Source organism: Neoarius graeffei, chromosome 1, assembly GCF_027579695.1.
Source record: "Neoarius graeffei isolate fNeoGra1 chromosome 1, fNeoGra1.pri, whole genome shotgun sequence".
NCBI lineage: Eukaryota > Metazoa > Chordata > Actinopteri > Siluriformes > Ariidae > Neoarius > Neoarius graeffei.
The window spans coordinates 127042049-127101829 of NC_083569.1; the positions used below are offsets into that span (position 1 = coordinate 127042049).

At 42.0% G+C, this 59781-nt stretch overlaps 1 protein-coding gene across 1 annotated transcript; it reads right to left on the reverse strand.

Moving 5' to 3' along the window:
• Positions 1–11960: 11960 nt before the first annotated feature.
• On the reverse strand, positions 11961–13287 carry LOC132889802 (atypical chemokine receptor 2). Its single transcript, XM_060926652.1, has one exon. It carries the CDS (start codon positions 13283–13285, stop codon positions 12173–12175), a length of 1113 nt encoding a protein of 370 aa, XP_060782635.1. The 5' UTR covers positions 13286–13287; the 3' UTR covers positions 11961–12172.
• Positions 13288–59781: the final 46494 nt, after the last annotated feature.

Genomic DNA, 59781 nt, shown 5'->3' on the forward strand with positions numbered 1-59781 from the left:
CCACTAAAGTTAGAAACTTGTGGAAAAATGAACTTACTCAGTGTGTCAGAGATCAAAGCACTGAAGGAAAAGACCAGAAAATTAGTAGTAGTACTTTAAATCTACAACGAGAGGACAGTTGACTCTCTTGGAACATGGCAACTGAAAGTGACTATGAAAAACATCACCTGTTCTTCTCTGTTGATGCTGAAGGACTGGATTCACTGCTAGGTGATAAAGCATGTAAGGAGTTAAACCTGCTACAACTCTATGGACTCCATAGCCTAAAGCTTTGCAGATGTCTTCAAAGGCTTTGGTATAAAATTCAGCTGAAAGAAAAAATCACAACCAGTGGTGTAGTGTGCAAGAAGAGTTTCTGCACCACTTGGATCACATTTAAAAAAGGAACTGGACGGAATGAAAAAAAAACCTTGGAGTTATTAGGAAAACTGAAGAGTCTACAGACTGGCTCAACACCATGGTATGTGTTAAATAACACAATGGAATGTGTTAAATAGATAAGCACAGAGCTCTGAAAGTATGCCTGGATAAATACCAGAACTATCAGAACCCAAAGTATGAAGTCATCAACAGTGAAATGTGAGGTGAGAAAACATGGATGTTCCTCAGGGATTTGGGCAACAGAGGCAGGATGAGGCAGGACAGTTCCAAATTTCGTGTCTTCGGCTGTCCATTTGGCATTTTCTCAGCCTGCTATTTGGAATTGTGTCAGCATCAGATATTTTCCGTAAAGCAACAGAGCATGTGACTGAAACATTGGAAAGAATTACAGTTTGTGCTGAGGATATTGTTCAGGGCTCAACTCTTCCAGAACATAATCAGAGGTGGACTAAAGTTCTGCAAAGCATCAGAAAGAGTTGACTGTAACTCAACAAAAGGCAAATGTCATTTTGGTGTTCAGGAGATCATATTCCTCTTATACTGATTCTCTGTTCAAGGGATTCAACTAGATGAAAAGAAAATCTAACTTACAAGAAAGAAGTAATGCACGTCATAGAGATGATCAACTTCATTGTAAATTTGATCCCCAGTCTCTCAGCTAAAACATCCTCCATGTGTGAATTATTGCTCAAGACAGATTCGTTTGCATTGACAGCCAAATATGAGCCTGAGCAGCGAGGCCGGCTCTACGCAGGGGCAAGAGGGGGCATTGCCCCCTCAAATAAATGTCTCATACTTGCCAACCCTCCTGATTTCGGTGGGAGGCTCCTGATTTTAGCCTCCGTCTTCCGCCTCCCGATCATATTGGTTAAAAACTGGATAATCTCCTGGTTTGGGGAAATCCCTACCGCCAAGTTAAAAATACTCCTGATTAGGTCCAATCAGAATCATATGAGAAACACTGCTGACATCAACTTCTAAAGTGTTTAGTGAAATTTTGCATGACAGAGAATTTGTTTGGTGAGTGTATTTGAACAGTGTGGTAGTGCCTTAGTGCTCTTTTGAATTTATGTTTGAAAGTTTTAAGTGAAAGTTTACAAGCAGCACTTGATCGAGACAAGGGGCTACAGAGGCATATGTCCAGCCATAACCATGTGCATGCTTTGTCTGGACTCAGCACAAAAGCAGAGAGGCTACAGGGGGACTCCGCATTGGTTGGTAAAACACAACTTGAAAAAAAAAAAACATTACTATGTCAAGAGTGCGGGCAGTGCTGTTAAGTTTCTCTGTGTGAATGAGTTGGGGCTCCGTGGGACTGCAGAAACTTTGAGGCATGATGCAGCTGGTAATGATGACGTTGCTTCAGGTCTCTTTCTAAAACTGATGGAGTATACCTTAGAGAAGGATGAGAAGCTAGCAAGCATTGCTAAGGGTATCCCAAAGAATGCAAAATACACATCTAAGGATATCCAAAATGAAATTATTGAAACACTGGCAGACATGGTGCTTGGAGAGGTCAGGAAAAAAAATATGAAAATGCCGATTCTGCGGGGGTCTCCCCTCAAAAGTGATGGGACCAGGGACTGGTGCAATGTGGAAAATTTGTCTGTGATGATTTGCTTTGTCAGCAATTCCATACCAGAGGAGCATCTTATTGGGCTGCTTGACTTGCATCAACCTGATGCAGAGTACATCACCTCTGAGATATTGACACACCTTTCTGATGCTGGCTACAGTGCTGACAACATACTTAGCCAGTGTTATGATGGGGCTTCTGTGATGAGTGGGGTAAGAGGTGGTGTACAAGCTCTGCTCCAAAAGAAGCTTGCTAGATATGTCCCATATATCCACTGCTACAACCACCAACTGCACCTAGTAGTTGTGCATGCCATGCAGAGTGAACCATGTGCAAAAAGATTTTTTGACCTCTCTAGTTCACTCTACAAGTTTTTTCAGCACCACCATGTGTCTGAGAAATATGATGCACCTAATCTTAAAAGGCTGCTTGAAATCCGATGGACAAGCCACTATGAGGTAACAAGGTGCATTGTTGAAAATCAAGACCATATTCTCAGTATCCTATCTGAGATGACAGAGGATGATGATGCTGCAGTTGACCTGTGCACCGAGGCATCAGGCCTGCTATGTCAAATTAAGAGGCATCACTTCTTTGAGACTGGAAAGTTTCTAGTGCAGGTGCTTGGTGTCTTGAAACCAGCAAATGCAATTCTACAGTCTCAGTCTGTGGATATGTGCAGTGCTTCTGAGGTTGTTGATGCATCACTGGAGTCCCTAAAAAACATCCGTGAAGATGAGTATTGGGCAGAGTTATCTCAGGCGGCTGCTGGAGATGATTCACATCCTCCAAAGAGAAGGAGAACAATGAGCAAACACCTTGGTCAAAGTGTTAAACTCTCAAGTGTGGGCCATACAGATTCTGATGATCTTACCCTTAATTCCCATCAGTCTCTGAAAAGATCTCTGCTCAACATCCTTGACAGGGCCATTTCAGAAATGGAAACTAGATTTTCACAGAGGAATGTTGACCTGATGAAAGCCATATTTAGTCTTGCACCCAAATCTCGTGCATTTCTAGATTCAACCCAGTTGCACCCTCTGTCTGTGCTGGCTGGCATGGTGGCAGACAATGTCATCTCATCTCATTATCTCTAGCCACTTTATCCTGTTCTACAGGGTTGCAGGCAAGCTGGAGCCTATCCCACCTGACTACAGGCGAAAGGCAGGGTACACCCTGGACAAGTTGCCAGGTCATCACAGGGCTGACACATAGACACAGACAACCATTCACACTCACATTCACACCTACGGTCAATTTAGAGTCACCAGTTAACCTAACCTGCATGTCTTTGGACTGTGGGGGAAATCGGAGCACCCAGAGGAAGCCCATGCGGACATGGGGAGAACATGCAAACTCCACACAGAAAGGCCCTCGCCAGCCGCTGGGCTCGAACCCGGACCTTCTTGCTGTGAGGTGACAGCGCTAACCACTACACCACCGTGCCACCCCTAGTTTGAGAAGTGATTTTTTTTTTAAATTATTTATAAGACTACCTTTCAGTTTTGTAAACACTGACTATACTGTGTGAAGTCTTATTCTAGATTCAAATTTATTTGAGAATTAGACCATCTAGTTAAGATAAATGTTATGTTGTTGGTTGTTAAAATCTGGATGAAGGATATTTTATTTTATATTTTGATTTTTCAGTTTTCCCCCTGGGCGGCATGGTGGTGTAGTGGTTAGCGCTGTCGCCTCACAGCAAGAAGGTCCGGGTTCGAGCCCCGTGGCCGGCGAGGGCCTTTCTGTGTGGAGTTTGCATGTTCTCCCCGTGTCTGCGTGGGTTTCCTCCGGGTGCTCCGGTTTCCCCTACAGTCCAAAGACATGCAGGTTAGGTTAACTGGTGACTCTAAATTGACTGTAAATGTGAGTGTGAATGGGTGTCTATGTGTCAGCCCTGTGATGACCTGGTGACTTGTCCAGGGTGTACCCCGCCTTTCACCCGTAGTCAGCTGGGATAGGCTCCAGCTTGCCTGCGACCCTGTACAACAGGATAAAGCCGCAGACAATGTAAGTCTGAAAAATGAAATCCTTGTGGCAAAACAGATGTTGCTCAAGAAGTGTCCAAATGAAACAGACCTGTCCACTGTGTGTAAACACCTGCAGGAGTACAAGGAAGCCTTTCCTGAGTTGCAGAAATCGTATGTAACAGCCCTGGTAATTGGTGTGTCTTCAGCAGCATGTAAGAGTTCCTTCTCCACATTGTCACGGGTCCTAACCCCCTATCATCGCACCACGTTACACAAGAGAAAGAGGAATTTGATGATCTTGGCCCATGAGAAGTCCATAACAAATAACTTGGACATGGATGAATTTGTGAGAGTTTTTGCAAAGGGAAACAGGAGACTGTTGTTGTTGAGTGGAGTGGAGAGAAAAGAGAGTGGAGTGGAGAGGAGTGAAAGAAATGAAAGAAATGAGAGAGGAGTGGAGAGAAAGGAGATTTTTGAGCTGTTAAGTTGCTAACAAAAAAAACAAGCGGAAAAAAAGAAAGAAAACAGTTATTTAATGTCCTGCTCTATGTCTGTTGTGTTTTTTATAAATTAGTTTGAGAAGTATCATCTCATCTCATTATCTCTAGCCCCTTTATCCTGTTCTACAGGGTCACAGGCAAGCTGGATCCTATCCCAGCTGACTACGGGCGAAAGGCGGGGTACACCCTGGACAAGTCGCCAGGTCATCACAGGGCTGACACATAGACACAGACAACCATTCACACTCACATTCACACCTACGGTCAATTTAGAGTCACTAGTTAACCTAACCTGCATGTCTTTGGACTGTGGGGGAAACCGGAGCACCCGGAGGAAACCCACGCGGACACAGGGAGACCATGCAAACTCCGCACAGAAAGGCCCTCGCCGGCCACTGGGCTCGAACCCGGACCTTCTTGCTGTGAGGCGACAGCGCTAACCACTACACCACTGTGCCACCCCTAGTTTGAGAAGTGATTTTTTTTTTATTATTTATAAGACTACCTTTCAGTTTTGTAAACACTGACTATAGTGTGTGTAGGTACATTTGGGTAATTGAGTGATCAATCTCATTAAATCTGAAGGTTAATAATTAAAATTGAATCAGTCTCATTTGAATCGTTTTCAGTGAATCATTTTCATTGAATCAGTCTCATATCATTAAATCACTCATGGAATCAGTCTCATTAATCAGTCTCATTAATTAATACCATTAATTTTGGTGCTTAATAATAAATTACCAAACAGCTAAATTATGGTATATTCCAAATTATTATGATCACTTACCATATTACATAAATCATATGCACCTTTTAGAATTCTTTGGAGATTGGGGACTTCAGAGATATTGGAACACAAATAAACAGTTTCAATAATAAATGAATTTATTATATCAAAGATAAAAATGAATAATGGCAGTTGAAATATATACACAAACAGTGAGATATACTTGATGAGTGTGTGTGTGTGTGTGTGTGTGTGTGTGTGAGAGAGAGAGAGAGTGTGGGTGTGTTGTGGTGAAAACAAAAGATTAGCTTTGTGTGCTAATTAAGATGCGTTTGTGTGTGTCAGGCCTGGTGAGGCCTAGCTTGGTTGTTAGCTAAGACAAAGGAATGTTATCTAAGTAGAACAAAAGGATTAGCTCTGGTAGCTAACTCCACGTGTGTTTGTGGGGGAGGAGTTGACCACGTGACTAGGCCTATGGCCTAGCAAAAGAAAGAAGCTAGCGTGGGATGCTAACTGAGGTGTTTAAGCACGTGGTGAGGCCTAGATTAGCTTTGTGTTGCTAAGTGGACAAAAGAATTAGCTGTGTGGCTAGCTAAGGCCCAAGGACCCTACCTCATGGAGTTAAAACAAAAGGTGTGTATGTGAGTGGGGGGGGGAGGACCGCCACGTGTTGGAGACAAAAGATTAGCTCTGTGTAGCTAACTCCACATGGTGGAGGCCTTGTGATCCCTTGAGACAATACAATTAGCCCTGGAGGCTAATGGAACAAAAGAATTAGCCGTGTGTTTAGCTAAGGTGTTTGTGAGGCCTGTTGAGGCCTGTGACCACATGTTTCTAAGTAACAAAGGACTAGCCGGTAGTTAACCCACTAGCTCATAACAATACTGAATCCACTGAAATCTTGATGCGGTCAAGATGTATAAGGAAATTAAGTATGTTAGTATGGAATAAAGAGAAGCATGCACAGCCTATCTATTAAACAATTGAGAGATTAAAACAAAACAGAGCAATCAACAATTCAACACGCTGCGTGTCGAACAGTGTAAACAATTAAACCGTTCGAGTTTAAATTCACACTACTTCAATAAAAGCTAATTCCTAAGACTAGTCTTTATGCCCAAAATTTGCCAGTCTTACTTAGTATCTTGCCTCTAGCAAGATTATGAAGAGATGTTCCGAGACTTTGGAGTTTCACCGTTGTGGAGGTCTCCGTGAATTGATTCCGTGGAGCAGAGAACTTCTTGATCCGACGTGTGGTCGCTCGTGATGAAAAGAAAGTCTCTGATTAAACAACGTGCACTACTTTTGAGTTAAAAAGGATCCAGTCGCTTCTTAACTTTAAAATAACTGCCTGGTTGCAGTGTTGTACGTACTTATAAGAAACAAATGAAAAAACGGTTGTAAACTCAAGCTGAGTTTGAAATTGCGCGATCTTAGAGTCTACCGTGGCCAAAGGTAAACAAAGAAAAGCGCGAAACTCTGATTCTTGCAAGAAAGAAAAGACGTCTTTTTGGGTTTGCTCGTGGAGCGAGCGATTCCTCCCTGTGTCCGTGTTGAAATCACGGCGCCAAAAGAGGAGGAGCTAGGAGTTTTCAGGTGGTTTATGCCTTCCTGGAGGATGTGACATAGATGATCCCACCCACGCGTGACGTAGGTCAACGCGGAAGTTGGCTGATGGGAAATGTAGTTTCTTAAAGAGACGGACTGAATGTACCTACATGTGTGAAGTCTTATTCTAGATTCAAATTTATTTGAGAATTAGACCATCCAGTTAAGATAAATGTTATGTTGTTGGTTGTTAAAATCTGGATGAAGGATATTTTATTTTATATTTTTATTTTTCAGTTTTCCCCCCGGGCAGCACGGTGGTGTAGTGCTTAGCGCTGTTGCCTCACAGCAAGAAGGTCCGGGTTCGAGCCCCGGGGCCGGCGAGGGCCTTTCTGTGTGGAGTTTTCATGTTCTCCCCGTGTCCGCGTGGGTTTCCTCTGGGTGCTCTGGTTTCCCCCACAGTCCAAAGACATGCAGGTTAGGTTAACTGGTGACTCTAAATTGACCGTAGGTGTGAATGTGAGTGTGAATGGTTGTCTGTGTCTATGTGTCAGCCCTGTGATGACCTGGCGACTTGTCCAGGGTGTACCCCGCCTTTCACCCGTAGTCAGCTGGGATAGGCTCCAGCTTGCCTGCAACTCTGTAGAACAGGATAAAGCGGCTACAGATAATGAGATGAGATGAGATGAGTCCCCCCCGAGGGATTGCCACTTTATTGTGGTCAGGGGGTTTGCATGCCTCAGTGACCTTAAGAGCTATACCAGCAGGAGCTCAGTCTTCAGGTGGGACACCCAAGTTGGACAGGTCTGAAGGTAGACGCCTGACAAAGTGCAATCCACTTCTCCAGGTTGGGGTTGGACACATAGCTAACAAACTCATTCCATGAAGAAAACACTGTTACTATAAGCACAGAAAAAAAAGTGCTGGATCCTGATGTGTACGCATGATGCCCCCTTCATATTTCTGACTGCCCCCTCATATATGCCTGCCTAGAACCAGCCCTGCTGAACAGCAAAGACTTAAAACAACACTTACTACAGCATCCATGCTTACCTTCTTTGATGCAGTCAAGCAAATCAGATTATCACCAGATGCCTCCAAAGATGGGTTAGATGCAGTTTTCCTCCAACTAGTAGAAGACCATTGGAAACCATTCGTTTATACATCCAGAACCATGACCAAGATAGAATGTAGATTTGCTCAAATACTAGAAAAAGCCTTGGCTTGGTGTTTGGGCTTGAGGAATTTCAAGACTATATTTATGGTGTGCACATGTCCACTGCAGAAACAGACCTCTGACCACTAATCGCAACCATCATAAAAATTCTGAATGAAATGTCAGAAAGTATTCTGCACACCCTTAGGAGTGATCATAATTCTCCTGCTTGATCTGAAAAGGGTGCACCGAATTTTCTAAATGCTCAAGCAACTACTAGTGAAATTTACTGACCATTACCATGCATTACTCATCTACAGAGCTTCACTCCTGGAATCAGATCTTTCCTGTGCAGAGCTGCTCATGAATCACGATTTGTTGAACACTTCCCTTTCCTCTCAAAGCAAGAACAATACATACCAAGCAACCAAAAAAATCTTGAGCAGCAAAAACGTAAAACAGAAATCACTCTCAAACAGATCAAGCTCCAGGCTTAGCAAGGAAGGATGTGACCAAAGGTCCAAAGGTGTGGGATGGGAAAGCAGGATGTGGGCTATATATTGTGACAACTGATGGGGTAAAAACAAAACCAACGCAGTCATCAAAAAATAAGTGACAGTGTATCAGAGCAGCATAATGTTGAGTTTTGAAATCTGAAACACTAACGCACATGTAACAACCCAGACCCATCTGTGCTATGATCCTGAAAAGAGATGGAAAAAACTGATAGATTTAATCTGTGAATTTAAAAAAAGAACTATAATTCATGTTTATAGTAAGAGTAGGAGTCATTCAGGGAACTAATAGCGTGCTCATCATTTCTGCCCAGCATTAAAGCAGCTCATGTCAAAGGCCCTGATGATCTCCTTCTGTCTCATATCTCCTCCTGTGGAATTTCTGGCACATGGTTTACATCCATTTTATCTGTATAGATAAACATAAACCTAAATCCTCCACCCAAGAGCTGCCCTGTGAGACAGCACTAATTTCACTTGGAGAAATATGCCCAAAAAACAGATCCACTCAACTCAAGTCAACTCAGTTTATTTGTTCAGTGCTTTGAACAACAAACACTGTCGCAAAGCAGCTCTACAGAAAAATCTCATCTCATCTCATTATCTGTAGCCGCTTTATCCTGTTCTACAGGGTTGCAGGCAAGCTGGAGCCTATTCCAGCTGACTACGGGCGAAAGGCGGGGTACACCCTGGACAAGTCGCCAGGTCATCACAGGGCTGACACATAGACACAGACAACCATTCACACTCACATTCACACCTACGCTCAATTTAGAGTCACCAGTTAACCTAACCTGCATGTCTTTGGACTGTGGGGGAAACTGGAGCACCCGGAGGAAACCCACGCGGACACGGGGAGAACATGCAAACTCCACACAGAAAGGCCCTCGCCGGCCCCGGGGCTCGAACCCAGGACCTTCTTGCTGTGAGGCGACAGCGCTAACCACTACACCACCATGCCGCCCTCTACAGAAAAATAAAGAATTTAAATATATGAACGAATATTATTCCTAATAGATTCATCCTAATCAAAGAAATAAAAAAGTCATTTATTAGTCATTCTTTTACATTATTAACATTAGCGTTCAACATTTAGCAGTAAACCCACGACCCCACACAGAATAAGTGGTTATGGATAATGGATGGATGGATTTAGCAGTAAAGCCAAAAGAAAAATGTCCCCAATTCCTCCTGTAACACAAACACAGTCGTGTCTGAAAAGCCATGGTGATGATGATGATGATGATAAGAAATAATGTCTTCCAGTTTAGCATGGTGCAGAAAATGTCCTGGAATCATACACTTCCATGTAACTCCTCCTATTGTCATATTTCATTACGATCATAAATTACCGTATTTTCTGGACTATAAGCCGCTACTTTTTTCCTAGGTTTTGAACCATGCGGCTTATACAAAGGTGCGGCTATTCTGTGGATTTTTCTTCCACCGCTAGGGGCGGTCTAACCGGAAGTAGAATCAAAAATAAGATAGACGAAAAATCAATGCAAAGAAGAATTAGCAGATCTTTAGCAGATAGAACACGCACGACAAATTACTAACTGGTAATTATTTTCAAATCCAGCGAAGATGATTAAAGTGACTTGTGGTTTCAAACACAGGAGAAATGAAGGTAAATAAATACCGGTTATTTTCTCTTGGTTCTGTTCCGTTTTAATCAGCAAAGCTGCTGCCGTGTTAAAAGGCACTGTTCGGAAAGAATCTGTTCAGGTACATACATGTACATTTACAGTACAAAATCGTTCTGTACATGCAGTAAATATCTAATTTTTCAACATAGATATCTGCGGCTTATAGCCCGGTGCGGCTTGTATATCTTTTTTTTTTTTAAATAGAGCGGATGCGGCTTATATACAGGTGCGCTCTATAGTCCAGAAAATACGGTAACTGTTTTTTTGGGGGGGTTGTTTTATTTTAAAATAGACGATGTCTGTATTAAAAACTAGAACCTAAAATCAGAACATACAAGCTGTGCCTTCAGACTACAGTCCATGGGTGCAGGGACTGACTCTAAACTCTGTACTAGAGAAAAAAAAAAACAGTTGGTGATCAGTGATTTAGTCATTTAGAATAATGATCAGTGATTGGTCATCAGGAAGAGCAGTTATATCTCCACAGATAAGCACATATCGTTCTTATTGTTCATCTTGTCACATGTCTGAGTTCAGTTGAGTTGTGAGTAACATTAAAAAGCACATGATGAAATGTGTGATTGGTTTATTTAAGGAGAGCTTGTTAGTATAAAGCACAATAAAACACACCATGAAGTCGGTGGAATGCTGTGGTGGTGGTGGTGGTGGTGTGAGCTTTAAGCGGAATAAATGAAAAACTTGAGTAAGTGTTGTGCAGCCTGCATGTTTTTGTCCTGCTATGACTAAACATTGATGAATTTCTCAAAAAGGAAAAAGTGAGCTACAGGGTGGGAGATGTTTCTGCATTTGGAGGAAACATCACTTTTGCACAACACATAGGTGTGGATAGGATCTGAAAATACACTCTCACTGATCTAGAAACAGTTCAGTGACACCACATAGAGATGGGTGCGTTTATTTATTGACTGATTTCTTTAATTCCGCAACAGTGTCTTTTTTTGTACTATTGTCTGAATAAGAAAGATCCAGTAATACAGATATTTTAAGTTCGTTTCTTAGACAAGGATATTTTTTAAGCTTGTTACCTCGTTAACAGTTTCGGCGAGAATCTCCCGCCTTCTTCAGAAACAGTCACCAGATGTCGAGTGGTGACGTGCCTTATCAGCTGATGTTGCATTACGGAGGCGTGAACGTCCCACCCAATTTGACAGGTAGTTCACGCCTCCTGCTGTCAGGTCGATCCTCCAGGACGGCGCTCCAGGTGTGCGACAGCGCGTACGCGCCCTCGTCCCGGTTCATCGTCCTCTGCGCCCGCTTACGTATCTCCACTGCCTCTAAAATCCAACGCTGGAATCTATTTTCTTCAGCGCGAATGACTCTGGCCTCTTCCCAATTCATTATGTGATTTTGCCATTTGCAGTGGTCTGAAATGGCTGATTTTAGGTTTTCCTGGTTTGCTTTTTCTTTTTCGGATCTTGTGAGTCTTTTTGTAGTTTCTTTTTCACACTCTATTTGGTGTTCTTTCCTTCGAGTATGGAAGCATCTGCCCGTTTCACCAATATAGACTTTATTACATGAACGGCAAGGGATTTCATAGATGACGTTTCAGACCACTGCAAATGGCAAAATCACATAATGAATTGGGAAGAGGCCAGAGTCATTCGCGCTGAAGAAAATAGATTCCAGCGTTGGATTTTAGAGGCAGTGGAGATACGTAAGCGGGCGCAGAGGACGATGAACCGGGATGAGGGAGCGTATGCACTGTCGCACACCTGGAGCGCCGTCCTGGAGGATCGACCTGACAGCAGGAGGCGTGAACTACCTGTCAAATTGGGCGGGACGTTCACGCCTCCGTAACGCAACATCAGCTGATAAGGCACGTCACCACTCGACATCTGGTGACTGTTTCTGAAGAAGGCAGGAGATTCTCGCCGAAACTGTTAATGAGGTAACAAGCTTAAAAAATATCCTTGTCTAAGAAACGAACTTAAAATATCTGTAATAGTTAGACATAATGAACATCCACTACATATCCAGTAATACAGCTATATTCAGAAAACACTGACTCTTCATATAAGCAGCAGAACATTGTTTGCGGATGTGTAGACCTGTTAGCTAAACATCTGGCTAAGCATGATGTGTACTTCATGAATCTCCACTTGCTTAGTCCAACCTTGAGGCACTTGAGGTTATGAGACATGTGGTAGTAAGTGGCCTTGTTTCTCAGCGGTCCCTCGCTCATACTCAGGATTTGAGAAGCCCTGGACACTTTGGAGAGCCCTTAACTCCACACCGCTGTCCTGACTCGACGTGCTGTCCATGTTCTCTGACCCGTTGAGCAGGTATTCCCTCGGGCGCACGCACGCCCCTCTGAGCACCCTCCACGCTCGCTTATTGAGCAGCACGTATGCTGTGGGATTGATGAAGACACGAGCGAAGGCGATGCACTCTGTGCTCTGGATGGCGAAGTCCAGGTGCAGACTTGTGCCGCACTCCGAGCCCACATGCATCGCCAGAACGTGCAGCATTAGCACCACCGTGTATGGAAACCAGAGCACGAAGAACAGCCCGGTGGAGATGATGGCACGCCTGAGCATCCTGGAACGCCCTGTGGAATGCGTGCGCAGGAACAAGGTGACGGAGGAACTGAGCAAGAGCAGGAACGGAATCCAAAAGATGAGGACGGCCAGCTGGAGGCGCATGTAGATCTTCCAGCCGTGGGTGTACTGGTACGAGCAGTGGCTCTCGCCATCCACGTGGTGCTCCTCCACGAAGGTCAGGTGCGGAGCGGCGGCCAGACACGCCAGCATCCACACACACGCGCACCACACGACGTTCTTCTTGGTCTCTCTGACTCGTCCCAGGCACCGGAACGCGCACACGACGTCCACGCAGCTCCGCAGCACCGCGCACGCCACGAACAGATTGCCGCCGTACAAACCCACCGCGTACACCAGCGTGACGGCTTTGCACGCGCGCGCGCCGAACACCCAGTCGGTCGCCGCGTACACCGCCCAGAACGGGAACGTGCACGTGAAGAGCAGGTCGGCGCACAGCACGCACGCGGCATGCGCGCGCCTCGCCGGTTTGCTGCGCACGAGCACGAACAGCAGGGTGAAGTTCGCCAGCAGACCGAGCGCGCACGCGACCGAGTAGAACACGGGCAGGAAATAACGGCTGAACTTCTTCACCTGATCTTTCTCACACGGCCGGAAGTCCGCCAGCGCATCTAACGTGTAATAATCCGAGTAATCGTACTCGTACTCGGAGTCGTTACTGCGCGCGAGCTCAACCACATCCATGTTGTCCTGAAGCGCAACAAGAGGCGCGCGCGCGCACACAGGGAGGAAACAGAAAGTGGGGAAACTCTTTAACTCTTACAGCGCCTCACTTCCACAGGAGAACTGCACCTTTCATCATCCATCCATCCATCCATTACCTGTAGCCACTTATCCTGTTCTACAAGCTGGAGCCTATCCCAGCTGACTACAACCCCGATTCCAAAAAAGTTGGGACAAAGTACAAATTGTAAATAAAAACGGAATGCAATGATGTGGAAGTTTCAAAATTCCATATTTTATTCAGAATAGAACATAGATGACATATCAAATGTTTAAACTGAGAAAATGTATCATTTAAAGAGAAAAATTAGGTGATTTTAAATTTCATGACAACAACACATCTCAAAAAAGTTGGGACAAGGCCATGTTTCCCACTGTGAGACATCCCCTTTTCTCTTTACAACAGTCTGTAAACGTCTGGGGACTGAGGAGACAAGTTGCTCAAGTTTAGGGAGAGGAATGTTAACCCATTCTTGTCTAATGTAGGATTCTAGTTGCTCAACTGTCTTAGGTCTTTTTTGTCGTATCTTCCGTTTTATGATGCACCAAATGTTTTCTATGGGTGAAAGATCTGGACTGCAGGCTGGCCAATTCAGTACCCGGACCCTTCTTCTACGCAGCCATGATGCTGTAATTGATGCAGTATGTGGTTTGGCATTGTCATGTTGGAAAATGCAAGGTCTTCCCTGAAAGAGACGTCGTCTGGATGGGAGCATATGTTGCTCTAGAACCTGGATATACCTTTCAGCATTGATGGTGTCTTTCCAGATGTGTAAGCTGCCCATGCCACACGCACTAATGCAACCCCATACCATCAGAGATGCAGGCTTCTGAACTGAGCGCTGATAACAACTCGGGTCGTCCTTCTCCTCTTTAGTCCGAATGACACGGCGTCCCTGATTTCCATAAAGAACTTCAAATTTTGATTCGTCTGACCACAGAACAGTTTTCCACTTTGCCACAGTCCATTTTAAATGAGCCTTGGCCCAGAGAAGACGTCTGCGCTTCTGGATCGTGTTTAGATACGGCTTCTTCTTTGAACTATAGAGTTTTAGCTGGCAACGGCGGATGGCACGGTGAATTGTGTTCACAGATAATGTTCTCTGGAAATATTCCTGAGCCCATTTTGTGATTTCCAATACAGAAGCATGCCTGTATGTGATGCAGTGCCGTCTAAGGGCCCGAAGATCACGGGCACCCAGTATGGTTTTCCGGCCTTGACCCTTACGCACAGAGATTCTTCCAGATTCTCTGAATCTTTTGATGATATTATGCACTGTAGATGATGATATGTTCAAACTCTTTGCAATTTTACACTGTCGAACTCCTTTCTGATATTGCTCCACTATTTGTCGGCGCAGAATTAGGGGGATTGGTGATCCTCTTCCCATCTTTACTTCTGAGAGCCGCTGCCACTCCAAGATGCTTTTTTTATATCCAGTCATGTTAATGACCTATTGCCAATTGACCTAATGAGTTGCAATTTGGTCCTCCAGCTGTTCCTTTTTTGTACCTTTAACTTTTCCAGCCTCTTATTGCCCCTGTCCCAACTTTTTTGAGATGTGTTGCTGTCATGAAATTTCAAAATGTCTCACTTTCGACATTTGATATGTTGTCTATGTTCTATTGTGAATACAATATCAGTTTTTGAGATTTGTAAATTATTGCATTCCGTTTTTATTTACAATATGTACTTTGTCCCAACTTTTTTGGAATCGGGGTTGTACACTGGGGAACACAATTTTTTTTTAATTAGGTCTGACAGCTGTTTTTAACTAATTTTTGGGTGCGGAATCCAAAACTGATCTCAGTTTTTCTCTATCATGTCAAGTTTTTGAACTATAGGATCCCCATTTTCTTAAAAAATATGAAAAATACTGTACTTAACAGATATGTGCTTGTTTTATAAAATTTTAGAAATATTGACATACACTACCATTCAAAAGTTTGGGGTCACTTTGAAATGTCCTTATTTTTGAAAGAAAAGCACTGTTCTTTTCAATGAAGATCGCTTTAAACTAATCAGAAATCCACTCTATACATTGCTAATGTGGTAAATGACTATTCTAGCTGCAAATGTCTGGTTTTTGGTGCAATATCTCCATAGGTGTATAGAGGCCCATTTCCAGCAACTCTCACTCCAGTGTTCTAATGGTACAATGTGTTTGCTCATTGCCTCAGAAGGCTAATGGATGATTAGAAAACCCTTGTACAATCATGTTAGCACAGCTGAAAACAGTTTAGCTCTTTAGAGAAGCTATAAAACTGACCTTCCTTTGAGCAGATTGAGTTTCTGGAGCATCACATTTGTGGGGTTGATTAAATGCTCAAAATGGCCAGAAAAATGTCTTGACTATATTTTCTATTCATTTTACAACTTATGGTGGTAAATAAAAGTGTGACTTTTCATGGAAAACACAAAATTGTCTGGGTGACCCCAAACTTTTGAACGGTAGTGTACAATGAAATATGAAAGAAACAGGCATGACTGCAATGTTTATTTAACACTATTTTGTTTTTACAAAGGATATGGCTACTGTAATTATAATTGTGTGCAAGAAGAAACCTTTATTCGTCACATGCACACTTCAAGCACAGTGAAATTCATCCTCTGCATTTAACCCATCTGAAGCTTTGAACACACACACACAGAGCAGTGGGCAGCCACACCAGAGCGCCTGGGGAGCAGTCAGGGGTTCGGTACCTCGCTCAAGGGCACCTCAGCCCAAGGCCGCCCCACGTTAACCTAACTGCATGTCTTTGGATTGTGGGGGAAACCAGAGCACCCGGAGGAAACCCACGTGGACACGGGGAGAATATGCAAACTCCACACAGAAAGGCCCTCGCCGGCCCCTGGGTTCAAACCCAGAGCCTTCTTGCTGTGAGGCGACCATGCTAACCACTACACCACCGTGCCGCCTGTGCAAGTAGTTAATGTAAAAATTTACATTTATAGTTCTTTCTGGAGTGTTCAACTTGAGGACTATCGCGTTTGATGCTCCAACAATAGTCAGCCATAATATGTACATCCCATCTACCCTGATAACATTCTTCCATAACCTTCAAATAGTCTTACTACAGTGGAATTTTGCTTATCTGGAGGGTAAGCTGTGGAGAAAAAACTTGATGTGCTAGAAAAAAACTGACTGCAATTTTGGAATCAGCATGCCAATTTTAGTTTTAATCAGCATAAAAATCTAACTCAACAGAATTTTTTTTTCAAATTGTTCCCCAGTGCTATGGGTGAGAGGCGCAGTGGCGGCTCCAGAGATTTTCCCTTAGGGTGGCAAAGGAGGGGGCATGGGTTCCAGGAGGGGGCATAGGTTGTCGATGCAGCAGTTTATGCAAATCGTAGAAATCATTTTTACTGGCGCTCAAGAAAGACTCACAATCAAGTCATCTTGTCAAATATGTATTGAGCTATTATACCATCAAGGAAACAGATTCAACCATCTAAACCATCTTTTCTGAAAGTATATTCCCAAGCAATGAATGGAACTATTCTGCCCTAGCAATGTATCAAAAAATAGACAGATAGCGAATGGTTTAGATTGTGGATCTTTACTGAAGACTTCAAACTTATACAGATGTGTTCATCCTCGATTTCCATAAAACTAAAAGAAACAAATTAAGTATATCACTAAACTGAATAGCACACAGGCGAAAACGTGAGCTAGGCTGGCCTGCTAGTAATGCTAACACACAACACACAAGTTGTTTACTTTCTAAAGCCTATCACTTTACAAAACTATTAGCTTTCATTTCGTCGCCTAGCATACACAGAAAGTAAAACATAACTTACAGGTATAGCTACTACCGGAACCTAGCGAGACAGCACTCCATACATCCAACCACGTTGCCTCATCAGAAGTCGAGCATTCAGAAGAATCATAACAGAAGAACATCTCTCTCTGGGTGAAACCATTTCAAAATTCCAGGGGTGGGGTGGGGTGAGAAATAACGTAAATAACAGTAGGTAAAGATGAGATGAGGGCTTAGTATCTCTGTAGATTAGGGTGACCAGATTTCCCGAGTCTGAAACCGAGACACTTTTGCGCGCGACCATGCTCATGCACGCACACCTTTTTTTTACGTAAACGTGACACTCAGAGAGGTGCTCTTATCATTTTGTTGAAGCTCACATTTATCAACATCTCACATGAAATAAAACAAACAGGCATTTTGTTATCTAGTAGCATAGTGATATACAGATCAGTTAAATTATGGTCAAACAGCAGATTTTGTAATGGCTGAGAATAGGCCAGGCTATGTCCATAGGCCAAATTTACACTGATTTATTTCACCTGTTTGTGAGAACACCAAGAAGAATGCATATGCACATGTAGGCTATATCTCTAAAATTGTATGCACTAGAGCATGAACTTAAAAAGTAGATATGTGACCTCAACATAGCCTAGGTCAGAATCAACCTTACTAACCATTCCCCACAACTGAATGAATAAAGCAAGAAGATGTGTACAAAAGTGAACACTTTAATGGAAGGTGCAACAAGCTGTTCAACACAGCAATATGGCCAAACTGTCAGAATGGTATGTTAAACAGAAACAAAAAAGAGACAAGTGATTTGAGAATATACACTCAAACAAAACAGCAATAAAGGAGGAGAGGGGCGACAGCCCGAGGAAAGCCCCCACAGGAGCGCACAGCATTTGCAACATAGGCTACCCAACTCAGTACAAGAACAAAGCACAGGAACAAAGCTAAGGCGACTGTCAATCTACCCACCCTAAACAAAATGCATAAGCCTATGTATATTTACAAGAAGAGTGAATCTTTTCCAGTAGGGTTTTATTGGCCGAGAGTTGACTGTGAAATTGTGCGCACGTGTCGTCGAAATTCACACAGGTGATCAGTAAGGCTTTCAGTGTTGGCACAGTCATGCGATTCCTCTCATCGGTCCACGTATTGCTCATGAGAGAAAAAATTCTCTCAACGGGCGCATTGGTGCCAGGGAGGCACATTGCAAATTCGCAAAGCTGCCTAACATTGCGATGAGGAATCTCCCTATTTTTGAAATGCCCTAACATGTCAACCCAGCGCTCATCTGCTGCCTTGCCCTCAGCATTCCATTGATCCACCCTCCCAGTTACAAACGCCCGCACCGATGAGGTCTCATCAAACAGCTCCGTCTCACTGATGTTGCACTCTCGCAATCTTGATGTGACGAACTGGAAGGATGACTCAACCTCATCCCATTGCGGGACAGTGGAGAGGAGAGTCCAGGAGAAAACTTCTGTCTCCTTCAACGGAGCTCCCCATTCCTCCAAGTATGACATGCAACACTTGTAAAAGGAACAGACGGTGTCCCGAAATGCCTCTGCCTTCCGTGGATCATCAAGGGCACTCAGGAGATTCTTCACCTATATTAATAAGAATAATAATAATAAGAATATCTCATCTCATTCATCTCATCTCATTATCTCTAGCCGCTTTATCCTTCTACAGGGTCGCAGGCAAGCTGGAGCCTATCCCAGCTGACTACGGGCGAAAGGCGGGGTACACCCTGGACAAGTCGCCAGGTCATCACAGGGCTGACACATAGACACAGACAACCATTCACACTCACATTCACACCTATGGTCAATTTAGAGCCACCAGTTAACCTAACCTGCATGTCTTTGGACTGTGGGGGAAACCGGAGCACCCGGAGGAAACCCACACGGACACGGGGAGAACATGCAAACTCCACACAGAAAGGCCCTCGCCGGCCCCGGGGCTCGAACCCAGGACCTTCTTGCTGTGAGGCGACAGCGCTAACCACTACACCACCGTGCCGCCCATAAGAAGAATAAGAAAAATAAAAAAAAAACATTTTGGGAGGGTTCAATTGTTTTTATTTCATGGTTACAATTAGTTGTAGGATAGCTGTTTTTAGTTCATATTCCATGAGAAAGTGTGGCGAAATAACACAAGCGTATTAAAACGCAATGCCTGCGCGTCTGTGCGCCTCAAGGTTCTAGGATGTTCAGTAAGTTTTAATCAGAGCTGAGGAGATGTGACGGAGAGATGTGTGGACATAATGTGAGTAGCCTATAATTACTGTGTTTAGTGCTATAACGTTGCTGTTGTTTTCAGTAGGGAACCCTCCGTGCGCACTGCATTGAAGTTATAGGGGAAAAAAGAGAGCTGTCTGGCAAATAGGCTAAATGTCATGTACTATATCAATACATTACCTTAAGACCTGTGAAGACAGCCAACTTCCTTTCCTGCAGTTTCTCTTGCAAGGTGCGCAAGTGAAGAGCTGAATGCGCGGCCGTGTTTTTCTGCCTCTCCAGCGCCTTCACGGTGCACGGACATGTCATTGAACAAGGACAGCTGGTTATGCAGGAACCACATCCAAGCTTCATGCAGTGGATTCTGGAGGAATTGCGCGATTGCGATCTGTTGTCTGGAATAACGTGGCTAAATAAACACCCATGCCACAGGGCCAGGGGGCAGTAACCAGGAAAGTTTGCGATTCCTGTCAATTCATCAAAATAGTAAATGCAGACATTTCTCTGCTAATGATTACCACACTGCTCAGTCGCAAACGTCGCGAGTGGCGAAAACCGGGACATATCCGTGTCCCGACAGACTTTTGTCAGGACTCGGGACACACAACCCCAAACCGGGACTGTCCCGGTAAAACCGGGACGTCTGGTCACCCTACTGTAGATAGATAATTGAATTTCAAAAATGTGTTTTAATAAATAATTCTTTTTAAAATAGGGGGGCAAGACATATCTTTATAGTGGCAACTACCACCTTTTGCCACCTCTTAAAACCGCTCCTGGAGAGGCGGGGTACACCCTGGACAAGTCGCCAGGTCATCACACAACCATTCACACTCACTTTAGAGTCACCAGTTTGTCTTTGGACTGTGGGGGAAACCGGAGCACCTGGAGGAAACCCACACAGAGAGAACATGCAAACTCCACACAGAAAGGCCCTTGCCGGCCACTGGGCTCGAACCCAGAACCTTCTTGCTGTGAGGCAACAGCGCTAACCACTACACCACCATGCCGCCCACCTTTCATCATCTCCACACTTATTAAACACTTCACTTTAAAGTGTAGCATTACACTGCTATTTCATTATTTGTAAAAAGAAGGACAGGACACAGGCCAGGGTTTGGAAAACCTGCCTAACAGGACTTCCCTTTCACTCTTCAGGTTTGGACTGGAGTTATGAAGAAGTTAGTGAAGATCAGTGGTCCATCATCTGTTCTACAGAGATCCTAAACATCTTCAGGAAGTCCTGTGTCATACCTCAATGCATTTTAACTTCCAGTTAAACACCAGTCACATCTTGCTCATAACCAGCAGTTTGTTTTATAGAAAAACAGTCAGGATTAAATCTAATGAATTAACACAAAGGAAGTGTGTAAGGGTGTAAGATAGTGTGTAAGACAGTGTGTGTTAAAGCATTTCTGTTGAAGGATATCAGGTCTGGGAAAGGGAGGACAATATCCGGAAATTAAGTGTGTGTGTGGGTGTCAGTGTCAGACTGACCTTGTTTCCTTATACTGAGAAAAAAAAGGAAAAAAATCAGTGCCATTATTGCATGGAGTAGTTTCAGGTCTGTTATTTAAAGGGTGACTCTTACAAGTCGCTCTGCAGCAGGAGTCCGGTGTGTTCACCTCTCTGATTATCTCTTCATCTTCATAGTCTTCAGAGATAAAGAATATTGTTTTTGGTGATATTTATTTACTTACTTATTTTTTTCTATCAAAAGTTGTTTTGTTTCAGACGAAATTTTGACCGCTGGTAGCCACAGACAACAGAAGCTCACTGACCCAAGATGAGTGACCATGGTTTTTGTTGAGAATGTCATTTGATTTATTACAGTACACTGTCAGAAACAGAGGTACAATAGGAGTCAATTTCTGTCTCCCAAGGTACAATCTACACTAATGTACCCCCTAGGGCTCATTATTGGACCTCAAGATAACTATGTGTACCTTTATAAGGCCAAAAAGGTACATATATGTCCCCAAGCAGTATATAAAGGGTACAAATAAGTACCTTAGAGGGTACTGCCCCAGTGACAAGCCATAGTACCACTAAAGGTACAATAATGTACTTTATTTTCTAAGAGTGTATCTCCTAAAGATATAAAAGGATTTCCCCTTAGATTTTATCGAAACAAATGATGAGCTCATTTCCTGCGCAAAAATCTTTGATCCCAGTCAAGCAGAAAGTGATGCGTTCTGGACTGCGGTCAAAAACAGTTTGTTTCCTAAACAGCCAAAACCACAACATGTTCAAAAAGACCAATGGTACCAAAAGTTGCCATTTGCTTTGGACCAGTGCAGGTTCTTCTTTGATAAAGAAGTCTTTATTGGTTTTCAAAAAATTTAATTTAATGTATTTTACGCATTCATAAAAATTGTAAATATAGCCATTTCACCATGAAATACTGATTTTGGCTGATAACATGCTACAGTAAACGACCCCAAATATACACCCATTCTACCTGAAGCAACTGTCAGATTTGACCTTTGACCAACTTCCCAAGGTCAGGTCGGTCATTTTCAGTTTGTAATGCACTAATTCCATCAGCTGTTTACATGGACAGATACAGTGGTGCTTGAAAGTTTGTGAACCCTTTAGAATTTGCTATATTTCTGCATAAATATGACCTAAAACATCATCAGATTTTCACACAAGTCCTAAAAGTAGATAAAGAGAACCCAGTTAAACAAATGAGACAAAAATATTAACCTTTGTCATTTATTTATTGAGGAAAATGATCCAATATTACATATCTGTGAGTGGCAAAAGTATGTGAACCTTTGCTTTCAGTATCTGGTGTGACCCCCTTGTGCAGCAATAACTGCAACTAAACGTTTGTGGTAACTGTTGATCAGTCCTGCACACCGGCTTGGAGGAATTTTAGCCCATTCCTCCGTACAGAAAAGCTTCAACTCTGGGATGTTGGTGGGTTTCCTCACATGAACTGCTCACTTCAGGTCCTTCCACAACATTTCCATTGGATTAAGGTCAGGACTTTGACTTGGCCATTCCAAAACTTTAACTTTATTCTTCTTTAACCATTCTTTGGTAGAATGACTTGTGTGCTTAGGGTCGTTGTCTTGCTGCATGACCCACCTTCTCTTGAGATTCAGTCCATGGACAGATATCCTGACATTTTCCTTTAGAATTCGCTGGTATAATTCAGAATTCATTGTTCCATCAATGATGGCAAGCCGTCCTGGCCCAGATGCAGCAAAACAGGCCCAAACCATGATACTACCACCACCATGTTTCACAGATGGGATAAGGTTCTTATGCTGGAATGCAGTGTTTTCCTTTCTCCAAACATAACGCTTCTCATTTAAACCAAAAAGTTCTATTTTGGTCTCATCCATCCACAAAACATTTTTCCAATAGCCTTCTGGCTTGTCCACATGATCTTTAGCAAACTGCAGACGAGCAGCAATGTTCTTTTTGGAGAGCAGTGGCTTTCTCCTTGCAACCCTGCCATGCACACCATTGTTGTTCAGTGTTCTCCTGATTGTGGACTCATGAACATTAACATTAGCCAATGTGAGAGAGGCCTTCAGTTGCTCAGAAGTTACCCTAGGGTCCTTTGTGACCTCGCCGACTATTACATGCCTTGCTCTTGGAGTGATTTTTGTTGGTTAATGACTCCTGGGGAGGGTAACAAATGGTCTTGAATTTCCTCCATTTGTACACAATCTGTCTGACTGTGGCTTGGTGGAGTCCAAACTCTTTAGAGATGGTTTTGTAACCTTTTCCAGCCTGATGAGCATCAACAACGCTTTCTTTGAGGTCCTCAGAAACCTCCTTTGTTCATGCCATGATACACTTCCACAAACATGTGTTGTGAAGATCAGACTTTGATAGATCCCTGTTCTTTAAATAAAACAGGGTGCCCACTCACACCTGATTGTCATCCCATTGATTGAAAACACCTGACTCTAATTTCACCTTCAAATTAACTGCTAATCCTAGGTGGGGTTTACATTAGACCGTATCAGCGGATCATCAGATTAACGTTTTTAAAAACGATTAGCATGCACACAGCAATGCCAATACACGATTCGCATGCACACAGCAACGCCAATACACGGATATGCTAATCACATGACTAATTCGGCACGTAAGTTGAAATGTGTCAGTGCAGCTCATCGCTTCGTCCTCAGCGGCTGCGCTCTAAATCACTCCGCCCTGAACAGCGAGTGCCCTCTGGAGGGTGCGCACTCCAGCCCTGCGCAGCTCACAGAGTGCGCGAGTGTAGTGCACGAGCAGTGATTCGGGACTGAGCCGCTGTGCGCAAGTCACTTACCACTTGCAAGTGGAAGGATGGCAAGCCTAAAGACCATCATAACTACACAATGGGCAGTATTAGCATCAGTATTTGCAGTATTTTCATACTTTTATACTCTTTAATGAAAGGTGATACAAGGCGGAAGTCCGCGCCGTTTTTCAGCAGTCGCGTCACATGACCAACGCCAGCGAATCAGGAAGGTGGATGTCACAGTGACGTTGTCCAATGACGACGCCAGCTAGAGCTCAGCACAGTGTATCCACGTATTCTCAATGTTTACACAGCACCGGACCAGACACGATCTGGATTGAATACGTGGACCCTGGCGGATTCCCGTTTCCCGGTGTTTCCAGGCGTTTTAATGTAAACGGACAGTGCATCCGCGAAGAAAACAAGACAGATACGGTCTAATGTAAACTTGGCCCTAGAGGTTCACATACTTTTGCCACTCACAGATATGTAATATTGGATCATTTTCCTCAATAAATAAATGACCAAGTATAATATTTTTTTCTCATTCATTTAACTGGATTCTCTTTATGTACTTTTAGGACTTGTGTGAAAATCTGATGATGTTTTTGGCCATATTTATGCAGAAATATAGAAAATTCGAAAGGGTTCACAAACTTTCAAGTACCACTGTACTTTAGGGAGTAAACACAATCTTCAGTGCGAATTGTAATGGAAATAAAAGACAAACAGATGGAGTTTCTATAAAATAATATATAAAAGAAAGTTGTCTTTAAAAAGAGAACTGTATCATATTTGGTTGTCAGTGTGTAAGAAGGGAAGTTTGTCGTCAGGCTTCTAAAATGTGTAACTGGGAAACAGTGCAGTGAAAGTGTAGATTGGATGGAGTGTAACTGTATTATGAGATGAGTAACATCACAGAAGTGTGTGTGCCCTTCAGGAAAGTTGTGAGCAATGTTGTAATTGTGAAGTGTTTGTAGGAAATATAACTGACAAATGTATTATCGTTTATAGGTTTATTTTTATTTTCAGTTGGAAATATAAGCTCATGAAGAAATGTAGACTACACTGTACAGCATCTCTGTTCGCTACTCCTCTTGCCTGCACAGTAGTATCATAGCATAGGCAGCTGTGCATACACGCCAACCCAGCTGCTCTCTGGAATCTGGCCTCCAATGATCAAATGGAGTGCTGCAGCACTGCAACCAGTGGAAAACCAAGTTGCCCCACAGTACCCAGCTCACTTGGGTGGGTGACCTCTCCTCAGAGAAGATGTCAGGAAGCAGCCACCATTGGTTTTGTTCTGAAACATGCCGACCAACCTGCTGCCGTCAACTTTGAGGTTTCTGTCAGGGACCTCACTCTTAGCCTTTGGTTCGGAAAACTTAAACGCAAGTCAGCAGTGTTGGGTTTGATTACTTACAGCACCTGATACCCACCCCAAAGCCAGAGCCCCATCAGTTGAAACAGCGTACACCAAGCTGGAAGGTGAGGTTGACTAGCGAGGGGGAGACTGTAAGTTGCGCTCAGACATTTCTCCCTTTTTAAGAGAGACCCTTCACCTCATTTTGTACACCTAGTCACTAGTCCAGCTGTTTAGTAAAATAAAAAAAAATAAAAAAACATACTTATTGCCTGTTCATCCTTTTTAATTTGTTAATTGATAGAAAGCAATGACAAGGAAACAAAAAGAACACTTGTTTACAGCAGTCAAATGGCATGAGCTGATTGTCTCTTGGCACGAGGCTGTTAACATTAATGTCAGTTTGAAATTGTCAGTGACAATTTCATATTTCTAGTTGATTTTGTTTTTGTTCTTGTTGTTATTAATGTTCTGTCCTGCAACAACAAAATATAAACAGCAACTTCCGTCAGATCCCCCAGATTGTTCCTCAGGTATCTTTCTTTGGTCTGCAGCACCCGTGTGTTTGTTGCATGTTCGTTTCTTGTGTCGCACTCTTTCTTCCCCGAGTCTATGTTCAGGTAGATGTTTGGTTTGTTTGTAGATTGGAAGGTTTTCTCATCTGTTTCTCTTTTCTGGTCTGCCACCTGGTTTGTGAACCACAACAGATCGCAGCTGCTCAGGTTGGTGCAGGACCACAGCTGGCCGTCATGTCTCTCCTCTCTGCACCTGGACATTATCTCCCGCTTGCAGGTCAGACAGTGTCCTGGTTTACCTGTCGGAGTAGAGGTTTTATTTCTCCTGCTTTTCTCTCATATAACTGTGGACCTGGACAGTTAGTTCCCTCTGGAGTAAGCAGTGAGCTTGAGGTTAATCCGACACGTTCCAGTGGTGTTGTGATACTCCAGCAGTGAAACGTAGGGGTTGCCATTCCCGTTCTCTCTGTTTGACCATTTGATTGGGCATGACCAGGACTAGGCATGGTGTACCTGAACTCCCAGCTTTCTGCAAAGTCTATGAACTCAGTACCAGCCTCCTGAGGACCGTTATCCGATATGACAGCATCAGGAATGCCTATGACACTGCTACTGGTGGTGTCTCTCAATCTGGTGATTTCTGGGAACTTTGAGAAATAATTCCAGGTCCTCTGTCGTGAAAGAGATCAGACCCTGATTTCTCCTATGGTCTGTCTGATACTGGGTGTGAGAGTCTTTTGGATTGCTGCTTCTGTTCTCGTTACAGATAACACACTGAGATACAGTCTCCTCTGTGTTTGAAGACATGAGGCTGATACGGAACATCTCTGGCTCTTCCTTTGCACTGGTGGATTGTGTTATGCATTTCTTATCTCAGCTTATGTGGAACAATGAGCTTGGCTGCTTTAAACATCAGCCCAGATGTATGGCAGATTTCATCCCTAAATGTCCAATAGGATTAAATTTCTTTTGGTGCTGCTCTTCTTTCATTTGTCCATCCCCTCAGTGTCATGTCTTTGGCCCACTAAATATTACTTTAGTCATATTTGTAAATTGTACAAGAAATTATTATTCCAGTGATTTTTTTTTTGTTTGGTTGGTTGTTTTTTTTTTTTACTGAAAATGTTATATTTAATGTATAACTTGGTATTTGGGTGTAATTTTGTATCTTTATTTTAATATGTAAATTTGAACCACAGCACCAAGTAATTTTTTACTAAATAACATATTGACTGTACAATCTGACAAAAATGAGTAAAAGGTACTCAGGTGATGGGAGTTGACCCGTGGTGACGTCAGGGGGGAATTTGTGCTTGTTCCATCGGGAGTCAGGCTGAAACAGGTCAGGACCTAGACCAGGACAGTGGGCTATGGGCAGGAGAACGGCTTTCTCACCCATTTGTTGTGAGTATTTATGGATTCGGGCCCATGTATGTTTATGTGCTTTGTTAACTTTTTCACATTACTGTTAGTTTATCAGCTGTTTGGTTAGTCGAACTGCTTAGCCAACATGCTGAAACATCTTATCGCACCTTATTGCACGTGCTTGCTAACAAATCCAGGCCTTAATGTGCCACACAGATAATTAGCTTTAGTTGAGGCAAAAGGATTTGGGTGCAGAAAAAAATTCTTCAAAGCTTCAGAATTGTCTCTTTATAATGAAATCCATCATTTTGATTTGACCTTGACCGCATGTTAATGGTAAAGTTGCAAAGAATCATTTTTAAAATGTGCATGCTTGTTTACGCTTAGGCTGGGCAGACACTCTGCGATTTTTGGCCCGATTTTGACATGATTTTCACTCGTGCGACTATTTTGGAGATCGGGCCGATTTTTGGCTCAATCGTGCGTCTCGGATCGTGTTGTATACATGGGGTAACGACAAGCGATTAACACCTCACGACCTCCTCCCGATCTATCGGATGAAAATCAAACATGTTTGAAATCCTGGTCGCCCCTCGTGAGGCTATCGCACTGTTGAAGCAGCGTCACGAGCCGATTTACCTCAACCGGTCACACTACACATGCGCGAACACAGATACGGAAGAGAAAACAAACACTGAGCAGCACTTCCGGTCTCCTCTTCTTCTTCATGTAATTAGAGATGGGATTTATGGCTCTTTGATGGGATCCGCATCTTTGTGATCCATTCTTTGAAAAGAGCCGTTCAAAAGACTGGTTCATTTGGCTCTTTTTTTAAATATTTATTCAGTTTTAAGAAGACAGCATCTAAAGAAGCCAGATCCCTCTGCTTAGACAGTGACATCAATATTTCTGGACATACCTTTTATATAAAGCAACCTAGACTTACATTATTGTAACCCCTAAACGCTCATAAATAACCATTAAAAAACAATGAGGGCTTCAATGAATGTCCATGCAGAACGGCTTTTCTGTAAAAAAAAAAAAAGAACCCACTCAAGAACATAGTTATCAAGAACGCAAGAATATTTTATAGAAAAACACTTGTTTTACAAAAATATTTAAGTCTGAGATACAAAACAGATACAACTAGACAAACAGATAAATAAATAAAATACACAAAAATAGAACAAACAAAATGACGATAGAATAAATTAAATGAATGTCCGTGCAAAGTAGTTTTCCCACAATATTATCATTAATATCACACAACAACATTATAAACTATCTGAAACACAGTACAGAAAAAGAACAACAGAAAGAACGGCTCCCCCAGCTCGAGACTCGGTTCTCATCGTTCATGCCTAGGAGCCGTTCAAAAGAATCGGTTCGTTCGCGAACGTCACAACACTATTCACGTTGCAGTTCCGGATACAAGAATCTGGAAGTATGGAAGTACAGTGTGAGCAGTCAGATCGCATCCGAGCATCGGATCGTATAGTGTGAGAACAGGAATCGTAAGCTACGTGCTGTTTACCCCTGTGATTCACTCGTACAGTGTGAGCAGCAGCTGAATACTGCGATTGAAAAAATCGCACAGTGTCTGCCCAGCCTTACCTGAGCTAACGGTAAAGTACAATACAGTACAGTGTGGTAAGCTAAAAGCAGTATGGCGTTCAGTGCGGTGCGTTTTTACTCCTCCTGTCTGCACAGCCGAATGTTGATTTGATTTGAATCCTTACACAGAGTCAGTGCCTTGTTTTGTAACATTGGTAATAATGCAGCATTATGTGTCTTTCTGTCTCTTTATGCCTGAGTGAGTTTACAGTTGTATCGTGTTCTCCCCAAAAATTCACTTGTCTGTATAAACAGGAACAAGTAGAAGGTAGATGAGATGCCATCATTCACTGCTTGATGGAGTTCCTCAGACAGTCTGCAGAGGAGCTCATCATAGACTACGAGGTAAATTTTTACATATTCTGATTACTCCTGTGTGCATGTTAAACATGTCTGTTCTTCAACTTAAGAATATTATTATAAATATATTAATAACTTAATAATATACCTGGGGCGGCATGGTGGTGTAGTGGTTATCACTGTTGCCTCACAGCAAGAAGGTCCTGGGTTCGCGGCCGGCACAGGCCTTTTTGTGTGAAGTTTGCATGTTGTCTGTGTGGGTTTACTCTGGTTTCCCCCAAAGACATGCAGGTTAGGTTAATTGGTGGCTCTAAATTGAGTGTGAATGGTTGTTTGTCTCTGTGTCAGCCCTGTAATAACCTGGTGACTTGTCCAGGGTGTATCCCACCTCTCACCCATAGTCAGCTGGGATAGGCTCCAGCTTGCCTGCAACCCTGTAGAATAGGATAAGTGGCTACAGATGATGGATAATATACCTGAAATAATAAAAGCAGTCATTACTTTATTCAATTTAGTCTTTTTTTCAAATTTTCTCCATTATTATTATTTTTTAATTCTGATCAATTTTTCAGTAGAATTGAAGATTTGAGCCTGTAAAACCCCAACACTGAATCCAGCATACCTGCCTGTTTTTACTTCCTCTGTGGAACAAAGCAGATCTTTGTTTTTAATCGAACTGATTTTAAAAAAGATAAAAAGATAAGATTAAAAACTCATTTTTCCAAAGAAATAGTGAAAGCACATTCCCTACATAATCATAATAACTTGCCTTGTCTTTATCTGTGTACTGTGAGTTGGCCTAGTGGTTAGCGTGTCCGCCTCTCAATCAGGAGCTCGTGAGTTCTACTTGCAGCCGGGTCATATCAAAGACCATCATAAAAATGGCACATACTACTGTCTGGCAAGGCACGCTGCAATACAGATGTGAGTAGAGAGTCAAACTCTTGCGGTAACCAGAGGACCAGCCCCCCACTGTAACCCTAGCGAGAGGCCGAGAGCTACAGAGATCAGCGCTGCCTAATGCACCATATGGTGTGGGAAGGACTTTTTTTCTTTATCTGTGTAAAAGGAAATGGTCATATTTCTAGTCCTTACTAGAACTAGAAAATATGACCACATCACCCCTGTCTTATCCACACTGCATTGGCTCCCAATCAAATTTTGTATTGATTATAAAGTACTACTATTGACCTTTAAAGCATTGAATGGTCTTGCACCACAGTACCTGAGTGAACTTCTGCACCTCTATGACCCGCCTCTGAGTTACATGTCAGTTCTTGGATCGAGATGCTGAACCTCTTCTGCTCCTCGGACCTGCCTGATCCATCCTGATGCCCTGTGTCTGGTTGGAGTCTCATCGCATCGCTCCCGTGGAGGGCGGCCCCATGTGAACAGTTGGGGGTCACGCCTGGAGGACACTCTGGACTCTTGCAGTGGTGCTTTTGTGGCTGGGGACTGCAGCTGACTTGCTGACTTTGGGACTGCAGTTGACTTGCTGACTTTAGGACTGCAGTTGACTTGCTGACTTTGGGACTGCAGTTGACTTGCTGACTTTAGGACTGCAGTTGACTTGCTGACTTTGGGACTGCAGTTGACTTGCTGACTTTAGGACTGCAGTTGACGTGCTGACTTTAGGACTGCAGTTGACTTGCTGACTTTGGGACTGCAGTTGTCGTGAACGGTTTTGCGCTCAGGTTTCTGTTGGCGGGGGGTTTATAGCATCAACGAAGCTGACTTTATGTTAGGACTGTTAATGTTATAGTCATGTTGTCTGTTGTTGCCCCGATGGGGATGGGTTCCCTTTTGAGTCTGGTTCCTCTCGAGGTTTCTTCCTCATGCCATCTGAGGGAGTTTTTCCTTGCCACCATCGCCACAGGCTTGCTCATTGGGGATAGATTAGGGATAAAATTAGCTCATATTTTAAGTCGTTCAAATTCTGTAAAGCTGCTTTGCGACAATGTTTATTGTTAAAAGCGCTATACAAATAAACTTGACTTGACTTGACATATCAATAATTGGTTCCTTAATATTTAACCAGTGTCCTGTTCTGAGTGTTTCACTTCTGTTACATTATTGTTTGTATAAACAAGACCTGTAGTGGCCACTTTAAAGCCAATAGGATCTTGCATATTCTGGAGTTGGAAAGAAAACATGTGCAGTATAATGGATCTGAGGATCAATTCATGTGTTTTGACAGGATGTCGGATGTCGACAAAGAAACCATCAAAGAGGACAATGCTGAGTACATCCCAGGGTTGATGCTGTTCTGTACGGAGGAACAGGCTAAAATTCCTCCAAGTCGGTGTGCAGGACTGATCAACAGTTACCCAAACGTTTAGTTGCAGTTATTGCTGCACAAGGGGGCCACACCAGATACTGAAAGCAAAGGTTCACATACTTTTGCCACTCACAGATATGTAATATTGGATAATTTTCCTCAATAAATAAATGACCAAGTACAATATTGTCTCATTTGTTTAACTGGGTTCTCTTTATCTACTTTTAGGCCTTGTGTGAAAATCTGATGATGTTTTAGGTCATATTTATGCAGAAATATACACAATTCTAAAGGGTTCACAAACTTTCAAGCACCACTGTAGATCTTCAATTATCTCTGTGATAGCTCTCAGAAATACTTTTGGCATAGATGAAATCCCAAATGGCAAATGTATCCTACTGAGGGAGTGTTAAAGGTGCACAGCTTTGAGCTCTCATCAAGTTTTATCTGCCAGAAACCATGATGAGATTTTAGCGCAGGAAAATTCTTTGCACTTGGCATATGGGAAACTACTTCCTCAGCAGTGAGCAATGGGTAGTGCGCCCATTTGTTTGTTAACTTGCTTCAGGTCTTTTGGATGCATGCAGATATGGATTTTCCTGCGTATGACCACAGTGACCATACAGTTATCCCACTCTGTAGGTTCAGTATGCTTTGCTATTACTCCCATTTATTAACATGTGCTGTAGTTCTTCAACTGGAATACTCCTGGCATGCACAACAGATGGAACAGCATGGTCAATCTGTTTATAGTGCTGATACATAACCCAGTCCATCAAAGAGATCATCATATATACCTTTTCCACCAAGGAAGTTCCAGGGCTGGTTCAGAGCAGGTGCCTAATCTTGAACCAGTTCTTTATGTTTTGACAGCCAAAGAACTGGCTCTCGGCCTGAAAAACTGGTTTGAGAGCACCACCAACACTTTGCTTGTCTGGAAGCAAGAACCACTTACATCAAGGGCCTCATGTGGGATTATCATGACCAACAAGACCAACTCAAACTTTGTGTTTTAAAAAATGCTGCAGTATATGTGTTTGACCAGTGACTTTGGATGCCAATATAGACTCTCAAAGCTAGGAGCAACACTTGTAAAGAGACGATGTAGTCCATCATGGTGGCTGTTGTTGTTGTTGTTGTCCTTGGAGCTACTATTTCTGGGAAAGCTGAGATGTACAGTGTGCAGGTGTATACAGTGGTGTAATGATGTCCCTCTGTGGTGGTTCTCTAGCCTGTGGAAAACAAAACAGTTCTTAGAAGGTTCACAAGTTGAACTAATACCTAGTTTGTGTTAGTGGAAAGGTGGAAATAGTCTTTAAGAATGTCATTCTCCTTTTCAGCATCATGCATTCTCTTGACTTAGCTGGGTTTCAAACAAGTGGCTCCTCCCAGTGTAGTTGGAACATCTTGTTTTTTTGTTTTTATTTCAAGCTCAGTGTTTTGCTATTGGCCCTTGACTCACATTCTAATGCGTTCTTTCCCAGGGGTTCCATCATAGGGCCAAAGAAAGCAATAAGTCTGCTTTTCCTCACCCTGAGTCTGCCTCTAACATCAAGTGTGTTCAGTGTTTTAACTAGCATTGAATTGCAGTCTGCACCCGTGCCCAGTTTCAAAATCACAACTTTCTTATTTGTTCTCAAGCTTTCAGCCCAGGTTTCTTCTTGAGGTTCTGTCTCTGCAGACTCCATCACTCTGATGTGTTTTTCATGCTCCACTTTGCCTCTGCTGAAGAACTTGTTATTTTTGCTCTCACATTGCTTTCCACGTTGATGGTGCAGACCCTGTGATCTCATGGCATGACTGACATGTTTGGCTGATTGTGGGACATTTTTTTGACCCGTGTTTAAAGCCATATCTACTGCAGTTTGATGCATTTTGATCAGGATTTCCTGTGTCGGCTTTAAGAGCCTAGTGAAATGTACCCTCTTACTCCTTGGATAATAATAGTATGTCTTGACAATGAAAACTTATAATAGAAACCCACGTCGTAAATGTCAGGAACATTCAGAATTTGTCGAGTTTAAATTTCCCGCCAAGGGAATCCCAGTACCAACATTGCCATTATTAACTGGCTTTCATGTGACGTCACGAGTGTGAGTGGTTTTACCAGCGTTTTTTCCACTGATGTCCACACAGTGTAGCTTCTGTCCAGCTCTCTGTTAGATTACTTTCATTTTGATGGAAACTTGCAACAGAACATGATGTAGAAAGAGAGACAAATTATTCAACTATAATCTACAGCTGTTATGGAGAAGAAGGAGGAGAGAAAAAAAATGAAAGAGCCCAGAAAGCGATGTATCGCTGCTGTTGGGGTTCACCCAGAAAGAGACCCCGAGATTCCTTCGTGAGCCCCCTCGGATCCGGGACGAATGATAGAACGAGAGAAACAGACAAGGGAACACCTGAGTTGTTCACATGCCAGTTTATTCGCACAGTCACTTCGTCAAAGATGAAAGATTACAAACACCTTTTATAACAAATCATAATCTCTCCAAACGGCTATTGTGTCTGTCAAATGTGTGTGTGTTTGTATGTGACCTCAGAGAGGGGTGTGTGTGTGTGTGTGTGTGTGTGTGTGTGTGTGTGTGTGTGTGGGTCTATGGGAGGGTGTGAGTGAGTGACATCATTTTGATATCTGTGTCTATGTGCTAGGTCGGCAAATCACATCTTAATTCCATATGTATGTGTGTGTGAATGAAACCTTCAATCATAAGCAAAACAATATTTCAGCAATTCAGCAATTTCATTTACGTATGTCAAAGCGCGTGAGATGTTTTTACGACAATGTTTTAAACAAAGACTATGTTTGGTCTAACAAAGAAGTGTTCTTCTCCACTGGACGAAGGTCAGGCTACACAGGAACAGTTTAAAATCACTGCCATAGTATATGCAATAGTCCAAAATAATAAAGGATCTTAAAAAGCTCTAAAATATACTATAAGTAATATATACTATAATATATACTATAAAAATATAATATAAGAGTCTTAACTCTTTGTTCAGCAATAAGGCTACCATTACATCCAACATTAAAGTGTGTGTGGGTCGATCTGACACTAAAACAGACCTTGGTGGGTCCTTCAGACACTTCTCTGTTCAAAATACACATTTCATAAACAAAATGTTCCCAAACAATGTCCAGCCGAGACAGAAGGTCATTTTTAACTGAACCTTAAGTTAACTCTTAATTTTGTCACCATTTTAATAATAATACTTATAAGAATAATAAGAATAATACTTATATAAACCTAACAGCTGCCAGGTACAGCAACACAAATGCCATGGAGGAAGTGGCCCTGTTCCTTTTCCCGAAAGATAAAGGTAATCACTAATTAGTCAAGACTTTGCTACAATGAACTGCAAAGCATTTTGTTTCCAACATACTGTAATACTACTAACCTGAGAAATGCATCTTCAACTTCCAGTAATCCAAACCCTTTAAGGCGCAGAGGTGAGCTCGTGCCAGGGTGAATAACGTCCCGAGGTGCAGTCCTACCAGGCCATGCCCATGTTGGTTTGCGAAAGCTAGGGGACAGGGAGGTGCATGGGAAATCCCGCCTCGCTCCGAGCTTCCCTGGCCAAGTTATGAATTTTTAAATCCGCCCAGAGCCATGGCTCATATTAAAGTGCACGGTGCAGAGGTGAGCTTGCACTGGGACAAATAACATCTTGAGGTGTGGTCCTACCAGGCCATGCCCACACTGATTCATGAGGGCTAGGGGACAGGGAGATGCCTGCAAAATTTGGCTTCGCTGGGGCCTCCGGTGGCCGAGTTATGAGCGTTTAAAGGCTGGCTGAAGCCGTGGATCAAATCGAAACTTAAAGCAGATACGCAGCCTTTATTTTTAAATAAATTTCTGAGTGGATAGTATCTCCATCCTCGACTCTTGTATGCTGCATAAATGGGAATAAAAAATATATATTTTTGAGAGTTAAAATCAACCACAAAGTTGTGATTGGAGCTGCCTCGCTGAGCCAGCCAGCCCTGAGTGCGTGACGTCACAGCGGGAACCGGTTTTAAGGCCGAGGCCTTTTACAGCTATAGACCAAAGTCATATAAATAATAAAAATTTATGGTGAAAGTAAGAAATAGCGTTACCAACTCGCTCAACTAAGACTGATTTGACTTCACTGATTGTGGGTTGACTCTCATTAAAACAGGATGGGTGCTATAACTTATGCAACATACATGTACATGCATGCATTTTCACTGATAAAACGTAAAAGGCTCATTAAATAATCAGGTGAACTGAGACAATCACATTCTGAAGCAAATTAAATAATCTTATACCGCTAACTTAAACACACAATACAAGTTACATGGATTAATCTAAATGCAGGTAAACAACGTGGCGTTTTTATTTTGTATCCAAATGAGAGTCGGAGCTTACCCGTCTGTGTTCTCGCTTCTTGAAGGCAGATTGTTTTTGAAACAATCTGACTTTCAGTTGTTCATTTAGTTCTCCGTTCATTCAGTTCTTCCACATAAGGGCGAGATGGCAGCGATATCCAGTTTAGAAATCAGACGGCTGCTCCACTCATTCACTTTTCTTCATACTGTGTATTCCGCCATTACTGCTCAGCTCAGGCAATTACTCAAACCCGGGACGGAACGGGACATCACCGGTTTTAGCAACAACTGCAGGGAGGTTACTGCTCAAGCGATATGTCCCGTCCCATTCCATCCCAGGTTTTAGCAACAACCCTCGGCTCACTCCGGGAGGACTGGTGCAACTGAACTCACTTTCCTTTGAAAAAAATAAAATAAATACTTTCCTTTTCTTGTAGTTTTCTTTTTCTTTAATTGTTGGTACTGCACCCTCTTTCAATACGGGCTTATAGCCAACGCTCCTCAACAGATCAGAGGTCTCGTATGAGTCTTCAGTAAAATGTGCAGAGCAGAGGAGAGACCACTTTGTAGGTGCCCAATGTGCCCGTGAACTTCTCGCAAAATGCGGCCGAATCTTTGCAGTTTGAACATTCTTGGGCCATGAATGCAACGTAAATCCACCTTCTGTCATGTTGCTGCACCGGCCAAAAACACATCTACGTGGCACGCAAAAAATTAGCTCAAAATGGAGGATCAGAGTTGCAGTCAGCTCTGTGTTTTAGTATAGCAGAAATGGCGATGAGACCAATAGACTTCTTGCTGTGATGTTAAGGACGTCAAGGTCATTCACTCAGACCGCTACCTACGTATATAAATCACTTTAATCGTAAAACTGACGAAAAACTACTAAAACTTAAACTTTGTCCCTCACTAAATTCCTGCTCACTTTGATTGCTCATGTTGTTGTTCGTGGCTGACACCCACCCGTGACCTCACGTGGCTCCTGTCTGCTACTTCCGGGCGGTTCTAAAAGTGCTAAATTATTCAGCTTTTATCTGCGAATATATCCACTACTGTGCAGTTTAGAGAATAGCTCTGTCCAGGGACTTGATAAACCTTGCCAAATTTAACTGCTGCTCTGTTTTAGTGCAGAAAAATGCATTTCTCTAAGCCTTTAACTTGTTGCCTTTTGGCCTGGTTGTTCTTATTCTGTTCACTTCTCCTTCCTCTATGAGTGCTCTGACTAGACTAGATGGAATCTCACTTGCACAGCAGATCTCAGTTGCTTTTTTTAGTGCAGATCTGCTTCTCTTAACAACCTGCCTCTCACATGGTCGTGAATTATGCCACATACTATTCTGTCACCTGGGGCGGCACGGTGGTGTAGTGGTTAGCGCTATCGCCTCACAGCAAGAAGGTCTGGGTTCGAGCCCCGTGGCCGGCGAGGGCCTTTCTGTGTGGAGCTTGCATGTTCTCCCTGTGTCCGCGTGGGTTTCCTCCGGGTGCTCCGGTTTCCCCCACAGTCCAAAGACATGCAGGTTAGGTTAACTGGTGACTCTAAATTGACCGTAGGTGTGAATGTGAGTGTGAATGGTTGTCTGTTTCTATGTGTCAGCCCTGTGATGACCTGGTGACTTGTCCAGGGTGTACCCTGCCTTTCGCCCGTAGTCAGCTGGGATAGGCTCCAGCTTGCCTGCGACCCTGTAGAACAGGATAAAGCGACTAGAGGTAATGAGATATATCCACTACTGTGCAGTTTAGAGAATAGCTCTGTCCAGGGACTTGATAAACCTTGCCAAATTTAACTGCTATTCTGTTTTAGTGCAGAAAAATGCATTTCTCTAAGCCTTTAACTTGTTGCCTTTTGGCCTGGTTGTTCTTATTCTGTTCACTTCTTTTTCCTCTATGAGTGCTCTGACTAGACTAGATGGAATCTCACTTGCACAGCAGATATCAGTTGCTTTTTTTTAGTGCAGATCTGCTTCTCTTAACAACCTGCCTCTCACATGGTCGTGAATTATGCCACATACTATTCTGTCACCTGGGGCGGCACGGTGGTGTAGTGGTTAGCACTGTCACCTCACAGCAAGAAGATCCGGGTTCGAGCCCAGCGGCCAGTGAGGGCCTTTCTGTGCGGAGTTTGCATGTTCTCCCCGTGTCCGCGTGGGTTTCCTCCGGGTGCTCCGGTTTCCCCCACAGTCCAAAGACATGCAGGTTAGGTTAACTGGTGACTCTAAATTGAGCGTAGGTGTGAATGTGAGTGTGAATGGTTGTCTGTGTCTATGTGTCAGCCCTGTGATGACCTGGCGACTTGTCCAGGGTGTACCCCGCCTTTCGCCCGTAGTCAGCTGGGATAGGCTCCAGCTTGCCTGCGACCCTGTAGAACAGGATAAAGCGGCTAGAGATAATGAGATGAGATGAGATTCTGTCACCTATCAGAGAGTCGTACAGCTGTCCAAAGTCACAGTCTTTGGCTTCATTTTTTAAAATCTGTGACATATGCATCAATAAATTCTGACTATTTCTGGGCTTTTGTGAAAAACACGTGCTGTACACAATGTGAAGGAACATTACACACTGCATCTTCTCAGACTTCTCTGCAGTGGAGCTGGTGGTACAGAAGGGCTCAAAGCACTGAATCCAGTTTCTAAACTTTTCTGCAAGATTGATTTATAGACTCAAGCTCAAACTCTCTGGAGGTTGAAACTGCTCCATGCTCTTCTTCCACCTTTATTCTGATACTATGTTATATGATGAGGCTTGACAACTGGGCTCCATTGTGAACATAACTTTCCTGGTGCCACATGCACAACAACAACATCACGTCGTCTCACTTCCATATTACGTACATCCTGAACTACAGGTACCTCCAAGCTACAAATCTTATTATATTACAACTTCTTTATGTGTTTCTACCCCAGATAGATCCTTTACAGATCCATGCTTCATGATCACTGCTTGTTCATGTCTTTCTGATGGTAGTTATCTAATTTAAATATGTACATTGCATTTTTTTTATTTCTTTCAGGAGACACCATGTGGCTACCTGACACTGCAAAATAATAGTGAAGCATGCTCACTGCCCCATTTAGCTACTTGTCATTGTTCTTATTACACCTAGTGGTCAAAACTGGGAACTGCAACAAGAACTAATAGATGTCCATTGGAGCAGGAATCACGCTGCCCCATGCTCCCTCTGTGAGCTTTTCATTCAGCAGACAGGAAGTTAATAATATTAGCTCTTTGTGTTCGTCTCACACACTGTAACCATGTCGACATTAAACACACCACCTGTATCTAATATGGCTCAATCTATTTGAATGCAAGTTATTGAAAGGTACACTCCATCTTTTCAGTCCATAGTTTTCAGTAACAATGGATGCGATTAGAAAGTTTAATGCACGCTGTTATCTGGATAGCTATATACTAGTAACTAGCGAGGTTGCTAATGTGTCTTTGGGGTGCAATTATAAATTAGCTGTAATGTCTGATTTGATGATTAAAAAAAGTGTATCTGAAAATCTGAAATATAGTATAGTATATAGAAATATAGAATAGTATATCTGAAAAAGATATATTTATTCGCAAATGAATCAGTGAGGATATGGTGTTTTATCAGAGATTTTCATTCAGGAGGAATTGTAATGTGTATAATGTTTGATATGTTTTATTGTTATTTATCAGTTGTGGGTGTGTTAACTTTTACACCAGACTACAACACAACACTGTGTTCTCTCACTGAAAACTGGTGCACAGTCAGTTCTGTTAAAGTCGTCTCAACTCTCAGCTCGGCTTCTCTACAAATTCATGAGACAGTATCCTGTAGCACAAGTCTAGTATGATCATTTCTGCACTCCATACAGAACATCTGCACTGATATCAGCATCATCATCATCATCTGGCTGCTACAGTGAAGTCTGTGGCCGTGAGATGCTCCTGCTGCTGCTGCTGCTGTACAAACACCGACATTATTGAACTGAGAGAAATGTTACCTAGCATGCTAATAACTGGGTTAAATTATATGTTAAATTACGTTAACCTTAAACCGTGAATTGCTTCTTGGTGGCTAGCATTCACTAACACTAACTGTATCATCAGTCAGTTTGTGAAACTGTCAGTTGATTTTTTTTTTTGAAAGAAAGAAATTAAATCTTTCACATTATACAAGTGTTCCAGGTGAAACAAATCTCGCCCGGCAGCATTTATTTTCAACCTATATGTTGATAATGGTAATATTTTTCAATCATCAGCTGTCAGGTTATGGTCCTATGAAAAGCCATGACCTTGAGTTTGACAGTTCAAAGTCATTCAAGGTCATATGTCATAGCGGCTACTGAAAGCCCATATGGGACTTCTTATATGTTGATGATGGTAAACATCTGGCTAAAACCCATGACCTTCAGTTTGACCTTTCAAACTCACTCAAGGTCAAAGATCATGGTGCCAAATGAAAGCCCATATGGCACTTCCTATAAGTTGATAATGGTAAATATTTGTCTACCATCAACCGTTTTCAAGTTACAGCCCTTTGAAAACCCATGACCTTCAGTTTGACCTTTCAAGGTCACTCAAAGTCAAAGATCATGGTGCCAAATTAAAGGCCAAATGGGAGTTCCTATATGCTCATAATAGTAAACATTTGTCTATTGGCAACTGTTTTTGAGTAATAATGAAAAATGTTATTTTGACTGAAAGGTTGACCTTCCTGGTGACTTTGACCTTCATATTGACCCGATTACCCCCAAAATTTAATCAGGTAATCTACAGACAATTGCCCACCTACTCTGAAAATTTGAAGTCAATCAGTGCAACCGTCTAGACCAGGGGTGGCCAACCAGTTGGAGACCAAGAGCCACATTTTTACTGTATTACCGCAAAGAGCCACATCATACACATGGGCACACGAACATCACCCATCCCTTCCTCTCTCTCTCTCTCACACACACACACACACACCTCTGCTCAGCCAGATTAATAGTAAATGTCACACACCAACATATTTACTCCTACAGTACTAAGACCACAGGCTGAGGCCAGTCATTTTTAACAATGAACATTGTGTGCACTTACTATGCATGCTGCTTAGTGGGACTCATGGCATTACCAAAAAAAAAGCCACACCATACACATGACCACACATGAACATCGCCCCCCCCCCCCCACTCTCTCTCTCCCTCACAGACGCACACGCTCACGCACCTCTGCTCAGCCAGATTAATAGTAAATGTCACACGCCAACATGAGAGAAATTTACTCCTTCAGTCAGTACTAATACCACAGGCCAGTCATTTACAGCAATCAATATTGTGTGCACTTACTATGCATGTTGCTTAGTGGGATTTCTGACATTCCTTGCCTTGAACAATCCTCTTCAAATCTGGCTTGTATTCCATCGTTGCCACTCGAAGCAGTTCTTTCACATGGGTTTCAGTCAGAACAGAACGATGCTTTGACTTCACATGTTTCATGGTAGAGAACACAGACTCGCAGACGTATGTTGACCTAAACATTGACAGTATCTTAAGCACAGCCCGTTTCACATTCGGGTATTTTTCCAATGGCACACTTTTCCAAAACTCAATGGTGCCTTCCCTCAAAACAGGTTTCAGTTGGTCTTCCTCACGAAGATCGATCATCTCCAACTCAGCCACAGCCTCATCTGTGACAAGCGGGGCTTTCAAACAGTCCATCTCCGCATTGAATGGGTCGACGAGGAACGTAACCTGTGGCCTTTTCAGTTGTATATCACGGAACCGGGTTACAAAGCTTTCGTGCAGGTTTTCAATTAGTGTTGCATATCTGGCTCCTTGCTTATTCAGGGAGGCGGGAAGCTTTGAAATGAGCTAATGACGACTGACATATAAGGCAGAATGGCTTGCCATTACGTTCAACAAAAAAGTATAAACTCTCCCACTCTGTTAAAAATGTCCTATGTTCGTCTTCATATTTTCGTTTTGCTGTGCATTTTTTCATTGCCATTTTGAGAGGCTACTTGACACAAGATACACCTTGCCCAAAAACTTAGCGATTATCTCACGCACATGCGCATTTGACATGACCTGAAAATACCGTAATATACCCAAGCAAAGCGAAGATGCATTTGACGAAAATACCATACTGAACTCAAGCAAAGCGCACACGCACATAAAAAAAAAACACAAACACAAACTTCGATATGAACGTAAGAGCCACATGACACCGGGCAAAGAGCCGCATGCGGCTCGCGAGCCGCGGGTTGGCCACCCAAGGTCTAGACACTAGATTGTCAACAGACAGACAAACAAACAAACAGACAAACAAACAAAGTGCACTGATTACTTCATCGTTCAGCTTACTCCGTTGTGGGTGAGGTAATAATGTAAATATGTTTCATCATCCATTGACTTCTTCGATCTCCAACTCTGCTGTTTATCTGACCAAATCTTTCCATCCAGAGCAACAGAAACAAGTGTTGCCAGGCAAAACAAACTTTGCCCAGTAGCAGCAATGACCTTGACCCCCATGACATTTGACCCCCAACTGCTAAGAAAACTATGAGAGCTACCCCATCATGTAGCATATCAATGGAAGCAGAATAGAAAGATGAATATTTTGGATTTTCTTTGAAGTAAATATGATGAATATGAAGGAAGATATCGCGAAAAAACAATTTTTACATTTTGGTGACCTTGACCTTGACCATATGACCATCAAAATGTTGGAGGTTCGGGAGCGTCGTGGCTCAGGTGGATAAGGCGCCATACCATAAATCCGGGGACCCGGGTTCGATTCCGACCCGAGGTCATTTCCCGATCCCTCCCCGTCTCTCTCCCCTGCTCATTTCTTGTCTCTACACTGTCCTATCCAATAAAGATGAAAAAAAGCCCCAAAAAATATTTAAAAAATGTTGGAGGTTCTATTTGAGACCAGTGCCCATCTATCCTGAAAATGTCATGAAGATTGGTAAAACCGTTTTTCCCGTAATGTTGCTAATAAAAAAACAACAACAAAGAAACAAACATACAAATAAAGAAACCCCACCGAAGACAATGCCTCACTGCCTGGTGGACTCCTCCCAGGCGAGGTAATAAAACAGTCCTGTCGATTTGTGGATTAAAATGAGGCACAATTTCTATTTACTGCAGAAATAGAAATACAAAAACCCATTGTACACAAACAGAAACTCCGCCCGCTCATACATGCCCACTATACAGAAATACACACGTGAAGGAGAATTAATTAACTGATTAATTAATTGATCAAAATAAAATAATATAAATAAATAGATGAATAAATGAAAATAATTAGTGTTTGTAATGAGAAGCAGTGTAAAATAAAGATACATATTTATACAGAATACTGCAGACTCGCAGGGTTTATCTCGAACACACCATGAAATAATTATATTTTGTAAAAGTTCCAAACATTTGAGATCTAAAGCTAACACTAATGTCTGATCACGAGTTTGTGCTTTCGCCCTCTCACACAGTGAGAGTAAACCGCTGGAGGAGATGGAGCTCGAACACGACCACATGTTTATTTAACATCGGAATAAACGGGAACCAATGATCTGAGAAAAGGAAAAGCACTCTAAACACTGCAGTGTCGATTTAAATCAACTGAAAGATTTATGTTTACATTCCTATAGAAGAAGTCGTGCATGGTTTATTCAGAATATGAATGCTTATTTTGTTGAAAACTAAATAGAATAAAATAAAACATACTCTCCTCCTTCGTCCTTCTTTCCTTTCTTATTTTTATATAAATATTTATATTTGTTCATCAATTATCCATTTTGTTTGTTGAAACAATTAAGGAATAATAATCCTGATTTAATTTACTGAACAAAAATCTTTGACAAAATAAAGCTGTAATTTATCATTCTTTTTCTTTCTTTTCCTTCATGTTCTTTCTTTCTCACTCTCTTGTTCTCCTTCCTCTTTTTTTTTTACATTTTTTTAAGAAGAAGAAAGAAGAAACCGGGGCGGCATGGTGGTGTAGTGGTTAGCGCTGTCGCCTCACAGCAAGAAAGTCCGGGTTCGAGCCCCGTGGCCGGCGAGGGCCTTTCTGTGTGGAGTTTGCATGTTCTCCCCGTGTCCGCGTGGGTTTCCTCCGGGTGCTCCGGTTTCCCCCACAGTCCAAAGACATGCAGGTTAGGTTAACTGGTGACTCTAAATTGAGCGTAGGTGTGAATGTGAGTGTGAATGGTTGTCTGTGTCTATGTGTCAGCCCTGTGATGACCTGGTGACTTGTCCAGGGTGAACCCCGCCTTTCACCCGTAGTCAGCTGGGATAGGATCCAGCTCGCCTGCGACCCTGTAGAACAGGATAAAGCGGCTACAGATAATGAGATGAGATGAGATGAGAAGAAGAAACCTATATTTGTCACATGCACACTTCAAGCACAGTGAAATTCATCCTCTGCATTTAACCCATCTGAAGCAGTGAACACACACACACAGAGCAGTGGGCAGCCACACCAGAGCACCCGGGGAGCAGTCAGGGGTTCAGTACCTCGCTCAAGGGCACCTCAGCACAAGGCTGCCCCACGTTAACCTAACTGCATGTCTTTGGACTGTGGGGGAAACCGGAGCACCCAGAGGAAACCCACGCGGACACGGGGAGAACATGCAAACTCCGCACAGAAAGGCCCTCGCCAGCCGCTGGGTTCAAACCCGGAACCTTCTTGCTGTGAGGCAACCGTGCTAACCACTACACCACCGTGTTATGCAGAAAACATGGAAGAAGCAACAATATTTTGTATAGTCAGTGCATTTATTTCAGCAAAAGAAAAATAGCTGCATCAGCCAGGTTAGATTAGAAATGTGAACAATATATATATATATATATATATATATATATATATATATATATATATATATATAACCATGTGTACTAGTACACTTGACAATCATAACAGGTCATGTGTTGTAGCTTCACAGGATGAAATAGAAGATCAATACATGCATTACATGAATCAAATGTAATCATGAATATGCAAAGGAACTTAAAGGTATTATTCTGCACTTTTATGATGGCCGCTGGTCAGATATTACATTATACTAAAATGGCATAAAAACCTACAGAGACTGACTGCAATATTTACACACATGCCAACCATTATTTTTGTTCTGGCTCTAGAAAATATTTAATGGTGAACCAGTATTCAATAATAGAAATTCTAGCAGTGAAAGAGCTAACAGCTGTCTCTGGTTTCCGAATCAGATGAATGGTGGGTTGGTACAGTAGTTGTCTCCTTAGCTGTTGCAGCCACAGCAGCGCGAGCCTGCAAATATAATTATATTTCATTCATTATCTGTAGCCGCTTTATCCTGTTCTACAGGGTCGCAGGCAAGCTGGAGCCTATCCCAGCTGACTACGGGTGAAAGGCGGGGTACACCCTGGACAAGTCGCCAGGTCATCACAGGGCTGACACACAGACACAGACAACCATTCACACTCACATTCACACCTACGCTCAATTTAGAGTCACCAGTTAACCTAACCTGCATGTCTTTGGACTGTGGGGGAAACCGGAGCACCCGGAGGAAACCCACGCGGACACGGGGAGAACATGCAAACTCCACACAGAAAGGCCCTCGCCGGCCACAGGGCTCGAACCCAGAACCTTCTTGCTGTGAGGCGACAGCGCTAACCACTACACCACCATGCCGCCCCAAATATAATTATAATCAATGATAAACTGGGAAATCCTTGTTTACCATTATATGGTCAGATTAAGTGATGTATGTACCCATAAAATATTTGCAAGAGGTAAGCACCTACAGATAATTCTGCACAATTTCATCTAGGCACGTCAGAACCTTTCTCTGATTCTTCTTCTTTTGGCTGCTCCCGATTAGGGGTCGCCACAGCGGATCATTCGTCTCCATTGCTCCCTGTCTTCCGCATCCTTCTCTACCACACCTGCCACTTTCATGCCCTCTCTCACCACATCCATGTATCTCCTCTTTGGCCTTCCTCGTTTTCGTGTGCCTGGCAGCTCCATCCTCAACATTCTCCTTCCCACATGCTCTGCATCTCTTCTCAGGATGTGCCCATACCATCTCAGTCTCATCTCTCTGAGCTTCATTCCTAAGCTCTCCACCTGTGCTGTCCCTCTGATGTGCTCGTTCCTTATCCTGTCCAACCTCCCATCGCAAACCTTAACATCCTCAACTCCGCCACCTCCAACTTTGTCTCCTGTCTCTTTTGTTAAGGGTACAGTCTCCAATCCATACATCACAGCTGGTCTCACTACTGTCTTAATCAGAACCTTTCTCTGATAATCTATAAAAACACATAAAAAGGAAATGGTTAGTGTCATGGGCCACATAAAAACAAGTGAGCATTATGCATTTATGAATTAAAGACATAAATTTAAAAAATGGTTGGATTTTATGATAAAATACTACACATCAGTAAGTAATATTATTAATACTGGATGTCACTACATAGATATTCAGACTGACAGATCACAAATGTAAGTCATTTATTCAAGTAGTCTTTCTGTCTTTTCATAAAATGTGTACGCTAGCATGTCTCTTTTGTAAGTAAGGATAGAACTCACTGTATGATCTGGTATTTTGCTGTGGATCTGCACTCCTCGGCCTGAACAGCTCTTCAAGGTCCTCTGTCTCGGAGACAAATTTGCAAAACAATTAATATCTTGCAGAACAAATGGAATTAATTAAGTTAATGGTAAGATTTTACTGTTTGTTTTTAATGAATGTAATATGCAAACCTTGGAGATGAATGATATTCCCAAGAGATAAAAAGAAATTCCACCTAAGTGAATGTTTCTATAGATTGCATAATAAATGCATGTAACAGTAAAACAAACTGAAATAGTGTGGAACAGCATTATGAAAGATTCCAAATACCCCAGTAAGTAGTCTACATATGTTGTTACAGAATACATTTTTTGAAAAATTTAGCTTTTAAATTTCACCAAACATTCATATTAGGATGCATGTTTATCAGTTTATATTGTAACAATACGAAATAACTGACCAAAGTCATCTTTTGATTGAAATCAAGAGGTAGTTAAACCTTCACAGCTTTAAACCATGGTTTGCAAAGTGAATGAAATTCCCCATAAAGGATCCACACTAACATTCAGTAACAGGGCTGGCACTGGGAGGCGGGACTCCGATACCACGCTCATCATCCGCCACAAACAACATGGCGCCGCACGCGCTTTCCTGCGGTGGAGACTCAGACACTAACATTCATTAAAATAAACATTTAACAATAACATTTGCATATAATATATCATCAGACTTAATCACCTTACATTCGCATAGTGACAACAATAGCAAGGGTAACATTCTTACTTTGAAAGATTCTGTCGATCAAAGCTCTCCAATTATAACCAAACACCTTCCCTTCGCACGAATAAAAAAACTGGGAGGCCGGAAGTCGCTCCTTCAACGGGTTTTGAAAGACCGACACGATCCGGAGCCGCAAAGCATGATGGGATAGAGGTCAGCCAGCATATGCCCCTTTCCCACTAAGTTAACAGGGTGGGGTGGTGGAGGGGGTCACGGGATAGGGGAGGGTACTGGGTTTGGAAAAAAGCGGGGGGATATTGATAATTTCTACGAAAAGTGTACGATAATTTTTACGGCCCGAAGGCAGCGCCCTGGGAAATGAAAGTGAATTTGAGCATATTTTGAATAATTTTGCTTGCTTCAAGCTTTCTGTTGTGTTTACTCTTTTATACCCCCCCTCCCCTGGTCGCTGAAGGGGGGTTAAACCCCTCCCCCGGATCCACCCCTGGGGGTCACAAACATAAACATTCTCCATCACACATCACAGGAATAGAAACAGGCTCAAATCACGGGTCACGGAAATAATTTGTTGGCAATCACGGATCATGTGAAAGTCCTCCCCTTCAGTTAAAGTTTTGCGTGGACTGAACATGATTTTGGATTAAAAAAAAAAAAAATCCCACTAATAGTTATATTAGAGGGTTACAATGCAGATAAACTGATAAGACAAACTGCAAAATCATGAATCTACGAACTTTTATTTCATTGAAATGGCCTCATTCAGTGCTATTTTAAAGTTAAAATACGATCAATTCATCAATAGACCAAGATCACATTGTTAATGTTATTCATAGAGACAGACAACAAAATGTACAAAAGGAAATTATTAATACATCGATCATCAAATAGAAAATACACACATGTAGACTACGTAGTAGGACATACGCCACTGGATGGTTGCCAGATAACGTCTGTTACGTATTACCACTACGTTGTTGTTATGTATTGGCATGACGTTGTATTAGGACGTGCCTACTACGTAATGACGATGTATTTCCCTGACATTACCTAACCACTACCTAACCACTACGTCGTATATACGTTGTGTGTTTGCTGGGCATGGGCTGAGGTCTGTGAACTCAGGGGGCAATTTTTGAAATAAAAAAAAAAAAAAAAAAGATGCTTATGTTGAGGTTGTGCTGTTGAGGTCTGTGGTTTCTTTCTTCTTCTATTTTCCTCTGAAAGGCACTAAAACATTTAGCCCCGCCCCCTGCCCCCACCCCCACACTATGCTTTTTATCTAACCCTAAAGTTCAACGTTAATAAACACTCTGCTGTGTGTTACCTTCTACACACACACACACACACACATCTGGAATTAATACTTGTTTATATTATATAACCGTATAATGACCCACTTTACTGGAGGAAATTCCATCTGGACTCTTCTTCCAGCGTGACTCACTGCAGTGGACGGAGCAGAATGTGCTCCGAGACACCACAACAACAAATAAGCAACTTTAATACCTCAATAAAATGATCCCAGTGTGTTCAACACCCTGACCCCTAATCACAGGGTCTTCATCAACACGGTGGGGCCCTTCAACGCTCACTCATCACAAGTATTGGCACCCTCCCTTTCAGTCCGTTCATTCTGGACATAATACTGGATTACAGTCATGTATCAGTACACACACACACGCACATACACACACATATACAGTCTCTCTCTCTCTCTCTCTCTCTCTCTCTCTCTCTGTGTGCACATGCGGAGTGAGTGGGCGGAGCCAGAGCGCTGTGAGTGAGGGTGGAGCTGTGGCCGCTGTGCCGCGAATGAGTGGTCTGTTTAAATCTCTATTTCTTACTTTTTTCTTATTTTCTTTTTTCTCCTTGTAACTTTCTGCTGAACTTCTACTTCGTACTTGGGTTAGTCCCTTTCTGGTAATAAACAGGGGTTTTCCCCTAAAGTGACTGCCTTCAGCCTTTGTGCTGGAATCATGGCAGAGGATTTTGACAAACTTACTCAGCGTCATGCTGTTAAAATCGCATCGACAGCCAGTGTGGAGGATTGTAGTTTGGCTGCTGGTGAAGTTGTTGGTTATGAGAATATCATATCAGCTTCCCGCATGAATAATGCGATTGTTTTGTTCCTAAAATCAATTGAGCTTGCCAATCACCTGACGGAGACGGGTGTGGTGATGGATGGTGTTTTTACATCTGTTGTCCCTCTTTCTAAGCCATCCAAGAAAGTAATTCTGTCAAATGTTCCCCCCTTCATTTCTGATGAAGTTCTAGGACAAACACTGTCACGCTTTGGTAAATTGGTCTCGACAATTAAGAAAATTCCGATTGTGAGCAAATCCCCTTTGTTGAAACATATAGTGTCCTTCAGGCGTTTTGTGTACATGGTTCTTAAGGATAACAAAGATGATTTGGATTTGACAATGAATGTGACTGTGGATAACTTTAATTATGTGTTTTATGCAACAACTAGCGTGATGAAATGCTTTGGTTGTGGACAAACGGGTCATCTCGTACGTGCGTGTCCTGATAAAAAGGAAGACGCTAATAATTCTGGAAACAAAGAAAATTGTAATGTTAATGAAACTAGGGGTGATGTGGCAGAGGGAGCGTCTAGCGTGATTAATGTTAACACTAACGTTAGTGCAACTACTGAGGGGGAGGGTACCACTGGTGCTACTGGGCCTGTGAGCGAAGCCCAGGAACAAAATGTTGCGCATGGGTCTGAAGCGCAAGTAGAAAACCTCAATGATAAAACTACTGATGGGGAGGGTCTTTCCACACCTTTGGGGGAGATCATCACTGATTCTCAGTGTCAGGGAAGCAATGATGATGCCACTCTTGCTGAGGAGGCTCTAGAGGAAGATATGGAAACTTCTGTTTTGGAAGAGGGTGATAAGTTTTTTAAAATACCGTCAAAGAAAAGGAAAAAGAAAGCAACTCAAAAGAGTGAAAAAGTCGAACGGTCTCTTATTGATTTGAGCGATAATGAGAGTGAGAGCGATCTATCTGATTGTAGTATATCCTGCAGTCTGCGACTAAGTGGCTACCGCACTCACAATTACAGAGTGGAGGATATAAAGAAATTCCTTAGGGATACAAAGCATGCTAAGAAGGTCCGGGTTGATGACTATTTTCCTGATATTGAACAATTTATGACGAAAACACGAACATTTATGCGAGAGGGAAGCTTCTCTGATCAAGAGGGCTATCGTCTCAAAAAAATTCTCACAAAACTCAATGTTCTACTTGCTAAAGATGTTTAGTGTTAAACACCCTTTCAACATGTGTCTTGGGATGGCTGATTGTATAGGTCTATTTTTATTTTCTTATTTTTTCTTTCTAATGATGGGTGAGGTTCGTGTGGCTTCTCTAAATGTAAATGGTGCTAGAGAAAGAAGTAAACGAGCCGCTGTTTTTGAAATAATAAGACAGAATAAATTTGATGTCTTCTTTGCTCAAGAAACGCACAGTGACATGTCTAATGTAGCTGATTGGGCTCAGGAGTTTGATGGGCTATCTATTCTCAGTCATGGTACATCTAATAGTGGTGGTGTTGCAGTGTTGTTTTCGAAGTCCTTTATCCCTATTACCTATCAGATTGATGAAATTGTAAAGGGTAGACTTTTAAAAGTCAGAGCCCAGTTTGAGAATCACTTTTTTGTGTTTATCTGCATTTATGCTCCTACAACAGCAACAGATAGAATGCTGTTTTTGAATACCATAGGAAATGTTATAGGAAATTGTTGTCCTGATGATATTGTTATTCTTGGTGGAGATTTTAATTGCACTGCACAAAGTATTGATAGAAATCATGTGGAGCCACACATGCCCTCTCGTAGACGACTTGTAGAGATTGTGAACTCCAACGACCTCAGTGATATCTGGAGAAACTTTCATGGGGGGCAGAAGCAATATACCTGGGTACACTCACATAACAACTTGTTGTCTTTGGCAAGACTTGATAGATTTTATGGTTTCAGACACCAGCTTAGTTTATTCAAGAAATGTTCCATAATTCCAATTGGCTTTTCAGACCATAGCCTAGTCTTCTGTTCTTTGTTTTTAGAATCTGTCAAACCAAAAAGTGCCTACTGGCACTTTAACACCAATTTATTGACTGATGGTCATTTTAGAGAAGTCTTCCTCTTTTTTTGGAAGGAATTCAGAACCACAAAATCCTGTTTTAAGTCTTTGCAGCAATGGTGGGATTGTGGCAAGGTACAAATTAAACAATTGTGTCAGGAGTATACGGCCAATGTCACAAGGAGCATAACACTTTCAATGAGAAAGCTGGAGGAGGAAATTATTGAACTTCAAAATCAGGCAGAGCAAACCGGTGATCAGAGGTCTACTGAAATTCTCAAAACAAAGAAGAAAACATTGGCTGATTTTCTAGGGTTGAGGGCACAGGGAGCTCTGGTCAGGTCCCGCTTTCAGAGTGTGGAGTTGATGGATGTACCATCAAAATTCTTTTTTAACTTGGAAATAAGGAATGGCCAGAGGAAGTTCATTCATGTTTTGAGGTCTGAGGATGGGAATATCTTATCTGATTCTGCGGCAATACGTGAGAGGGCAGTCAATTTTTACAAGGAGCTTTACAAATGTGAGATTCCGCAAGATCAGGCGAATGACAAGGCGTTCCTTTGCGATCTACCTAAGGTATCCGAAGAGGCAAATGCAGCCCTTGGAGGGGTGTTGACCCTAGAGGAGCTGGAGAGAGCCCTCCAGAGCATGGAGAGTGGCAAAGCACCTGGTGTGGATGGCCTGCCAGTAGACTTTTATAAGTCCTTTTGGACAGAGTTGGGCACAGATGTGCTTGCTGTTCTGAAAGACAGTATTACCAGGGGGAAGCTGCCACTGAGCTGCCGTAGAGCAGTGCTTACTTTGTTGCCAAAAAAGGGAGACCTGACAGACATAAGATCATGGAGGCCAGTGTCAGTCCTCTGCTCTGAGTACAAACTGCTCTCAAAAGTTTTAGCAAATAGACTGGGGGAGTTTCTCGACCAGGTAGTCCACCCTGACCAGACCTACTGCGTGCCAGGCAGACTGATTCATAACAATATTTCCTTAATTAGGGATGTTTTTCACATTAGTAATATCTGTAGCCTTGATTTTGGTGTGGTCTCAATTGACCAAGAAAAAGCTTTTGATAGGGTGGAGCACAGTTATTTGTGGAATACTTTGTCAGCCTTTGGTTTCAGCCCAAATTTTATCTGTATGATTAAAGCATTATATTGTGACATTGAAAGTATACTCAAGGTTAATGGTGACTTGTGTGCTCCTTTTAAAGTATACAGAGGTGTCCGTCAAGGATGTCCACTGTCAGGTATGCTGTACAGTCTGGCTATTGAGCCACTCCTAGTAAGGTTGAGGAGGGATATTGCTGGGGTGAAAATCCCAAACTGTGAGGAGGTTTTTAAATTGTCAGCCTACGCTGATGATGTGGCAGTCCTTGTTAATGGCCAGAGAGATGTTGACACCCTTTTGAAAATTTGTGATGAGTTTAAAGCTGTTTCTTCAGCAAAAGTGAACTGGTCAAAAAGCTTAGCCTTGCTTGTTGGGAGATGGGTGAATGGTGAACCTTGTCTGCTTGATGGCTTATCCTGGAATAGGGGTGGGTTTAAATACCTTGGAGTTTTCTTAGGTGATGATGTGTACATCCAAAAGAATTTTGAAGGAGTGGTTGAAAAGGTTAAAGGTCATTTAGAAAAATGGAAATTTTTACTTAACATCACTTCCTACAGGGGGCGTGTTCTAATTATTAACAACCTGGTTGCATCCTCTCTCTGGCATCGTCTGGCTTGTGTGGACCCTCCATCAAACCTGCTGGCGAAGATTCAGTCAATACTGGTTGATTTTTTCTGGGACAATCTTCACTGGGTACCACAGAGCATTTTATACCTGCCCAAGGAGGAGGGTGGACATGGACTCGTTCACCTACAGAGCCGAACCGCTGCTTTTCGTCTGCAGTTTATACAGCGTCTTCTCACAGGATCAGTGAACTCAAGCTGGAAAGCTGCAGCCTGTTGTATTTTACAACGTTTTGAAGGGCTGGGGATGGATAGAACTTTGTTCTGGTTCAGTCCAAAGAGAATGAATCTCAATTTGTTTCCTGTTTTTTATAAGAATCTGTTTAAAGTCTGGTCCCTTTTTACTACACAATGCACACGACCAATAGGGTCATTATTCTGGCTACTTAATGAGCCTCTGATTTATGGCTCTGTTCTTGATGTAAGCCAAGAAATTTCCCTGGTACCTACATCTAAACTTATCAGCTCAGGAGTTACAACCCTTGGAGATTTAGTGGAGTTTGTTGGTCCTGATCTGACTGATAGCTGTACATTAGCCCATCACTTGGGTGTGAGGTCAATTCAGATAATAGATCGGTTACTAGGGAAATGGCGGTCTCTCTTAACTGGAGAGGAGATGCAAATGCTACGGGATTTTTTTTGGGGGGAAAGGGGTCCTGATTATCAGGACCTTTTTCCCAGGTTTACTTTGCTCCCAGATTTAGCAGGGTGTACAGGTTGTTATTTAGATACGGAGAGTTTGGTTTTTCTTACTGCAGCAGGTAAACAATTGTATAAACTGTGTGTTTTATCTCTCAATAAAAGGTTCCTAGACAAGAGGGTGGGTACACCCTGGCGTGAGGTCTTGCAGGTTGATTATAATGTCAAACCACAATGGCGAGCTCTGTACAAGTCACCATTAACCAAAAAAGCTGGGGATTTACAGTGGCGTATTCTACAGGGTGCAATAGCTGTGAATGCTTTTATCTCTGTTTTAGATCCAGGTGTGGATCAAGGGTGCCCTTTATGTTCTTCAAGGGAAACTGTATTCCATGCTTTTATGCACTGTCAGCGGTTGAGCCCTCTTTTTGCTATTTTGTTTACACTTTTTATTGAGCTAAATGAAAGCTTCTCTTTGGAGACGTTCATTTTTGGGTTCAAATACGTAAAAAAATATCGCTTTAAATGTCAACTCTTAAACTTCCTGCTTGGGCAAGCGAAGATGGCGATATATGTAACTCGTAAAAGTAAAGTTGAACAGGATTTAAATGTTGATATCTTAGTGGTGTTTTCTACTCTTGTAAGATGTCGTATTTTGATTGATTTTCATTTTTATAAATCTATGAAAAGCCTTGATGTATTTGAGGAAAGATGGTGTTGCAACAATGCGTTGTGTGCTGTTGAAAATGATAAGCTGCAGCTTGCACATTTCTTTAAAAAATAGACCTTTTTTTAAACTATTTTTACATGTTGAATACAGTGGAAAATTGATTTTGATGTATTTTTAAGATTGTAATAAAGAGCTTTTGAAAATTCAAAATTCTCTCTCTCTCTCTCTAATACATAGTGAGAGAGAGAGTGCAGTTTATCTACTAAATTCAAGAATTTACTAGATAAACTGCACACACAGTCTCTCTCTCTTTATCTATCTACCTATCTGTCTGTATGTCTGTCTTTCTGTCTGTATGTCTGTCTGTCTCTGTCTGTCTATCTGTCTCTCTCTGTCTATCTGTCTGTCTATCTATCTGTCTGTATGTCTGTCTTTTTGTCTGCCTGCCTCTCTCTGTCTATCTATCTGTCTCTCTATCCCTCTCTGTCTGTCTCTCTGTCTATCTGTCTGTATCATCATCATCATCATCATCATCATCATCATCATCATCAACTTTTATTCCAGACTCAAGGTCCAATTTCAAGAAGACACACAAGCACACATACCAATATAATAAAAAAAGATAATAATAATAATAATAAAATTAAAAAAAAAAATAACACATAACATAGACAAACAAAATGTCTGTCTTTTTGTCTGTCTGCCTCTCTCTGTCTATCTGTCTCCCTATCCCTCTCTGTCTGTATGTCTGTCTGTCTCTCTCTGTCTGTCTATCTGTCTATCTATTTGTCTCTCTGTCTATCTATCTGTCTGTCTGTCTATTTGTCTGTCTGTCTGTGTCTCTGTTTCCCTGTCTGTCTGTCTATTTGTCTGTCTGTCTGTGTCTCTGTTTCCCTGTCTGTCTGTCTATTTGTCTGTCTGTCTCTCTGTCTCTCTCTATTGAATGTAATACACTGAAAAATAAGACATGTCTAGGGTATTTACATGAAACACCAGGGTATTTAAATAATACTTCAGTGTCTTCTAGGAAGAAATGGGTTTACCGTACATGGAGGATGCAAGAAAACACACGTGCCTATTATAAAGACACCGGCGTCTATCAGTAGAAATAAGACATGTCTTCCAGGCATTGCTAAATACCCAAGACATGTCTTCTAAGTGTTAGGGGTATTTAAATAAGACATATCTAAGCCCTTTTTATTTACAGTGTAGCTAGACCACACACACACACACACACACACACACAGCTTTAAAGATTTAACCTTCCTCTAGTGTTCGGGTCGGCACCGACCTGTTTTTAGGTTTAGCATGCATAAAAGTACTACATAAATTTGTTTATTGCATCAAGACTTTTTGACTTTGTCAGGAACTTCTATTTAAACAAAATAAAATCCAAAAAAATAACTTTACTAAATTATAAAATGCTCTGGTGAAAATTGTGACCTTTGTGTTGTTAGGGTCAATTTCGACCCACTTAAAATATAAGATTATAAAACAATAATAAATGCCAAAACTGAAATCATAAACACACAATCAGCCAACAGCCTACAGCCAGCTCTTCCTCCAACCACTTGAGCTTCAGTCAGGGGCTTTTCTCTTTGCCTGCTTGACAGAACAAACAAAGACAGACATGTCCAGGCATGTAAGGCCAATTGAGTTTAGAGTTGGTGACTTGCAGAGTACACATCTCCAATTTACAGCATGCAACAATGAGAAGAGGACTGAATGTAAGCCAAGCTCTGGATCATATCTTTGCTGATAATGAGGCAGAGGACACAGAGCAGTATAGCGATGGAGATGAGCAGGTCTCTGAGGAGGAAGATGATGTGGCGTTTCAACCGGAAGACACAGACACATCTGATCAGTCTGATGAGGAGGTCACCGGTGCTGAAGCTGCTCCTGCTGAAACATTCAGATCCAAAAGTGGCAACATCTGTTGGAGCTCAGTACCTCCTGACGTACATGGCAGGACAGCTGCTGCAAATGTCATCAAAATGACCCCTGGGATCACAAGGTTCGCTGTGACGAGAGTAAGTGACATCAAGTCATGTTTTGATCTGTTTATGCCATTGTCACTAAAAAAAGTCATAATTGCTATGACAAACCTTGAAGGAAAAAAAGTCCATGGCAACATGTGGAATGACATTGATGAGAAATGCCTGGATGCCTACATTGGTGTTCTTCTCCTTGCTGGAGTGTACAGATCCAGCAATGAGGCCACTGATAGTCTCTGGGACGCATCGACAGGCAGGAATATTTAAAAAAAAAAAAAAGACTTGTTTTTTGCCCTTTTCTTGAAGTAAATATATATGGGTCGAAATTGACCTGAAACACCATAGATGTTACTATGAAAAGATTACCATGAAAAGATTGGTTTTAATATTTTTGTTGTGGCCCCCTGGGCCTTTCTTTTAACAGCATACCCCTCGTTTTCAAAAGATTTACATTATTCTCTTGCGGTTCATTTGACCACTTTTTTATATTGAAAACGAGGGGTATGCTGTTAAAAGAAAGGCCCAGGGGGCGACAACAAAAATATTAAAACCAATCTTTTCATGGATAAGGGAGCCTAACAAGGTAACCAAGAGGTAAGAAACAAATTGGATGATAAATAATTGTTTTTAGGGTATTTTATGGCTGATTTAAGACACGGGTCAAAACCGACCCATTAACATCAGAGATAGTAACAGAAAGCTAACACCAGAGCAAGGTTTTAAACACATTTTAAACAGTTTCTAATTTAATCTCTTTTTTAGACATGACTTTAATATTTATTTCTGCTGTTTGGAGACTTTTGAGATTTTCCCACTCTGTGTGTGTGTGTGTGTGTGTGTCAGTATAACATCATTTATACAACACATACAGATTTACATCATATCAAGTAATTTGATATTAGACACATCTACACGCAGGCGTGCCGCACGTGCCATGACATCACCCCAGGGAACTGTGTGTTCCGCTCCATTATGAACTGCCTTCAAGTGCGTCATGGATTCCTGCACTTTGAAAACACGTGACCTGTTTTATAGCCTCCTGGTGTGACTGAGACCCACAGTAACACTGACAGAAATCAGGATGAGAGTGAAACACTGTGGAATTACACTGTTATTACACTTATAGAGGACACTGGTCATGGGCTTTCGCTCAGTCACTCAGCTAGCATGCAAACCATAAGAGTTTCAGTGCTAGCATTTGATTTGCATTCAGCTGAAATGAACTAAACTTTTATTAGCGTAACAGTGTTCAGTGTGAGAAGTGTAGCATAAGCCTTGATTGAGGATGGGATTGGATCACGAGTTTAAAAAAAAACTTTCTATCTATCTATCTATCTATCTATCTATCTATCTATCTATCTATCTATCTATCTATCTATCTATCTATCTATCTATCTATCTATCTACAAGCTCATTCACAGGGCTCAAAGTAATTTAAGAATTCTTCTGGTAGAAAATGATTGTAAGCATATAACGTTTATGAATGAACGTTGGATTGAACTATTAGTGATGATCTATAATAATTTTTCTGATACATAGGTACACTTTATTGCTATATATGAATTCTGTAAAAATATTACATTTTATATCTTTTTAATTTGTGTATTTTACATTTTTAGAATTATTATTAGTTTATATGAAATTACTATTTAAATTTCATAACATGTTCTTTATATTATATGGACACATCCACACACAAAAAGCACACAAGTTAATCAAAAGAATTTGAATTTTGAACCGGTTCAACATTTTGACAACACTCGTCTAGTCAACAGGAAAACACTGGGAGTGACATCATCAGAGTGAAATATGTCACTCAGCTACACGATGGAGTTCATACGAAAAATGTTAGTTTTTCAACTTGAGAAGATAAACTTATATCTTCAATCCAAAGTGTGATTTTCTTTTTATTATATCGATGCATTCACAAACAAAAAGTCCCCAAATTTATTAAAACAATTCATCGATTTCCTCATGAGTGACATATATATTTGATATTACACCTTTTGTTTATTGCATAAAATTATAAGCATCGCAGATAGTGTGACCAGACGTCCCGGTTTGACCGGGACAGTCCCGATTTTGAGTAGCGTGTCCCCAGTCCCGACAAAGGTCCGTCGGGACGCTGAAATGTCCCGGTTTACACCAAACACTAACAAACTGTCCCGGTTACAGCGATCATATATAGCCAACGAGAGGTCAATAAAGCTTCTAGCAATTCAGCATCAATGTGCGTGTGTGCGCAGTCAACCTTACAATGTATCTATTTGTACAATGTTACAATATAGAGGCCGCGTTATAACGTTTTTTTCGCTAGTGGCTGTCAACTACTGCGCGACAATGCCGAACGGATGAGCGCTGGGTGGAGATGTTCGCGCACTTCAAGAGTCGGGAGATTCCTTACAGCAATGTCAGCCAGCTTTGCCAGTTTGCCATGTGCCTACCTGGCACCAATGCTCCAGCTGAGCGAATATTTTCACTCATGAGCAACACCTGGACTGATGAGAGGAATCACATGACTGTACCTACTCTCGAAGCCTTACTCATTACCCGGGCCAATTTCGACAATACTTGCTCGCAGTTTCCCAGCAGGCTCTCGGGCAATAAAGCGCTACTGGAGCAAATTCACTCATCATGTAAATATATGCAATAAAATGGCATCTTCTTTAGGGTGGCTGTGTTTCTGAAACATTTTTTGTTGTCTTTCATCTGTTTCATCTGTCTTTAATCTGTATCACAGATTGTCTTGACTTGTTTGATGCTGTTGTCAACTCAGGGTTCACGTTTTCAAAATAGTTAATAGCCGACACTGGTTAAGATTAAACAGAGGCATTTTGGGTAAAGGTTCGGAGGTGACAACGATTAGGCTCATGTGCTCATTCCTGTTACAATGCATAGCCTATTGTTTAAAAAAAAAAGTTCATCGCATAAAATATTGATGTTAATATAGAAGCAATGCATTTTCTTGGCATTTTCACAAAGGTGAAATAAATCAGTTGAAGTTTAGGCTATTGGCCTATTCCCCATCATCACATCTGTTGTCTGATTTTCTTACTTTAACTGAATTGTGATAGAAGTACATGTAGATAACAAGAAAATACTTGATTATTCTCTGAAATGTTGATAAAAGTGAGCTTCTACAAAATGATAAAAGCACCTGTCTGAGCCATGGTTTGAGCCAACACATGTTTACATCAAAACGCGTGTGCGTGCACGAGTATCACGGTCACACGCAAATCTGGTCACCCTACAGATAAACATTAAGCCATGTAGCCTATGTGTTGAAGATTACAGACTGTTTGATGTTGTATTCATGACATATGTGAGGTTATACCACACTGCTGTCCTGCAGAGTACTTGACATAGTAAAAGATGCTGATGTTAATTGCATGAGCATCATGTAAATAAGATACAATGCCTAAAAATGTCATAAAAGTAATACAAGATTGAAAAATCATTTTCAGGACATGAAATATGTTCATTAAGTCAGACTTTATTTGTACATTTTCGTGAAATTGAAATCCTTAATATTAACAATAACTCACAATACAATAGTCAAGTCGAGTTTATTTGTATAGTGCTTTTAACAATAAACATTGTCGCAAAGCAGCTTTACAGAATTTGAATGACTTAAAACACGAGCTAATTTTATCCCTAATCTATCCCCAATGATGAAGCCTGTGGCGACGGTGGCAAGGAAAAACTCCCTCAGACGACATGAGGAAGAAACCTCGAGAGGAACCAGACTCAAAATAGAAGTACATGTAGATGTACTTCTCGAGAGGAACCAGACTCAAAAGGGAACCCATCCTCATTTGGGCAACAACAGACAGCCTGACTATAACATTAACAGCTTTAACATAAAGTCAGTTTACAATACAATACAATACAGATGTATGGTACAGTACACGTAACATTTGTGGAAGGCGCATGGTCAGGGAGGCATATTACAAAATGAAAACAAATTATAATTATAAGAACAACTTTAACAGAGTAAATAAAGGTAAAAATGCACTGTTTTTAATTCAGATACTATTTTAC

What these genes read in the sequence shown, in the direction of transcription:
- LOC132889802 (XM_060926652.1), bottom strand. Translation starts at nt 13,285, where the DNA reads ATGGATGTGGTTGAGCTCGCGCGCAGTAACGACTCCGAGTACGAGTAC.